The sequence below is a fragment of the Thalassophryne amazonica genome, chromosome 13 (genome assembly GCF_902500255.1).
Source record: "Thalassophryne amazonica chromosome 13, fThaAma1.1, whole genome shotgun sequence".
NCBI lineage: Eukaryota > Metazoa > Chordata > Actinopteri > Batrachoidiformes > Batrachoididae > Thalassophryne > Thalassophryne amazonica.
In genome coordinates, this window is record NC_047115.1 from 21,107,429 (window position 1) to 21,179,517 (window position 72,089).

Sequence of the window (72,089 nt, forward strand, 5' to 3'; positions counted from 1 at the left end):
AGAGTCCCGTTGTACTTCACTTGTCCCATCTGGCCTTCATGTAGCTGGCGGATGATGGTGAGGAGCTTTGCAGAGCAGCCAAGGCGTGCAAGAATCTTCCACAAACCCTCACGACTGACCGTGTCAAAAGCCTTGGTTAGGTCTATGAAGGCTGCATAAAGGGCCAGGTTCTTTTCTCTGCACTTCTCCTGGATCTGTCTCAGGATGAAGATCATGTCGGTGGTTCCCCTGTTGGCCAGAAATCCGCACTGACTCTCGGGAGTATTTTCATGCGCTATGGTAGGGGTAAGCCTGTTGAGCAGCACTCGAGCCAAAATCTTACCTGCTATTGAGAGGATAGTGATGCCCCGGTAATTAGAACAGTCGGACTTGTCGCTCTTGTTCTTGTACATGGAGACAATGACCGCATCCCGAAGGTCATGTGGAACCATTTCCTTTTCCCAGCAACTGGAGAAGAGAATCTGAAGCTTGTCGAGGACTGCCTCACCTCCATTTTGGTACACCTCTGCTGGGATGCCATCTATGCCAGGAGACTTCCCTGAATTCAGCTGCGTGGTGGCCTTTCGGATCTCTTCAAGTGTTGGGGGGTCATCAAGTTCCCATTTCACCTCCACCTGGGGAATCTTCTCGATTGATGACTCTTGCACAGTACGCTTGTCACTGAAGAGGTTTTCAAAGTGTTCTGACCAACACTGCATAATGGTTTCCTTGTCCGTCAGAAGGGTGGAGCTGTCTGAGGAGCGCAAGGGTGCTTGCACTTGATGTGCTGGCCCATGGATGGTCTTAAGGGCTTCATAAAAGGAGCGCATGTCTCCGGCATCAGCATGTTGTTGTGTCTTCTCCGCAAAAGCTAGCCACCAGTCGTTGTGCAGTATGCGGAGCTTGCTTTGCAGTGTTGAGCAGGCATTTCTGTAAGCTGTCGTGGCAGAGTGGTCATCAGGTTTAGCTAAAAGAGTCTTGTGGCATGCACGTTTCTTTTCTAGTAGTTCCTGGATCTGTGCATCAGACTCATCAAACCAGTCTTTATTTTTCCTGGCTGAGAAGCCCGCTACTTCTGCTGCCGTCTCCTGAAGGATGGTCTTTAATCTCATCCACTGTTGTTCAGGGTCGTCAGGCAGGCCTTCTTCTCCACCCAGTCTCTCCTCTAGTTTGGCCTGGAACTCCATTTTTGTGTCTATGTCTTGCAGCTTGTGGACTTGTAGCTTCTTAAACTGTGGGCCTTTCTTCTTAGGAGGGGGCTTGAAAGTGAAAGCAATCTTGGAACGGACCAAGCGATGATCCGTATAGCAATCCGCGCTAGGCATCACCCTGGTATGTAGTACGTCTCTTCTATCACGCTGTTGTGTCAGAACGTAATCCAGAAGGTGCCAGTGTTTGGAGCGTGGGTGTCTCCAGGTTGCTTTGAATCTCTCTCTCTGTTGGAACAGGCTGTTGGTGATCGTCAAGTCATGTGCAGAGCAGAACTCCAGCAGCAGGTGGCCATTGTTGTTACAGTTGCCTATGCCTTGTTTCCCTAGCACGTCTTTCCATACATCGGAGTCGCGGCCCACTCTGGCGTTGAAATCTCCCATGATGAGGAGCTTGTCCTGGGTGTCGACGCGCTGTAGAAGGTTGTGCAGATCGCTATAGAAAGCCTCCTTAACTCCGATGTTGGCCTGCATGGTTGGGGCATACACACTAACAATAGTGGCAAAATCCTTGTTGTTGATGGGGAGCCGGAGTGACATGAGTCGGTCAGAATGTCCAACTGGCAAACTGTGTAACCTATGTGCTATGGCGCTCTTAATCATGAACCCGACCCCTGAGAGTCAACGATCTTCTTTAGCCTTCCCTGACTAGAACAGTGTGTAGCCTGTGCCTTCCTCGGTGAGTGATCCTTGGTCTGCAAAGCGCACCTCGCTGAGTGCAGCAATGTCTATGTCAAGCCTTGCTAACTCTTTGGCGACTAAGGCTGAGCGTCTTCGAGGACAATCGCTATTGTCTGAGTCCATCATTGTGCATACATTCCAGCACGCAATTTTCAGGTTCTTTGTTTTTCTTTTCGCACTGCGTGTAGTGATGCCCGTTGGCAGCGGTGAGCCAATCGGGTCTAGTGAGACAAGCCATGTTTAGACCACCTTTTCTAGGTCTGTCTCCATGTGGAGCAAGCAGGGCTATCCCTAAACAGGGCTGCTTGGTCACCCAGGGCCCTGCCAGATGATGCTGTTGTCTCGGGTCAGCAATCAAACGACCATAGCTCCTGAGCCGCCTGCATGCGGGATCGAGACTGCAGCTCCCAGTGCCATCGTGCACCTGCTGTTTTCACCTCTTCCCATCGCTGCAGGGCTTTCCTTCCCGCCTGCGCTCGTTGCTTAAAGTGGGGCTCAGCTCGCGCACACCAATTCCACTCTTTAGGCAAGGTGGCACTCCACAGTGGCACCCACTTACTGACTGATAAAAGCTTCACATCTTTTCTCAAACCGTATTGTGTGCAGAGATGATTAAAGTTTCAAGCAGATAGGTTAAAGTTCAAGGTCCGCACAGTGCGGAGAACACGTCACCTGCACACGGAGACATGTGCTTCCCTCACTAGTCTCATTGTATGGTCATTGAGAACTCCTTACTTCATACAAATTTGCCTAATTAATGTAAATTAAGTTCAAGACATATTCAGCAACTCCAAAAAATGTTCATATATCCATCCCCTGACTCATCTCAAGAAAACAGACTGTAATAGCACAGACTTGTTTTAAAAATAATCTTTATAATTAGTTTGTCCAATTACTTACAGCCTCTGAAAATGGAGGTAAAGTGTAGAAAAATAGTAATTTGGAAAAGGTTAATGAGATATGGTTGTTAAAGCTGAAAGTCAACACGGCATGCACATCCTGCGTTGTTTGAATTTAGCTCCACTGTGGTGGCGTACAGACAGAGGCACCTTTACAAAAAACTGTCCACTTCTTATGGACCTGACTGCTGCATAGTGCTCGGATCGAGGCCAACTCTGCAGTCAATGAATTGCTAATCCACTAAAGTATGTCTCTTTAGTGTTAATCTTTGCCCTGAAGGGAAAAAAAACTGCATGGAACAGAAAGTCTCTGAGGAAGTTTAACTCTGCATGAACTGTGAATTTGCACCCTGATCCAAAACCCAGAGGTAGTACAGAGTTTATCAACTGCTGATTGTATTGCAAGATGCACGGTAACGCCTTGCTTCAGCGAAGACGCGTCTGCCATTAATGTCTCATTCAGATCATCCCATCCTGAATGCTGGTGTGTTTACATGACAAAACACCAGTATTCAGAACACTGAGCGCAAAAGGTGTCATTGGACAGAAAGTGGGAGATGTGACCTTTCTGGGATTTTGCTTTTATTTTGGAGTAATACAAGAAAATGTCTGGGCCGGGAATCAAACCTGTGGCTGTGGCACACTGCAGTATGCAAACACGTACAGTCAGGTGCACAAACAGTAAGGTCCTGTATGGCAAATCTGTGTGGAGTAGGCAGTTCTCAAAAACCAAATACAGTACTCTCTCTTTCTCTCTCTCTCTCTCTCTCATGTTATCCATCAATAACTAGGTATTGTGGCTTAGTTAGTCCATAGTCTGTTTCTTGTTTTGAATTCTGCCAGTGAAAAGCTTTGATTCAAAGCTTCGAAGCTCACTTTAAGATAAACAATGCTTCATAATACAATCTTTCTTTTGAATTCTGTCATGTCATGTGATAATCACACGTGCACACAAAGTAAGACAAAAGTAGCGAGAAGTTGGACTTGGAACACAAAGGTCATGATGTTCATCGGTGTGGCAGTCTGACTTTTTGCTGAATCCAATATCTGAAGTTCCGTGCAATCGGGATTTAGGAAGAAACACAGTAAAACAACAGCAGCTTTGAAAGTCCTAAACGATGTTCTGGAATCATTGGATGAAAAACAAGATTGTGCTACCCTCTTTATTGATCTTTTTAAAGCCTTTGACACTGTGGATCACGCAGTGCTAAAACAGAAATTGCACTGTATTGGTCTGTCAAACCACACTGTTGGGTGGTTGGATAAACACAAAGGACACAATGTGTAAAGGTCCAGGACCAAAAATCTACATTTCAGGCCGTCTCTTCTGGTGTACCACAGGGTTCGATTCTTGGCCCTCTGCTTTTTATTATTTATATAAATGATTTGGATAAAGTGGTCTCAAATGCGGGCAGCACGGTGGCTTAGTGGTTAGCACTGTTGCCTCACAGCGAGAAGGCTGTGGGTTCAATTCCCATGGCCTTTCTGTGTGGAGTTTGCATGTTCTCCCTGTGTTTGCGTGGGTTTCCTCCGGGTGCTCCGGGTTTCCTCCCACATCCAAAGACATGCGGGTTAGGTGGATTGGAATCTTTAAAATTGTCCGTAGGTGTGTCCGTAGGTGTGTGTGTGTTTGTTTGTCTATTTGTGGCCCTGCGACAGACTAGCGTCCTGTCCTGGGTGTACCCCGCCTCGCGCTCTATGACTGCTGGGATAGGCTCCAGCCCCCCGTGACCCTTAATTGGACTAAGCGGTAGAAGATGGATGGATGGTCTCAAATGCAAATCTGCACATGTATGCAGATGACAGTGTGTTATATGTGTCAGCGCCCACGGCAAAACTGGCTGAACACCAACTTCATAGTTCTTTTAATTGCCTACAAAATGCTTTTTTTCCATTTAAATTGGTTTTAAATTCGGAAAAGACAAAATACATGATTTTCTTCAAAAGTAAAGCAACTCTCTTCATTTGTCTCCCATTATGTCGCCTGATGGGCATCAAATTGAATTGGTAACAATATAAATATCTTGGCATTTTAATGGATGATGGTTTATCTTTTAAGCTCCATATACAAAAGTTGACTCAGACTGAAATTAAAACTTGGTTTTTACTTTCGTATAAAATCATGTTTTACTTTTGAATCCTGCAAGAAACTTGTCACTGCAACTTTTATGTCTGTTCTTGATTATGGTGATGTTATTTACATGAATGCCTCCACTGACTCTTTGCATGCCTTGGACACTATTTTTCATGGGGCACTGCGTTTTATTACAAACATGAGGTCACTGTGTCCTGTACGCCCAGTTGGCGGCAGTTGGCAGCGCCGCACTCTTGGAATGAACTCCAAAATGAGTTTAGGGTGAAAGAGCTAGTGCCACTAAATACTTTTAAATCACTTTTGATGGATCTTGAAACAAAGTCTCTGACCTGTAGATGTTTTACCTGATTGTATTATCTCGTTCAAGTGTTTGTTTTCAATGTAAAAATGTAACTGTGTATGTAACTCTGCTCTGCCTCTTGGCCAGGACACTCTTGAAAAAGATTCTTAATCTCTGTGAGTTTATCCTGGTTAAATAAAGGTTAAATAAAATAAAACCAACCTGTAACAGTCATGCTTATGTGGAGAGAGAGACTGGTTTTGGTGGAAATGGTGCAGAACACCAAGAACGCTGCTGTTACTACATTTTTGATGTAGTGTAGCAGATAATGAAAACAATTCTCCAAATGGTGATTATCATAAAGATTCCAAAACTACAGAAAACTATTCCTTTTTAAAACCTAATTAACTCAACCAGTAATTTGCATCACTTTTTACCAAAATTGAAGCAACTTTTGACCTCTGTACAAACTGAAATTGACCTATATCACCATTCTTGCTGTTTTACCCCATAACATTCAGTCACAGATAGTCCAAACTATGCCTTTTTGGAATTTTTATGTTCATACAAATAATGTGATATAGTTTTCAATATAATTGGAGTACATTTTAATTTTGACCCCTGTGTAATTCTTCAATTGACACCTACCTGGTCACCTATTGAAAATTCAAATGGCCAATGCATTTTTTCAAAAGAGTAATGTCTAAGGAGTATTTGTGTCAAATGCGGTGCTTGCATCACCATTTGAAGGACTCCCCTGTAAATATTCGGTTATCTGCTGCACTAATGGGAAAGAATTACTTTGTGCACACACACGGTGGACCGTGTGGATGTTTCCACCTTTTAACAAAAACGTGAACTGACTGTGAAGCGTGGGCTGACCACCATACGGAAGCTACTGCGTGCGTCTGGGCTGAACGAGCTGTTCACAGGGACACCGGACAAAAGCCGCTGCGCAGAGTGGGTTTGGCCAAGTAAGTGAGCTAGTCGCAGAAATTCACTAGACTGAGCAAGCGGTAAATCAGCCACACGCACACACCCCTCTCCACCAACAGGTAGGTGAGACCCACATCATATAGGTGAAGAATAGGTCACTTCTACACCCATCGCCACTAGTAGGGAGATGTTGGGTTGTGGGCAGCTAGGTCTGGGGACTAGCTTAGGAGGGTTACCCCATACTTATTTCTCATATTGAAGTATACTTACTGCCCTGCGACAGACTGGCATCCTGTCCTGGATGTACCCCGCCTCACGTTCTATGACTGGTGGGATAGGCTCCAGCCCCCCGCGACCCTTAATTGGAGTAAGCAGTTGAAAATGGGTGAGTGAATATATTTTCTTTTCTCCATATTTTGATGGGGTGACACCCTAGCACCCCCTAGTGACCAGCCGTCCTGCTCATGACCCTCTCAGAGGGTCATTCAGAGGGCGCTGACCTGGTACTACTTTTTCTGGGTGAAATCTGGGAGAATTCAAATGCTAGCAAGGGTCCAAATACCTCAGCTGGAACTACTGGTCCTTCAGGACAGATCGCAAAGACCCAGCAACTGCAGTATTCTATACCCCCCCACCATTAATTCACAGCATAACTAAAGTGTTGATCCTTGCTAAAATTCTAGTTTGTATCTTTACCTACAAATCAAATCAATTTCATTTGTATAGCGCCAAATCACAACAAACAGTTGCCCCAAGGCGCTTTATATTGTAAGGCAAAGCCATACAATAATTACGGAAAAACCCCCAACGGTCAAAACGACCCCCTGTGAGCAAGCACTTGGCGACAGTGGGAAGGAAAAACTCCCTTTTAACAGGAAGAAACCCAATATCAGACACTCTTTTGAAGTGACAGACCAGCGCAGGAAATTGGAAAAATATATTGGCATTTTAATTTTTTAGTTAAATTGTCCCTGAATTTTAACTACAGCTTGAATAACTTGAGATCTGTTCCTTCAACAACTTTTAGCTGTGACATGAGCTGACTGTGCATTCCATGTCTTTTTCTGAAGGTCGGTGGCCGTGATCTTTATTTAATAAATGCTGAATGAAATGTTCTAAATCTAAAGTTGTTTTTATTATCATTATTATTATTATTATCTTGGTGCACTGCAAATATTTGCAGTGCACCAAGATAAAAAAAAAAGACAAAATTTTCAAAGATACTGCAGTCTAATATCAAATCAAATCAATTTTATTTATATAGCGCCAAATCACAACAAACAGTTGCCTCAAGGCACTTTATATTGTAAGGCAAAGCCATACATTAATTAAAGAAAAACCCCAACGGTCAAAACGACCCCCTGTGAGCAAGCACTTGCCGACAGTGGGAAGGAAAAACTCCCTTTTAACAGGAAGAAACCTCCAGCAGAACCAGGCTCAGGGAGGGGCAGTCTTCTGCTGGGACTGGTTGGGGCTGAGGGAGAGAACCAGGAAAAAGACATGCTGTGGAGGGGAGCAGAGATCAATCACTAATGATTAAATGCAGAGTGGTGCATACAGAGCAAAAAGAGAAAGAAACACTCAGTGCATCATGGGAACCCCCCAGCAGTGTAAGTCTATAGCAGCATAACTAAGGGATGGTTCAGGGTCACCTGATCCAGCCCTAACTATAAGCTTTAGCAAAAAGGAAAGTTTTAAGCCTAATCTTAAAAGTAGAGAGGGTGTCTGTCTCCCTGATCTGAATTGGGAGCTGGATCCAGAGGAGAGGAGCCTGAAAGCTGAAGGCTCTGCCTCCCATTCTACTCTTACAAACCCTAGGAACTACAAGTAAGCCTGCAGTCTGAGAGCGAAGCGCTGTATTGGGGTGATATGGTACTATGAGGTCCCTAAGGTCCTTACAACACTGAAGTATTGGTTTCTTCAGATGTTCAATTGTTCTGCTGTGTGGAACTGCAGATAAATGCACGAGGGCCGAGCAGCTCAAGTTGAGGCTGCAGACCCTCGTGTTTCGCAGTCCTTTAAAACACCTGCAGTCCAAATCAGCGCCTCCGCTCACTGTGCGTGTGGAGCCGGTTTGTGCACTTTAGCTGAGCCAGTTGGTGACATGTTAGGACGTACTGAGCGGCGACACTCACAGGCGGGTTATTTGGATGCACCTGGGGCTCGTCCCTCAGGTGATCGGCCTCCAGCAACCGCTTCACTGCACCCATACGAAAGCCGTCCACTCCCTTGTCCAGCCAGAAATGAATAATATCCTGGAGGGAGCAAAAGTACAACGTGTCAACTCTCCAAGAAGAAAATGTAAACAAATAGAATCTTCACAGCCATCAGTGTTACACCACAAGATCTTTACCAACAACATCTGAGCTTTGCTGTTTGTGCCGAGTCTAAAATGACACACAAGGTACATTTTCCAATGTGCACAACACAGGGATGTGCACGTGTCACTGAAATTGCTCTGCTGTGTGGAACTGCAGATAAATGCACACGAGGGCCGAGCAGCTCAAGTTGAATTTAATGAATTTGGAATGAATGAATGAATTTATTATTAAGAAGAAGAGAGGACCTTGTGTGTTTATTCTTACAATCATCTCTTTGCGGACGTTTGGGTTTCTGAAGTTCAGGTCAGGTTGCTCCTTGAGAAACTGGTGCAGGTAACACTGACCTCTGATGTCATCATACGTCCATGACGAGTTCCCAAAAACACTGACCTGAGAGTAGAGGGAACAGAAGAGTCCAAGTGAAGACCCACTGCGCATCCGTCTGAGGGGCAGGTGTTTAAGTTAATAGCAGGTGCGTGCGCTGCTTCATCTACCAACCCAGTTATTAGGCCTCGGGGCAGAAGCATTGCAGTCGGTCCAGATGTAGTAATCCTTGTATTGTTCATCTCTGCTCCGGCTGAGGTTGAACCAGCGGTGCTGATCACTGGTGTGGTTGGGAATAAAGTCCATGATCAGCTTCATTCCTGGTGGAAAGAGAGAATAATTAAAGTCAATGACTATTCTGCCCCAAAATGAGAAACCTGAACACCCCACCCATCCCATCATCACCAATCCAGGAACCTTCCTGTACCTTTGTTGTGCATGTCAGCCAGCAGGTCTTCAAAGTCTTGCATGGTCCCAAAGACAGGGTCAATTTCACGGAAGTCTTCCACATCATAGCCAAAGTCCTTCATTGGGGAGCGGTAGAATGGACTGATCCAAACAGACTTTATGTTCAGGTACTGAAAGTGATCCAGCTTCTGTTGAATACCTGTCAGTCGATAAACACAAAGATACGCAAGTGCCCCTGCAGAAAACAAGGCTTGTATTTAAACCGATGACAGCCAACAGCAGTGAACGTGGAGATGTTTGCAAATAGCACCTGCTAACCAGAAACTAATGCTGGAAGACTACCTAGTACATATTAGAGATCCGGCTTTGAATTGGACTCACTGTGCACGCACAACCGATATATGGTATGCAAGGCTTTCAGTTACGAACCACTAGCAACAGCTGAAACTCCATTCGCATTCAGTTTTTGCTCAGGGTGCCTGCAGCAGATCCTGTATGGATCTGAGCATTGATGTGGCACAACTTTTATACTGAATGCCCCTCGTGAATTAACTCCAGATCCACATGGACCCTAGACTCAGGAATGGGAGGCTCTGATCCGGGGATCTTGTGCCACTGTGCTCCAAACTGTATCTACATTTTCTACAAGCTCTTAATGATGTGTGAGACGTCACCTCCACTGCATAAGATAAAGCTAGTGTGCAGGATTTAGTGTCATCTACTGGTGAGGTTGCAGATTGCATGATCACAATTGTGTTTCCCTTCACATTTTTTGAAATCTGAAATCCTTTGACACCCACCCAAACTTTCAATCACAATTTCAATCAACACAACATTAAAATGAAATATTTCCATATACACTCAACAAAAATATAATATATATATAAAATATAAACGCAACACAAACTGTCAGAAACCGTCTCAGGGAAGCTCATCTGCATGCTCGTCGTCCTCATCGGGGTCTCGACCTGACTCCAGTTCGTCGTTGGAACTGACTTGAGTGGGCAAATGCTCACATTCGCTGGCGTTTGGCACGTTGGAGAGGTGTTCTCTTCACGGATGAATCACGGTTCACACTGTCCAGGGCAGATGGCAGACAGCGTGTGTGGCGTCGTATGGGTGAGCAGTTTTCTGATGTCAATGTTGTGGATCGAGTGGCCCATGGTGGCGGTGGGGTTATGGTATGGGCAGGCGTGTTATGGACGAAGAACACAGGTGCATTTTATTGATGGCATTTTAAATGCACAGAGATACCGTGACGAGATCTTGAGGCCCATTGTTGTGCCATACATCCAAGAACATCACCATGTTGCAGCAGGATAATGCACGGCCCCATGTTGCAAGGATCTGTACACAATTCTTGGAAGCTGAAAATGTCCCAGTTCTTGCATGGCCGGCATACTCACCGGACATGTCACCCACTGAGCATGTTTGGGATGCTCTGGACCGGCGTATACGACAGCGTGTACCAGTTCCTGCCAATATCCAGCAACTTCACACAGCCATTGAAGAGGAGTGGACCAACATTCCACAGGCCACAATTGACAACCTGATCAACTCTATGCGAAGGAGATGTGTTGCACTGCATGAGGCAAATGGTGGTCACACCACATACTGACTGCTATCCCCCCCCAATAAAACAAAACTGCACCTTTCAGAGTGGCCTTTTATTGTGGGCAGTCTAAGGCACACCTGTGCACTAATCATGGTGTCTAATCAGCATCTTGATATGGCACACCTGTGAGGTGGGATGGATTATCTCAGCAAAGGAGAAGTGCTCACTATCACAGATTTAGACTGGTTTGTGAACAATATTTGAGGGAAATGGTGATATTGTGTACGTGGAAAAAGTTTTAGATCTTTGAGTTCATCTCATACAAAATGGGAGCAAAACCAAGTGTTGCGTTTATATTTTTGTTGCGTGTACATAGAAACTAAGAGAACTGAAGAACATTATTTAAATCCCACCGAAGTCATTATGTTTTAAATAAGTAAATGTAGCAAAGTGGTGATTTGTACGTACATACGAGGTCTGTCCATAAAGTATCGTACCTTTTTATTTTATTTTTTTTAAACTATATGGATTTGATTCATGTTTTCACGTCAGACAAGCTTGAACCCTTGTGCGCATGTGTGAGTTTTTCCACGCCTGTCGGTGACGTCATTCGCCTGTGAGCACGCCTTGTGGAAGGAGTGGTCCCGCCCCGTCGTCGGATTTTCATTGTCTGGAAATGGCGGACTGATTTGGGGTTTTTTTCCATCAGAATTTTTTCAGAAGCTGTTATAGACTGGCACCTGGAAACTATTCGAAAAATTTATCTGGCTTTCGGTGAAAATTTTACAGGTTATACAGAGAATAAGGTCTGGTAGTACAGCTTTATGGACCCCTTTAAGGACGCTCAGCGTGCCGCGCTCCGTGCTGCGACGACACGGCACAAGTCACCGGACCATTTCTGAGCTGATGGCTCTGTGGATACGAGACCGTCGTGTGCTCTTTCTCTGGTTATTACAAGAGCTGGACATCAGCCATTTTCTGGCAGATTTCACTTTTAACAAGAGATTTTGTCATGGAAAGCCGCGCGGAGGCTTCGCGCGTCACGACCGATTCACTTTGGAAGCGAGACAAAGGAACACCTCCGTTTCGGCATGTCAGAGCACAAGTTTGGACATGTCCAGCTCTCCACAATTTCACTGATACTTATTGGACTGGTAAGCACTGAAAGCCGATAGACATGTCCAAACTTGTCCTCTCATTTAAATTGAGAAACCATTTGAAAAGGTAATGGAAAACAGAAATTGTAGATATAAATAGCCAAAATAAAGGCCCACGCATCTAAAATGCCAGTCATTTCAGTAAGACTCATGGAGGCCGCCACACGTGCTCACAAGATGGATTATTTTAGTTGAGCCAGTTCAAAATTGTGACTTGAGCTGATTCAAGTTACATTTTAAAATAAGGATTTTTTTTATTTTTGAGTTGGTTTGACTTGCTGAATTAAGTAGATGTAGCAAACTTAAAAGTTTATACTAGAATGGCATGTTTATTTTATGCTGGAATTACTACCCCTTAGCATTATTTTTTATAGTGTATATTCGCAGCCCTCCAGGGGGCCGCAACCCGCACTTTGGTAATCACTGCTGTATTCCTTCTGTTAGTAATCGCATTTAATTACTACACATTGTTACTTTAAGAGATCTTCAGATCAGTGCTCTACTGCTGCAGGAAAATAAAATGCATTATAAAACACACTTTTGTACATTTTAAATGTTCATAATTTGTTATAGCCGCGATATTTAACAGCCAAAGGGGGAGAAAAAGTTTAACCTTTAACTTTTTATGTGTTTATTAACCTTTGAGATCTCCGACCCCGTCGCCGTCCGAGTCCTTGAAGGACCGGGGGTAGACCTGGTACACCGGGGAGGTCTGCCACCAGTTCAGGCACCGCGGCGACAGCGCGATCACCGTGACCGTGAGCGCCACCAGCGCCAGCGTGCACGCCACCGTCAGCCAGAACAAGATCTCCCGGGGCAGCCGGTACCGGGCTCGGCAAGAGTACAGCAGGAGAACCTCCTTCGGCATCCCGGCGTACGGCTGCGGCTGGATCTGCGCGTCTGCGTCCTGCGCCACCGAATCACCGTCTGTATCATCCCGAACCGGGTTGTCGATGCCGTCCAGCTCCACAGTCACGCAGAACTTTTTCCGAGTCATTTTCCCGAGTTCTAACAAACGGAACGTGCAGATCTCGGCGCTGGTCTCCTGCAGCACCCGACGCACACGGCGAGCACCTGCGGAATGTGGGAAACCAGAGAGTTGAATGGGAAGTGAAGTTGCCAGGTTGGCTGGACCAGGTGCGTTTATCTTTCCCAGGTCTCCCTGCAAGGACACAAACATGTCGGCGGTGAATGTGTAACGTTTTACGACTCTATATTCATACAAAAATATTGTTAGCAACCAAGCCTGGCAGTGTTGTACTCACCTTTGATGGCAGTTTTGGAGAAAAGGTTTGTGAAAAACTTTCAGGAAAAACCTGTTGGTGGATGTCAAAGGAACTGAGCACAACAGCAGCAAAGATATGCATGAAGGAAAGCAAACACTGGTCTGAATTTAGTTGATTGGTGGATACCAACAGTAAGTCCTTTGTTTCACCCTGGGTCGCTGCAGCAGCTCCAAAGTGGATCTGCATATTGATATGGCACAAGATTTACACGTCTCTAGTCTGCGCACAAGTTTAATGTGGGAACGTGACGTGACGTCACACACTGACAGAACACGTGGCACTTGACAGATCCTCATCTTGGTCCGATCCCAGATGATCTGGGTCTAAGGACCTGCTGTAGCTTTCATTCACCTTCACAGCCGTTGGGTTAAAACATATCACCTCATCCATCTGATCTGAGGACTTCCTGTTTCACCAGAGCTTGCTTGGTGTGTTGAGGATGGCCAGGATTAGGGATGGTCATGTCAGAGCAACAGCACAATTGGGACTGTCTGGACACAAAGTGAGAAGATACTGAGGTAGTTTGGGCATTGTGCAGGGAAGGGGGGGTGGGAGCTGTAGGTTCAACCTGGAGGATGAGGAGGATGGAGGCACTGGGCAGAAGAGGAAGGCCCACAGAGGAGGTTTAAGGATGTGGTGAGGGGGGAGATGAATTGTTGGTGTCAAGTCTGGGAGCACACACACTGGTGCACATCCACGGCAACACGGTCCTGGGCAGCAACCACCCAGGCAGACACCCGGTCCATGGTTACTTATTCAACTCCCTATTGTTGTAGTTTATTATACTAACAGAACAGTGAACTATACACATTAAGAAGACATTTTAAACATCCCCACGTCTATGTTTATCTTGATCCACCTCACACACACAAAAAAGACTTTTGGACAAAGCTTTGTAGATGTTAAGTTCTGCTTAAACCTTTGTTTGTAGCCTGAGCTAGCATATTACATTTCTGAAGACAACAGTGACTTCAATTCTGTATAATTCCAAAGCAAAACTCCTGGAGACTGAATGTTCAGCTTGATGCGTTTGTTCATAACAAACATCCATCTTCCACTGTTGAGAAACACAAAGACACCAAGGGCAGGAGAGAAAAAACAAAAACTGTGATGAATCTTAAATCCATTGTTTATTGATATTTAATTTCACTGTATAGTCTAAAACATTACATCATACTGGGGACATAAATGGTACAGGAATAAGGAGGGAGACAGGTGATGAAAACCCCAAATGTCTCCTCAGCATCCCCGTGACCCCCCAGTCAGTCCTCTCAAAGGTCAAAGTTAAAGGCAAGCGGGAAAAAAAAAAAAAAAAACCATACATACATTAATTACTCTGAAAACTCAAACAGGCTTATAAATGCAATCTGTGCTCCAAATATAGCCTTTTTCATGTTTTAATAACTGCTAAAAGCTTTAAAATAAATAAAACAAGTGAGGAATTTAATCACTGCCATTACAGTCAGTACATGGGACTAAAGGGGTGTGGCCAAGACAAGCAAGGTTCAAAAAACAAACAAAAAAACTATTTACTTCCCTTCTGGCACATTTATGATTACACTGACCCAGAGAGTGTAAAAGGTTCTGGAGCTATTCTGCTATATATTTTTATATGTGACATTAATAATTTAATGACAAACTGTTCTCCCATAAGCCTTTTATAATTCCACAGTCAAAACTACCATCAAGTTTTTCAGAACAAAAGGAAGCCATGAGAACATTTGTGTCACCAAACGGCCAGAAACACGTGTTGTTTTTAGTCCATTGCAACAGAATCATAGTGCGAGTTAACAGTGAATTACATTCAGGAAAACAAAAGTTAATGTTTCATCTCATAGCCCAGTGTCTGATATAGCTTAAACAGCAATCTAAAACAGGAGCTTTACTTCAGTGTGGTAAAACAAAAAAGGTGCACAAGGAGTATGATTTCAAAGCAGATCAGTGCAAAAATGTTAAAGGGGTCATACTAACCAAAATTTTAAAGTGTTATATAGGTAAAGTTGAGGGTTCACATTCAAATTCTATAGCTGTGCATTTCTCAGGTATAATCTAGATCTGAAATGACACATTTGAGACTTGTGTGACCTATTCTGTGATGTATTTTGTGTGGCATAGATCACGGACTGTCCTGCACCATTTCAAATCTTTTCTATGGTATAATCTAGATTTGAAATGATGCATTTAAGATACAGCTTGACTGTAGTCTTGTTGAAAACACACCCACGGAGTTGGCCTATACTTTTTATGACACTCCCACTGAACACTAGAGATGCCTCTCCAAAGACAGGAGGGGCGTGGCAAGAGGCAAGCTCCATTCTATTTGAAGTAACAAGCACAGAACTTTTTTTTTTTTTTTTTTAAATAAACCAGTGAGGGAATTTATCCTTTGTTTTTAAAGTATAGATAATACCATTTTAGGTTATTGTTGGCTGCAAATCTTGCATATGAGGTCTATTAGAAAAGTATCCGACATTTTTTTCAAAAACCATATGGATTTGAATCACGTGTGATTGCGTCAGACAAGCTTGAACCCTCATGCGCATGCGTGAGTTTTTCCACGCCCGTCGGTTGCGTCATTCGCCTGTGAGCAGGCTTTGAGTGAGGAGTGGTCCACCCCCTCGGCGGATTTTCATTGTCTGGAAATGGCGGAATGATTTGGGCTTTTTTTCCCATCAGAATTTTTTCAGAAACTGTTAGAGACTGGCAGCTGGAAACCATTCGAAAACATTTTCTGGCTTTTGGTGAAAATTTTACGAGCTTCACAGAGCATAAGGACTGTTAGGATGGCTTTAAGGATGCTCGGCGCGCCGCGCTCCGTACCGCCATCGAGAGCCACAAACCACCGGATCATTTCTAAACAGATGGCTCTGTGGAGCCGGGACCGTCGTGTGCACTTTCTCTGGTTATCACAAGAGCTGGACATCAACGATTTTCTGGCAGATTTCACTTTTAACAAGAGATTTTGTCATGGAAAGCCGAGCGGAGGCTTCGCGCGTCACGATGGAGTCGCTACTGGAGCGAGACAAAACCACCTCCGTTTTGGTCTCACAGGACGGCTTTGAGATGGCGCTCAGATAGCTGTCGGTGGTTTTTCCATCGAGTGATTATCCGAGAAATTGTGGATGTGCCTGGACATGCCAGAACATGTCCCGTGAGGCTTCATCACGGCGTTGCTGTGCGCCATGCGGCACTGCCGCGACGCGCGGAATTCCTCCGCCCGTCTGTCTCAATGTGCCGAAAAAGTGCTGATGTCCACGTCTTTTCACAATTCCTGAGCTAGTCAGACGACGTCCCGGATAAAACACAGTGTCCAGTTTGGAAATGAACGGCACATTCCACTGTTACAGGAGTTTTTGTCATGGAAAGAGGAGCGGAGGCTTCGTGCGTCGCGGCAGTGCCGCATGGCGCACAGCAACGCCGTGATGAAGCCTCACGGGACATGTTCTGGCTTGTCCAGGCACATCCACAATTTCTCGGATAATCACTCAATGGAAAAACCACCGACAGCTGTCTGAACGCCATCTCAAAGCCGTCCTGTGAAACCAAAACGGAGGTGGTTTTGTCTCTCTCCCATAGCGAATCCATCGTGATGCGTGAAGCCTCCGCTCGGCTTTCCTTGACAAAATCTCTTGTTAAAAGTGAAATCTGCTGGAAAATGGTTGATGTCCAGCTCTTGTGATAACCAGAGAAAGTGCACACGACGGTCCCGGCTCCACAGAGCCATCCGTTTAGAAATGATCCGGTGGTTTGTGGCTCTCGATGGCGGCATGGAGCGCAGCGCGCCGAGCGTCCTTAAAGCCGTCCTTAAAGCTGTAGTAACAGTCCTTATTCTCTGTGAAGCCCGTAAAATTTTCACCGAAAGCCAGATAAATTTTTCGAATGGTTTCCAGCTGCCAGTCTCTAACAGTTTCTGAAAAAAATTCTGATGGAAAAAAAGCCCAAATCATTCCGCCATTTCCTGACAATGAAAATCCGCCGATGGGGTGGACCACTCCTCACTCAAAGCCTGCTCACAGGCAAATGACGCAACCGACAGGCAGGGAAAAACTCACGCATGCGCACAAGGGTTCAAGCTTGTCTGACGCAATCACACGTGATTCAAATCCATATGTTTTTTGAAAAAAATAAGGTCGGATACTTTTCTAATAGACCTCGTAGTTTTTTTTTTTTTTTTTTTTTAAACATGACCTATATTAGCTTGTTGTAACTGTGTTTAATATGACCCCTTTAAATATTAGATATTTGGCTGGGGGGGGGGCAGCTGAGATTCAGTATAAAAAAAATCAGATTAAAATTCATCTCACATGTGCCATCTTTCTCACAAAAGCTTTTTTATCATCCATCACTTTTCATATTAATATTGTTTGACCACGCCAGACATGCCTACAAAAAAAATCCACAGTAGGCCACCGTGCATCTCCCCATCACACAGAAAATACACTCCCTCAATCACAAATACATGCACCACTTTACAGAGCCCAACCTCCCACACAAAAGGAAAAAAAAAAACTGCAGAAGAACTACACATTCAAGTACCTGTTTTTCATAACACAAGTGTACCACAAGACAAGGAGCCGGCTGGCACACGGTGTTACACAGACTTCTCTTTTAATACTGCCACCTCAAAAAAACCACAATCAATGACTGAAAATTCAACATTACCTTTTTGGATATATTCAACCTATTTTAAAAAAATACATATAGAGGAAATAAGACAGATACAGCATACACACACGATGACCACAAAGACGGTTTGTGAGTTTTCATCGTGTGGGATAGGAAACGCGAAGATGGCGTTCTCAGCAGCTTTTTAGTGCCTCTGACACAAACGTTGAAGGTAGCTGTGTAACATGAACGAACACACCGACAGCGTGAACACAGCGTTTAAGGCCTCCTCAGTCCAACACAACCCCCTCTTCACTACACACACACTCCAAAAATATACATCTGTGTTTGTCTTCAGCTGCTGGTCTTCATAGCCATGTAAAATTTAAATTATATATTAAAAAAAATCAAACTAAAAAATTATTTATATAAAGGTAAAACTTGCTTTAAAAAAACAAAAGGCATTAAAAAAATTAGCTGGCTAGAAAAGGCAAGTTGTAGCATTAACGGCATCACATGTTCACGTGTTCAGAGGAGAGAGGCGGCATCATACAACTTGGAATTTATTCTTTGGAACCACAATGAAAACCATGAATAGGAATAAAGATATAATAAATCAAATATTCAATTCTCTCTCTCTCTCTCTACACACACATATCATTCATATATATATATATATATATATATATATATATATATATAAAGTTAGTACATCATTTCTATTTTCCATCTATTAAACAACATCAGGATCAAAAGCTTATTATTCCATCATTAGCTGCCATTGTATGTGACAGCCAAGTCTCTTCTGTGGTGTAAAGATCCAGAAAAGGCCAAGAAAGAAAGAAAAAGAGGGCAGGCACGACAAAATCAGTAACTTCAAACATCCTGTAAGAGGAAGAAGAACAGAAGAGCCGCACCAACGTGCAACAGGACCCAGACTTTAGTTTAAACCTCCTCTGCAGCCCCACGCCTCAGCTTCGGTTTGACCCCGTTTGAATAACGCTCTCCTTTGAGATGCGGTGCCTCAGCTCTGGAGGAAGCGGTGAAGTTCTGCTAGGCTTCAGTGAGACATGAGTGAGTACCAGGTTAGTAGCCCCAAGATGGACTGGACAGTGCGGCTTAAAGACGTCATAGGCTCATGTGGTTGATTGGCTGTGAGTAAAGCTAGCACTTCAAAACAAATAATGCTATTCAAAAAAAAAAAAAAACACACCACAGCCAACAAACCACTTCAGTGTTGAAAATCTGTAAGTGGTGGATTCGGTGGTGGGTGGCAAAGATCATCAGTCAGCGTGTTGCGCTCCACAGCATCCAAACAATGGTGGATTCCATCTGTCCATCAGTCCACAGCAAAAATTCCCCCCCAAAAAAAGAAGGGTTCTCACAAACTGTGCTTGTTGGTTTCTTAATGATAATATACAGAGTTCTGGTTTATGTTACCATTTTTAATTTTCATTTTATGATTTACAAAAAGAACCAACAAAAATCACTTTGGAAGTCATCCATTGCATGTTTTAAAAACAACCAAAAACCAAAGCTGTCAGAGCGGGGACAAACACAAAACAGCCCAGATTACCCAAAAATAAGTGATTACAGATGTGACCTTGAGTGAAAAAGTGGTCCTTGTTGATCCATCATGTAGATCAGGCAGTTGTGCTGGACAGCTACCACGGGTCCTCCAGGTCACCTCCACTCTGCAAGAAAGGGAGAAAAGAGGGGCCGACAGAAAAGGACAAGAGGGAGAACCGCTATCAAATATAAAAATACAGTTTAAGAGCCACATTAAAATGTTATTCCCTAAATGCTGGACTTTTAGGGGCATGGCTTTCTAGTTTACCAGCAGTAAGAGCAGCAGTGTAAACCAGAACACACGCGAGACCTCAGTGGGCCGGCTCTGTCTGCAACATCACAAGTCCTGTGACTTTGACACGGAGACACAGACTGTTACGTAGCTGCGTGCAGTTATGAAAAGACTCGAGTGAGACAGGGATGCATGCGTGTAAGGCCAGTGCAGGCATGTCTGTGTGTGTGTGAGAGAGAGAGAGAGACAGACGTGAGACGCACAGGACCAGAAACAACGAGCACTCGTCCTCACCAAACCCGACAGTGTGCACACAAGGGGTCCAGACGCTTGACTTAATGTCTACACGGAGCGCCGCATGCTACAGAACAGACCAGAGTGGGGGGGGGGGGGGGAGACTGATGGAGGAGTGAGGAGGGAATGTGCGTAGTGGGCGGGTGGCCACTCACATGCCTGTACATGTGTGTAGATGGAGGTGGAGCAGGTTGGGGGGGGCAACATTTATATATGTTATCACTTACCAAATGAAACAGGAGGGCTGCGTTAATCAGAGGGTGAACACACAGTTAGACAAGTCTGTACATCCCTCATCAATGTGTGTGTGTGTGTGTGTGTGTGTGTGTGTGTGTGTGTGTGTGTGTGTGTGTGTGTGTGTGTGTGTGTGTGTGTGTGTGTGTGTGTGTGACTACATCAGCACCTGAACGCACACCGTTCTTTAGGTTAGTCTGGAAAATCCCAAGGAGGTTTTGGTTTTGCCGTTTGCCAGCCAAGAAGATACTAGAGGGGTAAACTCAAGAGTGCATCACCTGCTCCTGACTTTACAACTCAGTTCAGTTCTGTGTGATTCAGTGATACCGTGGAGATACATGGTTCTGTGCAGCCTTGATATTTCATCACCAGGTATGGCCACGTTTGATCTCCAAATTCAATGGTGATGTGACAAACTGGATGGAGTTTAGTAATAACACAGGTGTCTCACAGTTGTTCCTCTACATGATGTACAGGAACTACAAATGACATTATGAACTTCAACGAATGTGCAGCTCCACTTTGCATACTGCCATCTTCACCTATGCCAGTCTGTGGGACAGCAGACTGGCATACGGTACTTCTTAATCCTAAGAAAGCAGATAACATCTGTTCTGCACACTGAAAGGACATTGGTAACAACAAGTGCTCATCATGCTGCAGTCTGAGTTGCTCGTTGCTTGACTTGTTTGTATTCCAAACACTGTTAATGACTTTTCATCAAGTTATCTGATGAAAGCTCTGTAGCATACAGAGCAGGTCTGCTGAGACTGCGTAACAGCTTATTTCCCCAACCAGTCCAGTTCCTAAACACCTTCCTGCAGTCTGTTTTCAGAGTCCTGTTCAGATTCTCTGCCCCTGCCTCAAACGTTTACCACCTTACCTGCACACAGCATTTCATCCACTGCAGAAAAGATATTTTTATTATCTGTAGCTACTTTCATAGTTTATACTGTATATTATATAATGGCTGAGTGGATCCTTGTCATTTGATTGGTGCTTTGTATGTCACATGAAATGGATTAATTCATCCCATTTGTGTTGCATTGCATTTAGAGTGCAGCGTGGTTCCATTTAGAGTGCAAATTTGGTTCCATACTTTTGGTACCATTGCACTCTGCACACGCACGCGTGCACATGATCGCGCCTGCGCGCACACATGCTCGCACGCACGCACACGAAACAAATCCACTGTGCTGCCTGGAGGCTGTAAGCAGGAAGAGAAAAGGAAAGCTGGACTCATTTCTGACGTGATTTTTTTTTTTTTTCGCTGCACTGAGGACATACATGGCCTTTCTTTGGTAGCACACGCACGCACAAGCGCCGACCAGGCTGTGTGTGTGTGTGTGTGTGTGTGTGTGTGCGCGCGCGCGGGGGACAACGACTCTCCCGAGACATCATTTGATTGAGCTAACTGACACTGCTAATTCTTGTAACACACACGCGCGCGCACACACAACAAATCCACTGTGCTATCTAGAGACTGTGAACAGGAAGAAAGAAAGACAAGCTAGACTCATTTCTGACGTGATTTTTTTTTGGCTGCACTGAGGACATATACAGTCGACCAAGCCGGTTGCATGTGTGCACGCGCGGGGGACAGCGACACGATGATTTGATTGAGCTAAAGGACACTGCAACACACACACACTCCACTCCGCTGTAAGCCGTCTGGATGCATGAAGACCTGTTCACATGAAACACTGATGTGATTTTTGGCTGGACTGAGGAACTACACAAAGTCTTTTTTTTTTTTTAATGGAAGTCTGAAGTCAGTGCACAGCATCACTGGACTACACATTACAGTGGAACACCAAAATGTAAGTCCCTTTTCTGTTGTTTATAAATTAACAAAATATCAAATGACAAGGATCTATTTTAGCCATTATATAAAACAAATAATGAATGTTTTTACATTCTTTCAATGGAACAAATATTTATATTAATATTTATTTCATGAAATATTCGTACCATTGAATGCATAAACATTCATTATTTGTATAATGTTGGAGAGCTGATGACACAGGAGTTACGCCACCTTGACACTTGCACAAATTTGATCCCCGCCCTGGCACACAACCTTGCGTACCAATGAGTAAATTCTTCATAAACTGTGTGAGGCTGTGTGCCAGTGCGCAAAATTTTTTTTGAAATATTCAACATTTCTGGCATGCATAAATTTAGTGCCACTTGCATGAACTAGTGAACAATGCGCAACCTATTCGCAAACACTGTGTGTCAATACGTGTCATTGTGCACAGAGCATCTGAAACTGAAATTAGATTTTGAAGAGATGTTACAGCTATAATGAACATAACTTTACAAATGCATTTTCATTCCTTCTTATGAGTTACACAATGTAACTGTTTTACCAATCCATTACAATCTACATATTATAAAGTACCTTTGAGACAAGATTCCGAATGCATTCGAGACTGTGTAGCTGTAAATAATTTCAGTGATTCTGGGAGCGATGAGCAAATGGTTTTATCAGCTAAGTTCTGAGAGCAAATGCATCAGCAGCGACAAAATGGTTATGGCACAGGCTTACTATTATTTTATACAACCCCTGGCAATAATTATGGAATCACCGGCCTCGGAGGATGTTCATTCAGTTGTTTAATTTTGTAGAAAAAAAGTAGATCACAGACATGACACAAAACTAAAGTCATTTCAAGTGGCAACTTTCTGGCTTTAAGAAACACTAAGAAATCAGGGAAAAAAAATTTGTGCCAGTCAGTAACGGTTACTTTTTAGACCAAGCAGAGGGAAAAAAATATGGAATCACTCAATTCTGAGGAAAAAATTATGGAATCATGAAAAACAAAAGAACGCTCCAACACATCACTAGTATTTTGTTGCACCACCTCTGGCTTTTATAACAGCTTGCAGTCTCTGAGGCATGGACTTAATGAGTGACAAACAGTACTCTTCATCAATCTGGCTCCAACTTTCTCTGATTGCTGGTGCCAGATCAGCTTTGCAGGTTGGAGCCTTGTCATGGACCATTTTCTTCAACTTCCAAAGATTTTCAATTGGATTAAGATCCGGACTATTTGCAGGCCATGACATTGATCCTATGTGTGTTTTTGCAAGGAATGTTTTCACAGTTTTTGCTCTATGGCAAGATGCATTATCATCTTGAAAAATGATTTCATCATCCCCAAACATCCTTTCAATTGATGGGATAAGAAAAGTGTCCAAAGTATCAACATAAACTTGTGCATTTATTGATGATGTAATGACAGCCATCTCCCCAGTGCCTTTACCTGACATGCAGCCCCATATCATCAATGACTGTGGAAATTTACATGTTCTCTTCAGACAGTCATCTTTAAAATCTCATTGGAACGGCACCAAACAAAAGTTCCAGCATCATCACCTTGCCCAATACAGATTCAAGATTCATCACTGAATATGACTTTCATCCAGTCATCCACAGTCCACGATTGCTTTCCTTAGCCCATTGTAACCTTGTTTTTTTCTGTTTAGGTGTTAATGATGGCTTTCGTTTAGCTTTTCTGTATGTAAATCCCATTTCCTTTAGGCGGTTTCTTACAGTTCGGTCACAGACGTTGACTCCAGTTTCCTCCCATTCGTTCCTCATTTGTTTTGTTGTGCATTTTCAATTTTTGAGACATATTGCTTTAAGTTTTCGGTCTTGAAGCTTTGATGTCTTCCTTGGTCTACCTGTATGTTTGCCTTTAACAACCCTCCCATGTTGTTTGTATTTGGTCCAGAGTTTAGACACAGCTGACTGAACAACCAACATCTTTTGCAACATTGCGTGATGATTTACCCTCTTTTAAGAGTATGATAATCCTCTCCTTTGTTTCAATTGACATCTCTCGTGTTGGAGCCATGATTCATGTCAGTCCACTTGGTGCAACAGCTCTCCAAGGTGTAGTTTTGTGGATGAAAATTTACAGGGTGATTCCATAATTTATTCCTCAGAATTGAGTGAGTCCATATCTTTTTCCCTTGCTTGGTCTAAAAAGTAACCGTTACTGACTGCCACAATTTTTTTTTCTTGATTTCTTATAGTGTTTCTTAAAGCCAGAAGGTTGCCATTTGAAATGACTTTAGTTTTGTGTCATGTCTGTGATCTGCTTTTTTTCTACAAAATTAAACAACTGAATGAACATCCTCCGAGGCCAGTGATTCCATAATTTTTGCCAGGGGTGGTAGATCATGGCATCAAGTGGGACAAAGTGGGACCAAATAATGCAACGACTGCTTCATGCATGCACAAAGCAGTTGTGGCAATGCATGCCCTTGCAGGAACAATGCGGGTTGTGCGCACCATACAGTACACTGTATATAAACAATGCGCCAACAATACTCGAACAGCGTCAATCAGTTGTGCGATAGCGTGCCAGCGCGTGCCGATGTGCACCACTTTCGGTTACGCATTGGATGAAAAGTTGAAATTGGTTAGGAGCTCTAAATATCATCCTTTATGTGCAGAAACTATATGAAAGGCATCAGAGGCCTGAGGCATACCCTGTGTTCTCTGCACACTGTTGTTTTGGCTATGTTTATCTCGACCCTTTTGACAAGTTAAATCTTCTGGAGAGAATAACCCAAGAAATATTCTCACCAAGTTTGCTGAAAATCCATTTTTGTTTTTCGTCACACACAGAGTGATAACTGTTTTTCCAGACTGTCACAACACAGTTATTAGTTGCATCTCTTCAAAAATGCAGAATGAAAAGGAAAAAAATGTAAGTTACATTGAGTTAATAAACATGGTGCTACTGATTCATGCAAAAAGAAGCAAAATGAATTTAGTAGGCACATTATTTATTTTTAATGCAAACAATGCGTTAGTGAGCAGAAACTAATGGGCCAATTAATGTTATAATCCAAGGCACAAAGAAATCAAGCGGAAACTCCTTGTTTCCACTGAACAGACAAAAACGTTCAAATGAAGTCAAGCATGTGCACGTTTCCACCTCACTAAATGCAAATAAATTTGAATTTATTATATATCTTTAAAACAATATAGTTAGCCTTACCTTAGCGGAGTTGTCCCGCAATTTATCCTGAGACTGCCCCAAAAAGTGCACACATTTTGAGTGCCAAGCAGTATGATGGTTATTCCTTTTTTATTCAAGAGTAATCTTTTAGTTTGAGAACATGATTTATTAATTTCACTGATTCTCTAAGACCTAGCATATTTAGCTTGTGCAGATGTTTTTGGGCAGCTGGCATCCAGTTTAATGGTGCATGACTGCCTGTTCTGCTCCAGAGTGTACATCAGACAGAACTGTATTCAAATCAGTAAAAAGGAGCAACTTATCACATGCGTATACAGTAGCATCTTGTGGTCGTAGATGATAATGCAGTCTTTTTCTGACATAAGACGCATCACAAGACCAGGCAAACAAATAAAAATAAAAAAAAGTGCTACTTATAGTCTGGAAAATACAATACTCTGCTTGACCAGAGATGCACAGGGTAATAACTCAATTTTTAAACAGGTACTATGATGTGCTCAAAGCCTCTAAAATTCTTGTACATGCTTAATCTGAAACTAGTAAAATGATTTAAATCAAAATGATTTCCATGAAGTATAAAAATTAAAGAAAAAAGCCAATATGTCAGATTATATGTAGAATCAAGAATAAAGCTGTGTTTGAATGTGGTTATTTCAGCGTGCAGAAGGACAAAAATGTTTCATGAGGACCAGTGGTCTGAAAGCGGTTCCAGAGAGGAGGCTGGTCTTCATTTCTACCAACCAAATCAGCAGCTTATTTCACTGACAAACTCCTCCCTCTGGGCCAAACAGATATGAATCAGTAATGTCACCTGGTAGAAACTGGTTGCACTTATAACCTTTCTGGAGCCAATTTGAGACCACTAATCTAGGCCCTATTCAAACAAAGTGCTACTCACCCCATCTTCCTCTCTGTGTGGGTTCAAGCGGTTGTATACTGCTTCAATGACACCACGTCTGTGTTGCAACAGCAGATGCAAAAATATAATTATCAATCTCAAGCTATATAACCACAACTAGCAATCACGTTACTCGGACAACATAACATGAATTATTTAAAACCTGCTGAATAAGTCTGCCAGAGGTGCATTTAACATCTCCAAGGCTGCTAGTCCCACACATGCTACCTATTGTATAAAGCAATTGTAGAACACATTTTTCATGAATATCCAGCATCTCCACTAAACTTATTTATGGACACAAAGTTACTAAAACTGAGGTCTGAAGACCTGTCTGGTACAAGTGTATTAGTAACAATTCATTTAACCTTCGATTGCATCAACAGTTCAAACAATTAGAAGTTTGTAAACCTGCAGTTTTACTAAGAAGTAGAGGATCTGCATGTTCTACTGGATTTTTGCTAATCTTTTAAAACAGACTTTCAAAAAAAAAAAGCACATGCTTTTATACAACTTGGTTCAAGTAATTGTAGCATATGACTGTTAAAATCATATTGTATAAAGGTCATGAATTGATGCAGGAAATCATAGTCATGCAAAAAATATACTTGGTTGTACATAAACATCAGGTACTTGGCCATTACTGTTCCTGACAAGTTTTACATCGCCGGTAGGGTTAGGGTCAATGATTTACATTCACCTTGCACTTTGAGTTTTTTTTATAGATGTTTAAGAGTAGCACATAAATGGGTCACTAATGCATTGTGATAACATCAGTTACGACAGAATGGTCCTTACTTGCTGGCAAGGCCTCCACCTGGTGGCAGATTCAAAATGCTATCAGCAGACAGGTTCCTCATCACGGTCACAAGGTCTGGAACACCATCCTCCCCTGGCCGTGAGATCATCTCTTATTAACAAAAAACAAACAAACAAACAAAAAAGACATTATACTACAAGGCGGCATTAATTAGCCTAAAACAGCTGGTGAAACACAAGAAGGGAGAGGAGAGACCAAGACCAAAATGTGAGAGGAAGCAAAAAAAGTGAAGATGTAGCGCATACAAGCTAACATAAGTAAATGAGACCTAGAGGACAGTAACAAAAAGAGGCTGGCAGTCTGGCTGAGTGACATGAGGCCAATTCAGTGTTCAGCCAAAACAAAATCCTCTGGCTCTCTTACTTCTATCCCCCTTTCTTTCCATCTTTCAGACTTGGCTGCCAGACAGAGAGAGAAAGTGAGACAGACAGACAGAGATACACACGCCCACCATTGGCTACCTTTTGTGGTCCCTGCAGGGTGTAAACAACAGTGAACAACTCAAGAGTGAGTCACACATTTTACACTTCATGTTCAGGTGGTGTAGCACAACATCCCAGATATCACTTCCATTTACACATGAATACAAATTAACAAAAAGGGGTTTTTCTTTGTTTAAGGCTTTGTTGCTGTATTCCATTGTACTTGAAATTTGGGAAAGGAAATAAATAAGTAACTTGGGAGACAAACCAGAAAACAGACATGAGAGAAAAAAACAACTTCCTTGGTGGGATCATGTGAACTCCAAGAATTTGTGAAAGCATACAATGGATATTTAATGACTTTCCATACTGTATTACTTTCATTTACTTTGTAGTTTTTCACAAGTACCTCATTTGAACACACAAAGCAGAAAAAGTTTATCAATGCCAATATTTACTTAAGTCATCAATACAATGGATTACTACAATGTCATCAATTAGGGCTGCAGCTAAAGATCATTTTTCATACTCTATTAATCGAGCAAATAATCAACATATTAATCAATTAGATGAGAAGTCCATAAGATGTCAGAAATTGGTGAAAAATGTCAAGCATTGTTTGCCAGAGCTGGTGCCTTCAAATGTCTGGACTTCGCCAAAGCCCAAAGATGTTAGTTTACTGCTAGAAAGGAGTAAAAAAAGTAGTCAAACCAGAAAATATTCACATCCAGGAGGCTAAAAATCAGTGAATTCGGATTAAAAAAAAAACTGATTCAGTTATCAAAATAGTTGATTAATTTAATTACTTGATTAAAAATCAATTGACAGATGCAGCTCTACTATGAACTGTACCAGAGTCATGAATTAAATTTTGAAGACAGTTATTTTTGTGAAAATTGTTAGATAAATTAGAAGCGCTGCACTAGCTGATTAATATTTGTATGTAAACACTTCCTCTTGTTTATTCCTTCATTCATTCATTCATCCTTCCTCACCTTCCACTCGAGACTCCAGGTATTTGTTGAGTTCAGCGTCTTTCCTCAAGGCTTCCTCAGACACTTTGGGAGCGCCCGGTAAACACACTAACACAACACTCATGTTATCCCGACTCCCCTAAGGTGGATGGAAGAAGATGGGAATGCAATGAAGAGTGCATAAAAGAAGTGAAGATTATTTTCAAAGCAAATATACTGTCCACTATTTGTTTCACCACACAGGACAATAGATGGTTATTAATAACAAACAACATATTACAGGGCTGTGAAATGAAAATTGTAAAATCCAAGAAAAATTCGAAGGGGGTTTGGGGGCGCAGCTCCCCAGGAGCCAGGGTCTAGGGCCTTGTGGGGCCCCAGAAACCAAATTAAATTTTCATCTACTGATACATTTTCAACATCTCCTGGAAGAACAAATCTCAAAATTAGTGCATATTTAAATGATCCTAGATTCAACCTTTCATTTGAACCATCAATGATCATGATGAAATAACAGAATACGACATGGAAGTAGGACCTGGAATGATTTTCCATTTAATTGTAAACCAAATTATGCATTAACACATAACAATTAAACTACATAAAATTCATGAAGACTGAAAAGACTGTTAAACCATGTCAAAAACCACAGCTAAAGATTGTAGAATATTTTAAAAATCAGGAGGAGCTGGGGGAGGTGAGTGTGGATCGGGAAGTCTGGGCGGCTTTGCTTGAGCTGCTGCCCCCGCGACCCGACTCCAGATAAAGCGGAAGAAAATGGATGGATGGAGGGTAAAATATCAATAACATACCTTATAATAAAAAAGCCACACATTATTGTGTAAATTCCTGTAAATCCACTCAAAGCCAGTGTCTTTTTTCCCATGAAAAAAGTCTACTTTAATAAAAACTAATTTACATTGTTGTGTAAATTCATGTAGCCTAAATTCATTCAAAGCCACAATGTCTTTTTTTCAATCAAAGAAAGTCTAGATTAATGAAAGAAAAAAAAAGGCACATAATCTCTTACCAGTTCGCTTTTCCTGTTTATCTTTCAGGTGTGTTCATGAAGCCAGCAACAATTCCACGGATTCTTGTCCTTATCACACTTTTTCAAACCGTCTTTCCCGCCATCTTCGCTCTGTCTGATGTCGCTCCGTGACACAGACATGCTGCAAAATTCTTTTAAAAACTTGAAAGTTCTAAAAGTGTGCTATGTCCACATGCTACGTTTGGCTAAGCTTTACACAGGAGCCAGTGTCACCGCAGCAACCAACCAGTCCCGCTTTACGACAGCTGTCGTAACAGCCAGGCTTTGAGTGGCATTTTTCCTCTGCGAATCTCCGCGGATCCGAGGAAACTGATATGTATCTGTAACAAACAGATCAGTGTCCGCGGACTTATAAAACTTGTATGATGTCGTAAAAAAAAGGGACGCTTTGCGATAAGCATTTTAAAAACTCAGTAACGATCACGATTAAAGAGTACAACACTGACACCCCCCACCCCACCCCGCCCATGATGAAATCTGAGGAATCCCGCGGATCCGCGGAGTTTTCACAGCCCTGATATTAAAATATGGGCAAAAGTGAAGAAACTTCACACCAAGAGTAAATAAATAAATACAAATTAGCTGTGGGCCGCTGGTCTTTCATACTACTCAGGTTATAAACAAGTTGTATTTTTAAGTCTGCAGTAAGTTAAGTAGAGCTTTGTAATGTGCCCCAATGCATCGTGAGGTCCCTGCCAATACGCAATCCTACAACTCCACTAGGTTTAGTTACTGTAAATGTTGAATATGAAAAGTATGTGAATTATCAAATGTTTTTCCTCTGATGTTACAGTCTTGTTTGAGGGGGGGAAACCCCCAAATATCAGGATTCCTACTCAATACAAGATGACAGCAGCAAATACAAAAAAAGACTGTCTGGGCAATTTCATCAAAACCTGAACATGTGGGAGTCTTACAGACCGCCTCAACGCCTGACTTGGAGTTTAGTTTGAGACGCTTATATTTATCTGCACCTTGGGAATCTGTGACTGAATCAAAGTTTTCCCACAGTCAGGGAACTCAAAGCCCTTTCCACATCTAAAGATAGAAGTTTGTAGTTGCAACTCTGGCATTTCTTAATGATGTTAGGAGTCACTTATGTGACTAATGCTTCCTCAGGAACCAAGTCTAGATATTATGGTTGAAAATTATGTTAAACTATTAAACATGCAAATTTAGACATTAAATTGTAAAATTGTAGTTCAAAGCAATTCAGTGGAGTTCAGTGCTATGTACTGAATCAATATACTCTTAAGTCAGCAGGTCAAAGAGCCTTTTCGTATCCTGCACCCACCCTGTGGAACAGTCGTCCTGCGACCGCGAGGCAGTCTGAGTCTGTGGACAATTTTAAGTCAAGACTCAAAACCTATTTTTATTCTCTTTCTTATGGATAGTTTTTATTTTTATTTGTTTTATTCTTTTACTTCTGTTTTTATTTATGTATTTGAGTTTTTTTTATTCATTTTTAATTATTTATTCAATTTTATGTTGACTTGTTTTATGTAAGGCGCCTTGAGACGGCTTTTGCTGTGATTTGGCGCATTATAAGCTAATTAAATTAAATTAAGGCATTTAAAATAAAAACTGCTTTAAATGAAATTGCCCTTGGACAAGTGACCTTTTGAAACAACAGCACACTTACATCATCAAGATATGACTCAACTTACAGCCAGCTAAGTTGAATCATTTACAGGTCTTTACATGCACTAATGACTGACAACCAATAAAGGCAAAAATGTGCAGAACACAGCAGAAGTGAGCACCTCCCTTTGCAATATCATTAAAATGTCAAATGATTACCTCATCAACAAAGTTGAAGGAGGTTATGTTGCCCCCCCCCGTTTTTTTGTGAACAGCCTGGAGCCCACAATTGGTCATATATACTTAAGAAATTTTTACTGAAGACTCATATCCTGATAGGTAAGAACTGATTTAATTTTCAAGGACATAGGTGAAAGGGCAAAGTCAGGAAAAATCCTGGAAAATTAAAAAAAAAAAAAAAAAAAAACCCTATCTTTAACATTGAACAAATAGTCAAAAATTCATAACGCAAAAAAGATTAAATTTCTTTCATATTTGAGGGTGTTATGTAGGATGGTAATCTTTATCAACTGACACAGTTTGATCTGAATCTGATCCAGATTACAGATTTTGTGGCCATTTACTTTTAACATTGAAAACCCCATTTGATGTATATTTTACTTTATATCTTAAACAAACTTGCCCCAATCACACTCATATTTGAAAGTGAGATGCAGACTGCACTCACAATCACCTGACAAAGTTTGATCCAGATTGTGGATTTTGTGGACATTTGAATTTAGTATTGAAAAGCCCATATGATGTACATTTTGCATTATAACCCTATCCCTTAAAAGCCATTCTGAACAAGGAATTTGCACACACACACACCTTGTGCAGACAGGTGTCCACCACTTCATTGCAGACCCTCTCCAGATCATCAGACACTTCAAGTCTAGACCTCACAAACTCACACAATTCCTCATTGGACATGACATCCCAGATTCCATCACATGCCAGAATCACAAACTGATCCTGTTCAGGAGCCCGAACCATCTCACAGACTTCTGGTTCGGGGCTAACAAGCTGCTCAGTCGGGCCTTTTCCATCCACACACTTGTAGTCATAGTCCCCCAAGGCCCTTGATACAGCCAACGATCCATTCACCCTCTGGATCATCACTGACCCACCGGCATTCTGAATGCGCTCTTTCTCACGTGGGTTACAGGGTTTGTGGTCAAGTGTGGAGAAGCACACATGTGAGTTGCGATATAAGACGGCTCTCGAGTCCCCACAGTTAATGAAGAAAAAGTGATCGGGTGACAGGAGGATGCCCACTGCTGTTGAGCCACTGCGATCCATTCCATTCCGCAGGTCAGAGAAGCTGCGCATGTGCTCATCAATCCTAAGGAAGCCTGTCCGGATCCCAGCTTTCACAGCCTCCACTGTTGGTGGAGCCGAGACTGGATGGTCTCTGGTGAAACTGTCTGAGCCAGTCTGGGAGCCATGCATGCCTTGCGCATCTCTGGCCCCTAAGCTGGCACTTATTATATGATCCAGGAGATGTTTAGAGCAGTAGTTAGCAACCCTAGAGCCAGCATGGCCATCGTAGACTGCAAAAAAAGACCAGTCAGTCATACCCAGAGCAGAAAGTCCCACCACAGCTGTGTGAGCATCCTCCATCTCGACCCTCCAGCCTTGCATGGAGCTGAGGCCATAGCGTATACCACTGCCCTCACCATGCGAATTGTACTTCTCTGTCTTGGGCTTGTCCAGGAATGCACCCATGGCTCTGCCCTAGGGGGACAACCACTGCCACCTGTGGTAAAAGAAAGAGGAGGATGAAAATTTCACAAAATACACCAAAATGAATTAGCATCAAGGTTGCACACGCTCAGGTTCAACAATGATTAAAAATACAAATGAACTATTTAGGCCAAGGGACTCCAACCCAGCTCCTGGAGAGCACCTACCCAACATGCTCTCCATGTCTGCCTGCTAAAAACGTACACCTGATTAGTTAAGGTTTGTGTTTTATGGCTCTTGAATTGCTGAGCACCCCTAACAGATTTAATTAATTATCTGTGGATGGAGGAGGGCGAGTTGGAAAACATGCAGACAGGTGCTCACTGGGAACAGGGTTTGAGACTTCTGATTTAGGTAAACACAGGATTCAAGTTATTTATTAAAATCTCAGGAAAACAATAAATTCTACAACTGCAATAATTTTAGAAATACCCAGGGATCTCACTAGCCCTTGCCATATCGCACATGGCGAATGAACGCACTAAGTGGAGAGCCGAGTTTGCTTGTGAATCACCTTGGTGTCTGATGTGTCTGTTGTGTCTGATGCTGGGTTATATGGTCGAACATACAGCAGTAAAACAGATATGCTCAACCCTATAACAGCATGAACCTCCGCCCATCATCAGACACAACAGGGTTATTCCCATTCTAATCCAAGTCCATCATTTGTACAGTTTAATTTTCTGTAGGTAATTCGGTTGGTCGGCTTACCGTTAAGGAGCGATCATCTCTCCAACAGTGGTCAGGGGGCGGAGTAATCCATCAAATGTGAAAATACATCAAACGTGAAACGGTAATTCTGTATCAGAATCCACATCAATACTTTCGTACGGTAGCTTAAATTCACCCATTTTGGTGGTGGCATGCGACTTTCTCTCACTCTGAGCTAACAGCGCTAACAGCACAGCCGGTGTTCTGAAGAATTGTGCGTATCGAAAGTTCCACGTCCCGACAATACTGAGCAGTTGCACGCAGAGGACAGGAATGACATTTGACAGTAATCACATCTCGTCAGAACACCGGTCAGGGTGCGGAGTAATACATATATATATATATTATACGGCCTGCGCTCTCACACAATTAACCAATCAGATTCATGGAAAAAAAATGTAATTGGATTAGAATACAAGATAACCTTTTAAAACTCTGACAGTGCTACCAGCAAAGACTAGGATTTCTGTCCTTTATTGCTGAAAAGTAAAAGACTTTTTGTGGTTTGTACTGTGCTCTGAAACATTATTTTCAAAGGCATGTGCAACTGGACTGCAGACATCACGGCTGCCTCATTGAAGAGGGTGAGGGATATCATCTATTGAAACCATCCACCTTAATGAGATAACACTTTATTAAAATACTTAAATACTTGAAAATCAACAAATCGTCAAATGTCCCTTGGCTGTTGAAATATAAAATAATAAAGACTAAAACAGTTTATAATAAAGAACAAAATAATTATTTCAAATGACATTGCTTTATCAAAATGCTGAGTTGCCATAAAACAACATTGAAACATAAATGTTAGAAAACATATGGTGGAAAAAAAGAGGTATTTTTGTTGCTGCAAATGAGCAATTAGCATAACCAGTTAACCATAAAACCTAAATCAAAAACTGTAGCCTGACTCATATGTGCAACATTCTCTGTATAACTTGCAAACTATGTGGTCATTTCACAATGACACGTCTCTTTCTCTAAAATTGTATTGTAGCATTATTAGTTATTATTACTATTATTATTGTTGCTATTATTAATATATAAATAAAAATAAATTTAAAAATATAATTTGTAATACATTTGACTCTTTTACGACAAACACTGAGCCATTAATTATTATAGAGAAAATAAAAGCAAACATGCTGAAATTCCAGCAGCTTAATACACTGAAAACGTCATAGACATGCTAACGCATTAGCATCGGCATTAGCATAAAATACATTTATCAACTGTTTCAGAAGAGCGTAACAGGTCAGTTTAACATAAAAAAGGTAAATATTCCTCACAGACATATGCTCTTTAGGGTTTTAGTGGGGAAAAAAATAAGATAAAGCGAAATAAAACAAATGAAACCAACGAAGCAGCAGCTTGAAGCACTCCACTAGTCCAACATTCAAAGCAAAGCTGGGTTGATTATATGGAAGAAACGAAACATTTGCGGTAAAACAGTTATTTAGCAACTAATCGATGACTAAATTAGTTGACAGCTATTTTAATAATCAATTTTAATCAATTAACTCGATTAGTTGTTTCAGCTCTACTGAGCACAGAGCACTTTTAAGTGCGACATCTGATCATTATTGTCATTGATGTATTTCAAAGTCATTCTCACATGAATGCTGCAATAAATTTCATGAAAACTGGTGCAAAACTGTTTCTTTTATGTGAACCACATTATAGTAACTTTCTGTCAGTCCGATGCACAGAAGAGAAAACAGACGATGTTCAATTAATTACTTTTGCACATGCCACATGTTGCACTTTATCCACAACACAAACATGCACATCTCCAAGTCTGACGTGTGATTATTACAGCTAATGTGAGTCATGTATACTCAGTTCTGTGGCTGACGTTGTGCACAACAGAGCACACAGGGGCTGCAGATATGGACATGAACAATTTTCAGCCTCTGTTTATAAATGTAAAAGTATAAATAAACTAGTCCTATTAATTCTTAACAGTTCTCAGTAAAAATAGTTCTATTAATTCTTCACAGCTACATCACAGCTGTGAATATAGTATAGGAATGTTCGGAGCCAATCAATAACAGACCAGGGTGGCTTAATGCAAGGTTTGCCTTTGCTGAAGGCCACAAATGTGACGTTGCAATTGAACGTTGAGAAACATTGTTCTTAAACTGTTAGACTATTTTTTCCACACAGTTGTTCACAAAGTGGTGATCCTCACCCCATCTTTGCTTGTGAACGGCTGAGACCTTTGGGGATGCTCCTTTTATACTCAATCATGACACTTACAATTAGTGTCTTCAGTTCCCAAATGCTTATTAAGTTTGTTAGAAGGAAAGGTGATGTAACAATGGTAAACATATCAGTGTTACATCCCAGCTTTTTTTTTAATTTGTTGCAAGCACCCATTTCAAAATGAGCAAATATTTGCACAAAAACAATAAAGTTTATCAGTCTGAACATTAAATATCTTGTCTTTGTGGTCCATTCAAATGAATACAGGTTGAAGAGGATTTGCAAATCATTGTATTCTGTTATTTACATTTTACACAACGTCCCAACTTCATTGGAATTGGGGTTGCACCAAATCGCGTCAAATCAGGAACAAGGGTGAATCGTATCGTCATGTATCGCTATATGTATCGTATTGCTGGTAGTGTAATCGTGATGCATATTGAATCATTGTCAGTGATGAGATTCACATGCCTAGTATGCAACCTTGGAAAGATGCAGCCTCTGAATAAGCAGATGTGCTAACACTGAGCCTCACCCTCGCTTGGCTACCAAATCCAGGTAGCCTGATTATGTGTGTTATGGGAGCCATGTAGCTCTAACTGCGTTTAAACCTGAAGGCTTAAGTTAAGATGAAGTGTTAACATATGATGTACACATTGCACCATTGCTGACAGTGATGGTAATTACAAACTTGAAAGGTGGCGTAACAGCTGGTGTGATATTCATAATTGTGAGCACAAATCTCTGGAATGCACATGTGAACCATTGTTTTGTTTTACACAATTTTTCCACGGAGGAAAAAAACCCCAACTGGTGTAATAGTCAGATGGTCAATTTTGATTCTCACAGTCAGCTTAATAACGTGTACCCAACTTTGGTATGGTAAACAATGACAAGACTTACCTTCCTTGTCAAGCTGCTTTAAGAGTGCTCTCTCATCATTTTCCATATCTGCATACTTGTTTACACCAGTATTTTTGTCAATCTACCCATCAGTCAGTTTCAGAAGGACGTGTATAACAAGTCCTCATAATCTTGTCCTATTTGTTTCAACCTCTTCTTCAGAGGTTACAACACAGGGAAATTATTTACAGTTACCACGCTGTATGCTAACGCAGCAAATTCGTCTTTGTGTTTCCCATAAACATTGAGACCTTGGTGCTTACAAAAAAGTTTCAATTTGAGTTTCCACCTTTTAAAGTCATCTAAACTGCACCAATCGCTCATGTTTATCGACATGATTTTGTCCAGTAGTGGAAATATTACCAGCTGGAATTTGTTATCACGTGACTTCAGTCTGACTGTTAACGACGTCACAAGGTGCTGCTGGTTGTGCAGTTTTATTCTTTTAGGTTGTCTACTTTATAGATTTTTTTTTTCGTCAGGTGTAAAAAAAAAAAAAAAAATCAGTTATTACATGACCACTGAGAAATTTGTCACGGGACAGCAGCCAGAAAGAGATTGACGATTACTGTTCCAGCAATCAGAAAAAGTCATTGCCAAAAAAAAAAAAAAAATCTTGTGCAATACATCGTATAAATCTCGACTGACAACAGGCCACTTTATCATCCACGTTAACAACTCCACAGCTAGCTAAAGTCAGGTGTCAAAGTGTTGACAAAATATTATATCTACGAATTAAAGGCCAATGACAGTACCAAACATTACTTACTTTGCAGTTGTTAGTCCTTATCGTTCTGGCTTCAGCAGCTGTTATGTTCAGGTACCGACTGTTGTCATGGACTTGGATTGCTAGCGTTAGCATTAGCTAGCTCTGCTTGAGCTAGCCAACGTTTCACACGGTCCGTTCTCCTGTCAGCATGTCTCCGCATCAGAATAATGCTTTTGTGTACATGTTTGGCACCGTAAAACAGAGCGCATTAAATAAACAACAATTCCGTAGGCCGTCGGTTGAAAAACAAAACTCTCCTTTTCGATAAGAGCTATCTGAGATAAGAACAGTTTAGCTAACCATAAGCGTACGAGGCAGATGGCGTTCTTTTTCAACTTACAGTTCGTACAGCTTCTGTGATTGGACAAAATGCCGTGCAAAGATTAGATTTGATTTGTCAAATAACCTGCCAATCAATCTGAGCCCTAAAATAAGAAGGTTAAAGAAAGTTGGAAAAACAGTTCTCTGAGATTAATTGGGGGCGGTGAGATTCTGGGGAAACACCTGGACTTTATGCACTCAGCTGTGGAATTTAATGTAGAATTACGGCAAACGCCTAATCTGTGAGAAAGTTTAGAATGCAAACGTGAACACAGACAAGCAAGTTCATGCTGTAGGGTTGTGTGATGTCGTAATGCAGAGACATCAAAGGGAAAAAAAAGATGTAATTGAAAAACAGGGGTAGTCTAAGTATACCGGTTTTCTCCAGTGAACTCATTTAAATTACCAAGGAGCTGCTGGTCATTTTTCTCTCCTCCCATAAACTACTTGTGCAATCTAAGACAGGATTAACACTATTTCATTCCCCCCCCTGCATTTACTGCAGGTATTCTTAATGGATAATGTAACTAGACATGCACTCAGAGTGCATACGTTGGCCAACACAGCTGTAGTGGCTGGTACTATTATCCTGTGGTCACATTGACTACAAATGAGGGAGACAAACAACTGGCGTTTGTTCGTTGATTTGCGTTCCTGGGGCATGGCCATTTTACAGTTACTTGGCATTAATGTGCACAATGTTTAATGATAGATTATAAAGGACGGAAAAACCTGACAGCGTTAATATGAGGTTTTACTTCATGCTTGACTACTTAACAGAACCAAAGTTTGCTTGATTTGTTTCACTCCAACGCCTTTCACAGTGACATACTTGTATCACTAGTGAGCATGCTACCCTGCATCCGGAACGTATTAACAGCACTTCACTTTTTCCACATTTTTTTTTTTTTTTATGTTACAGAGGGGTCTAGAACATAAATGGCGCAGTTCAAAACTAGATGGCATGATGCTATTCTAGACTATAAGCATTCACTATTGGCTACAAAGCGGGTCTACTACTCTGAAAAACAAGCATAATTCAAAGTTGCTGTACGACACAGTGGCAAGACTTTATAGCCCAAGATTTCGTAGATTACTTTGAGAAGAAAATAGATGACATTGGGTTAAATATATAGCCTAGCATGTCTTAGTCCGGCCCCTACACCCTGTGATTGAGGTGGGTGCCATCACTAATGCATTACCTAGATCAGGGGTCACTAACCCTGTTCCTGGAGGGCACCTGCACTGCACATTTTCCATGTCTACCTACTCAAGTCACACCTGATTTTATAAAAGTGGGTGTTTTCCAGCTCTTGATTGCTTGAGCACACCTGATAGAGTTAATCGCCTGGAAGCGAAACAGGGACAGTTAGAAAACATGCAGGGCAGGTGCCCTCCAGGAATAGGTTTGGTGACCCCTGACCTAGATTGACCAAATTTGATATTATTTCAGTGGGCATACTGACGAAATTTGTAACTTCTGCTAAAAGCACAACCTGTCTGTTCGACCCTATACCAACAAAATTGTTTAAGGACCTGTGGCACCTTCTTGGGCCTATTGTGTTGGAAGTTATTAATCTGTAACAAACCTCAGGATCGGTTCCTAAATGTTTCAAATCTGCAGTGATTAACCCATTGCTTAAGAAATCTAATCTTGACCCAAGTGTACTGAAAAATTAGAGGCTAATATCAAACCTATCATTTTGTTCTAAAATTCTGGGGGAAAAAAGTGGTTTCACAGCAGGTCATGGACCACTTTACTGAAAATAATCTCTTTGAGCCACTGCAGTCTGCATTTAGAATGCATCATTCCAGAGAGATAGCTCTCAGTAAAGTGGTAATGATCTTCTGTTTGCAATAAATTCAGACACCACTACGGTTCTGGTGCTGTTAGATCTTAGCACTGCATTTGATACGGTAGATCACTGTATTCTACTTCATAGGCTAGAAAATCATTTTGGGATTACTGGGAATATCCATGCATGGTTGCCATCTTACCTAACCAGTCACTCTCATTGTGTCATGAATAACAACACTACCTCTAACCTTGGTGACATGAAATATGGGGTTCCACAGGGGTCCGTCGTAGGCCCCCTGCTTTTCTCCCTTTATATAGCACCCCTTGGTCACATACTGTGACTTCATGGGATTACATTTCATTACTATACTGATGACACCCAGTTGTCCATACCAATAACTGCTGGTAATCTCGTACACATAAAGTCCTTAGAGGATTGCTTTGCGTCAGTGAAAAGCTGGATGTCCAACAATTTCTTACTTTTAAACTCGGACAAGACTGAAATGATGGTTCTTGGTCCAGCGAGACATCTGCATCAGTTAGTCCAGCTAATGCTTAACCTAGGTTTGTGTATCATACAACTCCAGTTCCAATGAAGTTGGGACATTGTGTAAAATGTAAATTAAAAACAAAATACAATGATTTGAAAATCCTCTTCAACCTATATTCAATTGAATACACCACAAAGACAAGATATTCAATGTTCCAACTGATCAACTTTATTGTTTTTGTGCAAATATTTGCTCATTTTGAAATGGATGCCTGCAACACATTTCAAAAGAGTTGGTACAGTGGTATGTTTACCACTGTGTTACATCACCTTTCCTTCTAACAACACTCAATAACCGTTTGGGAACTGAGGACACTAACTGTTGAATCTTTGTAGGTGGAATCCCATTCTTGCTTGATGTATGACTTCAGTTGTTCAACAGTCCATGGTCTCTGTTGTTGTATTTTGCGCTTCATAATCAATCAATCAATTTTTTTTTTATATAGCGCCAAATCACAACAAACAGTTGCCCCAAGGCGCTTTATATTGTAAGGCAAGGCCATACAATAATGATGTAAAACCCCAACAGTCAAAACGACCCCCTGTGAGCAAGCACTTGGCTACAGTGGGAAGGAAAAACTCCCTTTTAACAGGAAGAAACCTCCAGCAGAACCAGGCTCAGGGAGGGGCAGTCTTCTGCTGGGACTGGTTGGGGCTGAGGGAGAGAACCAGGAAAAAAGACATGCTGTGGAGGGGAGCAGAGATCGATCACTAATGATTAAATGCAGAGTGGTGCATACAGAGGAAAAAGAGAAAGAAACAGTGCATCATGGGAACCCCCCAGCAGTCTAAGTCTATAGCAGCATAACTAAGGGATGGTTCAGGGTCACCTGATCCAGCCCTAACTATAAGATTTAGCAAAAAGGAAAGTTTTAAGCCTAATCTTAAAAGTAGAGAGGGTGTCTGTCTCCCTGATCTGAATTGGGAGCTGGTTCCACAGGAGAGGAGCCTGAAAGCTGAAGGCTCTGCCTCCCATTCTACTCTTACAAACCCTAGGAACTACAAGTAAGCCTGCAGTCTGAGAGCGAAGCGCTCTATTGGGGTGATATGGTACTACGAGGTCCCTAAGATAAGATGGGACCTGATTATTCAAAACCTTATAAGTAAGAAGAAGAATTTTTAATTCTATTCTAGAATTAACAGGAAGCCAATGAAGAGAGGCAAATATGGGTGAGATATGCTCTCTCCCTCTAGTCCCCGTTAGTACTCTAGCTGCAGCATTTTGAATTAACTGAAGGCTTTTCAGGGAACTTTTAGGACAACCTGATAATAATGAATTACAATAGTCCAGCCTAGAAGAAATAAATGCATGAATTAGTTTTTCAGCATCACTCTGAGACAAGACCTTTCTAATTTTAGAGATATTGCATAAATGCAAAAAAGCAGTCCTACATATTTGTTTAATATGCGCTTTGAATGACATATCCTGATCAAAAATGACTCCAAGATTTCTCACAGTATTACTAGAGGTCAGGGTAATGCCATCCAGAGTAAGGATCTGGTTAGACACCATGTTTCTAAGATTTGTGGGGCCAAGTACAATAACTTCAGTTTTATCTGAGTTTAAAAGCAGGAAATTAGAGGTCATCCATGTCTTTATGTCTGTAAGACAATCCTGCAGTTTAGCTAATTGGTGTGTGTCCTCTGGCTTCATGGATAGATAAAGCTGGGTATCATCTGCGTAACAATGAAAATTTAAGCAATACCGTCTAATAATACTGCCTAAGGGAAGCATGTATAAAGTGAATAAAATTGGTCCTAGCACAGAACCTTGTGGAACTCCATAATTGACCTTAGTCTGTGAAGAAGATTCCCCATTTACATGAACAAATTGTAATCTATTAGACAAATATGATTAAAACCACCGCAGCGCAGTGCCTTTAATACCTATGGCATGCTCTAATCTCTGTAATAAACTTTTATGGTCAACAGTATCAAAAGCAGCACTGAGGTCTAACAGAACAAGCACAGAGATGAGTCCACTGTCTGAGGCCATAAGAAGATCATTTGTAACCTTCAATAATGCTGTTTCTGTACTATGATGAATTCTAAAACCTGACTGAAACTCTTCAAATAGACCATTCCTCTGCAGATGATCAGTTAGCTGTTTTACAACTACCCTTTCAAGAATTTTTGAGAGAAAAGGAAGGTTGGAGATTGGCCTATAATTAGCTAAGATAGCTGGGTCAAGTGATGGCTTTTTAAGTAATGGTTTAATTACTGCCACCTTAAAAGCCTGTGGTACATAGCCAACTAACAAAGATAGATTGATCATATTTAAGATCGAAACATTAAATAATGGTAGGGCTTCCTTGAGCAGCCTGGTAGGAATGGGGTCTAATAGACATGTTGATGGTTTGGATGAAGTAACTAATGAAAATAACTCAGACAGAACAATCTGAGAGAAAGAGTCTAACCAAATACCGGCATCACTGAAAGCAGCCAAAGATAACGATACGTCTTTGGGATGGTTATGAGTAATTTTTTCTCTAATAGTTAAAATTTTGTTAGCAAAGAAAGTCATGAAGTCATTACTAGTTAAAGTTAATGGAATACTCAGCTCAATAGAGCTCTGACTCTTTGTCAGCCTGGCTACAGTGCTGAAAAGAAACCTGGGGTTGTTCTTATTTTCTTCAATTAGTGATGAGTAGAAAGATGTCCTAGCTTTACGGAGGGCTTTTTTATAGAGCAACAGACTCTTTTTCCAGGCTAAATGAAGATCTTCTAAATTAGTGAGATGCCATTTCCTCTCCAACTTACGGGTTATCTGCTTTAAGCTACGAGTTTGTGAGTTATACCACGGAGTCAGGCATTTCTGATTTAAAGCTCTCTTTTTCAGAGGAGCTACAGCATCCAAAGTTGTCTTCAATGAGGATGTAAAACTATTGAGGAGATACTCTATCTCACTTACAGAGTTTAGGTAGCTACTCTGCACTGTGTTGGTATATGGCATTAGAGAACATAAAGAAGGAATCATATCCTTAAGCCTAGTTACAGCGCTTTCTGAAAGACTTCTAGTGTAATGAAACTTATTCCCCACTGCTGGGTAGTCCATCAGAGTAAATGTAAATGTTATTAAGAAATGATCAGACAGAAGGGAGTTTTCAGGGAATACTGTTAAGTCTTCTATTTCCATACCATAAGTCAGAACAAGATCTAAGATATGATTAAAGTGGTGGGTGGACTCATTTACATTTTGAGCAAAGCCAGTAGAGTCTAATAATAGATTAAATGCAGTGTTGAGGCTGTCATTCTCAGCATCTGTGTGGATGTTAAAATCGCCCACTATAATTATCTTATCTGAGCTAAGCACTAAGTCAGACAAAAGGTCTGAAAATTCACAGAGAAACTCACAGTAACGACCAGGTGGACGATAGATAATAACAAATAAAACTGTTTTTTGGGACTTCCAATTTGGATGGACAAGACTAAGAGTCAAGCTTTCAAATGAATTAAAGCTCTGTCTGGGTTTTTGATTCATTAATAAGCTGGAATGGAAGATTGCTGCTAATCCTCCGCCTCGGCCCGTGCTACGAGCATTCTGACAGTTAGTGTGACTCGGGGGTGTTGACTCATTTAAACTAACATATTCATCCTGCTGTAACCAGGTTTCTGTAAGGCAGAATAAATCAATATGTTGATCAATTATTATATCATTTACCAACAGGGACTTAGAAGAGAGAGACCTAATGTTTAATAGACCACATTTAACTGTTTTAGTCTGTGGTGCAGTTGAAGGTGCTATATTATTTTTTCTTTTTGAATTTTTATGCTTAAATAGATTTTTACTGGTTATTGGTGATCTGGGAGCAGGCACCGTCTCTATGGGGATGGGGTAATGAGGGGATGGCAGGGGGAGAAAAGCTGCAGAGAGGTGTGTAAGACTACAACTCTGCTTCCTGGTCCCAACCCTGGATAGTCACGGTTTGGAGGATTTAAGAAAATTGGCCAGATTTCTAGAAATGAGAGCTGCTCCATTCAAAGTGGGATGGATGCCGTCTCTCCTAACAAGACCAGGTTTTCCCCAGAAGCTTTGCCAATTATCTATGAAGCCCACCTCATTTTTTGGACACCACTCAGACAGCCAGCAATTCAAGGAGAACATGCGGCTAAACATGTCATAATGCGCCACACATTTTCAATGGGCGACAGGTCTGGACTGCAGGCAGGCCAGTCTAGCATCCGCACTCTTTTATTACGAAGCTATGCTGTTGTAACACATGCAGAATGTGACTTAGCATTGTCTTGCTGAAATAAGCAGGGACGTCCCTGAAAAAGATGTTGCTTGGATGGCAGCATGTGTTGCTCCAAAACCTGGATGTACCTTTCAGCATTGATGGTGCCATCACAGATGTGTAAATTGCCCATGCCATGGGCACTAACACACCACCATACCATCACAGATGCTGGCTTTTCAACTTTGCGCTGGTAACAATCTGGATGGTCTTTTTCCTCTTTTGTCTGGAATCCATGATTTCCAAAAACAATTTGAAATGTGGACTCATCAGACCACAGCACACTTTTCCACTTTGCGTCTGTCCATTTCAAATGAGCTCAGGCCCAGAGAAGGCGGCAGCGTTTCTGGATGTTGTTGATGTATGGCTTTCGGTTTGCATGGTAAAGATAAAGATAAACTTTATTGATCTCACAGAGGAGAAATTCACATGTTACATCAGCTCTTAAAAAAACACACAAGGTGGGTGCAAGTAGAGGAAAAAGTTCATCAAACAGCGTGTGCAAGACAAGCAATGATAATAATACTTCTAACAGTACAAGACATAAGAAATGAGGTAGAAATACAATATGTATATGTATACACACACACACACACACACACACATACATATATATATATATATATATATATATATATATATATATATATATATACACACACACACACACATACGCGCATACACATATGCACACCCATACATACCTATATACATACACATATACATATGCATATATATAAACATGATTGGGATTGAATAGGAGATAGGACCATCTTCTTTACAATATGTGAAATGGAGTTTAAGTGTGGTAAGGTGACATTAGTGCAGGGATTTGTAAACGAGTTGTTATTGCACGTGATTTGTGGACATATTATTGCATGTGGTTATTTCACAGTGTTATTGTACAGCCTGACAGCAACAGGGAGGAACGACCTGCGGTATCGTTCCTTCTTGTACTGAGGGTGCCTCAGTCTGTCACTGAACGAGCTGGTCAGCTCCACTACAGTCCGGTGCAGAGGTTGAGAGGAGTTGTTCATGATGGATTTGAACTTGGTTAACACCCTCCTCTCAGCCACCTCCTCCAGAGACTCCAGAGGACAGCCCAGGACAGAGCTGGACTTCCTGACCAGCTTATTCAGTCTCTTTCTCTCCCGCTCTGTGCTGCCAGGGGCCCAACAGATGACAGCAGGGAGGAGAGCTGAGGCTACAACAGAGTCGTAGAAGGTCATAAGTAGAGGCCTGCTCACTCCAAAGGATCTCAGTCTCCTCAGGAGGTGGAGGCGACTCTGGCCTTTTTTGTACAGGGCGTCGGTGTTGTGAGTCCAGTCCAGTTTGCTGTTGAGGTGAACACCCAGGTATTGGAAACTGTCCACAGTCTTTATGTCCTCCCCCTGGATGTTCACCGGTGGGTGAGGTGGTGGTTTCCTCCTGAAGTCGATCACCATCTCCTTCATGTGGTACTGTGGGCGGTCAGTGAGGTAGTCGATGGTCCAGGCGGCAAGGTGTCTTTCATGAGCCTTTCATGAGCCTTTCATGCTCAGCCGTAGATGCTCCTTTTATACCCATTCATGACATGCGCCTGTTTCCATTTAGGTATTCTTTGAGCATTTCATCAACTTTCCCAATCTTTTGTTGCCCCGTCCCAACTTTTTTGAAAGGTGTTTCAGGCATCCATTTCAAAATGAGCAAATATTTACACAAAAACAACAAAGTTTATCATTTTAAACATTAAATATCTTGTCTTTGTGGTGTATTCAATTGAATATACATTGAAGAGGATTTGCAAATCATTGTATTCTGTTTTATTTACATTTTACACAATGTCTCAACTTCATTGGAATTTGGGTAGTACATCACACTGACAAAGTGAGGAACCTTGGGGTGATTTTAGATCCCACACTGTTCTTTGGCCTACGCGCTATTATGAGGACTGCTTTTTCTTCCACCTACGTAACAGCGAAGATTCATCCGATCCTGTCTATAGCTGAAGCAGAGACTCTGATCCATGCATTTTTCTTTTCTAGACTGGACTACTGCAATGCTCTATTTTCTGGTTTACTGCAATCCAGCATTAGGGGTCTCCAATTGGTTCAAAATGTTGCTGCAAGAGTTTTGACAGGAAGCAAAAATTTTGACCACATTACACCCATTCTGGCATCTCTTCACTGGCTAGGTCAGATTTTTAGGTTCTGTTACTAACTTATAAAATTATTCACAGACTAGCATCTCCCTACTTAGCTGACCTAATTAAACCTTACGTACCAGCCTGGGCCCTGCGTTCTCAGGGTGCAGGACTACTTTGTGTCCCTACGGTGAATAAAAAGTCTGCAGGTCACAGAGCCTTCTCTTATCATGCCTGTGTTTTTTTGGAATGATTTCCCTATGGTGATAAAACAGTCAGATACTGTAGTGACATTCAAGTCCAGACTTAAGACACATCTATTCTCTTTCTCATGCTAATATACTGACATAGTGTGGTACTATGCTTCTTATCCCTTTAATTTATCGTATTAGCAACGAAACAGGTCTTGGCCTCACTTCATCTAAATACTGGGTCTGTTAGTGAAGCTTAGGGTTAGCGGCCGGCCATCACCTTAGTATTCTCTCTGCTTCCCTGTCGATTTACTGCTGGTGAACTATACCCTAGGCGCAGTTTTTCCAGCCGACTGATTCTGCTCTTTTTTTCCTCTGTCCGAGGTTGACAGCTGCACACCACAGGGCGCTGGACTGACCACGAGATGCCATGGCTGAAGCTGATGCAGCACACTGCAGTCTGCATTTGGAATGAACTCTGCCATGGTGACAGGCCCACTGATAACATGATGGATGGATGCTAACCCTGCACCCTAGGGTACTGGATGAACCCCTGCCTGCGACACAAATGTTTGTGTGGTTATCACAATAATGCAGTTTGTTTTTGATGTTACTTTAGTTTTCTGTTTCCTGTTTCTTCAGCTTTGTAAAAATGTTGAAAAACCTTGTAACTTTTAGAAACTTTGGCAGCAATTACAGCCTCAGTTTAGATGGGCAGCCAGCTTTCGGAAGAGTTCTGGTGGATCCGGACATCTTCCATTTACAGATGATAGAGGCCACTGTGCTCATTGGGACCTTCATCGTGTATAAATGGAAGAAGTTCAGATCCACCATCTTCCTAGACCTGGCCTCCTGTCTAAACTGAGCAATCAGGAAGAAGGGCCTTAGTCAAGAAGGTGACCAAGAACCCAATGGTCACTCTGTCAGAGGTCCAGCATTTCTCTTTGGAGAGAGGAGAACCTTCCACATTGACAACTATCTCTGCAGCAATCCACCAATCAGACCTGTATGGTAGAGTGGCCAGATGGAAGCCACTCCTTAGTAAAAGGCACATGGCAGCCTGCCTGGAGTTTGCCAGAAGGAACCTCAAAAACTCTTAGACCATGAGAAACAAAATTCTCTGGTCTGATGAGACAAAGATTGAACTCTTTGGCATGAATGCCATGTGTCTTGTTTGGAGGAATCCAGGCACCATCCCAACAGTGAAAGCTTGGTGGTGGCAGCATCATGCTGTGGGAATATTTTTCAGTGGCAGGAACTGAGAGACTAGTTAAGATTGAGGGAAAGATGAATGCAGCAATGTACAGAGACATCCTGAATGAAAATCTGCTCCAGAGTGCTCTTGACCTCAGACTGGGGTGACGGTTCATCTTTCAGCAGGAGAATGACCCTAAGCACACAACCAAGATATCAAAGGAGTGGCTTCAGGACAACTCTGTGAATGTCCTTGAGTGGCCCAGCCAGAGCCCAGACCTGAATCTGACTGAACATCTCTGGAGAGATCTGAAAATGGCTGTGCTCCCCATCCAACCTGATGGCGCTTGAGAGGTGCTGCAAAGAGGAATGGGCAAAACTGTCCAAAGATAGGTGCACCAAGCTTGTGGCATCATATTCAAGAAGACTTCAGACTGTAATTGCTGCTAAACAAAGCATCAACAAAGTATTGAACAAAGGGTGTGAATAATTAGTACATGTCATTTTTTTTAACAAATTTGCAACATTTCCAAAATAACTTTTTTCATGTTGTTATTATGGGGTGTTGTGAGTAGAATTTTGAGGGGGGAAAAATGAATTTACTCAATTTCAGCATAAAGCTGTAACATCACAAAATGTGGAAAAAGTGAAGCGCTGTCAATACTTTCCAGGTGCGCTGTACATGCAATTTTATCTCTCACAACCCATCACATCAGTGCCAGATCATCTAGCTTCCATGTTGTCTCTCTCGCATTGTTCTTCTGAGTCTGACCACCAGTTACCAACCCTAGCCATCTCCTTGTGTTTGTTGATTTTTGCCTGTTGCCTTTGAACACTGTTGATTGGTATGTTTGACTGTGTTTTGACTTCTTACACGGACATCTTTGCTAAACGGACTGCTCTCAGTGTGTACCCTGATATTGTGCCTGTTTTCCTGTATTCCTTGTTTGCCAGTGCCTTCAAGAATGTGTTTTTGTGGACTGGTATTCTGTTGCCAACAGGCAATCTCCTACAACCAGCAATAAAGAATGTTGTTTTTACCCACCAGTATTGTTCTCTACTCTGGGGTCACCAATTGTGCTAAATTCATTACAATCAGCACATTTAATAAAAACCACTAAGTACTCATAGTCCCACCAACAAAACGTCTCTGGAGCTGCCACTGAAATAAAGCCACTGGATTTAATATTAAATCTCATTTATCAATCCAACATGATCTTTAATTTTCTCTACAGATCAGAATGAGTATGATCACTGAGCTGAGTGCACTTCTGTATGTATTGTACATGAAGGTGAAACAAACAGTTACAGTAGTTCTGGTCTTCAGTGGTTTTTGCCTGTTTGTAGGAAATCACCCGTATGTCTGAACCTCTCTGCAGAGTGCAGCAGCAATCTGCCCTGCGCTCTTCAAACACAAGAGCCCTTGACAAGCTGATTTCCTGCTCCTTAGAGGGAGCAGGTTGCTTTTGTCAACCGAGGAGCCAGGTGAAAACAATAATTGTGAAGCAAGTCGTGCCTGCAAATAAACAGCCCTCATTTGATTTACATGCCATCTTCATAAGTCTACCCTCCAAGCCGCCACCACCACCTCACAACATGACATCAGGCATCGATCACAAGGCGAGAAGTCAGTTTCCTCTGCTGGATATAATGTACACAGAGCATGAGCTTGCTGCTTGTGTGTGTGTGAAAACTGACATCACACTTACAAATATATTATTAATTCATGTTACGCATATTTATGTGTGTGTGTGGGGGGCTCCTCCTGCTTAATGGGACTAGATTAACTCTTTTCTCTCTCTCTCTCTCTCTCCCCCTCTATCAAAGGGGTTACAAGTGCCTTGAGGCTGGATGTGGATAAGCACAGCTGCCCGCTGCATATTATTATGACACTGACACACACACACACACACACACACACACACACACACACACACACACACACACACACACACACACACACAAGCGTCATTACAATGTATAAAATCACGCACATGCAAATGCAGGAGAAAACAGTGCATATGAGACTTTGTAGGTTATGTGAGACCAAATGTTATTCACTTGGCCAAAACATTCTGATACAGATATTTTCTAAATATACATCATACAGTCAAGGCCATAAGTGTTTGGAGAGTGATACAGTTATTCTCGTGTCCTCTGCACACCAGCACAATGGAGTTAAAATGAAACAATCAAGATGTACAGTTGTTAGCTTTAATTTAAAGTTATAGAGCATCCGGGGTGGAATACAGCATCTGCAATAATTAATCAGTATGTTTTCATAAGCTTAGAATGAGGCCTCCATATCTACACGGGAGTGAGCCCCCTTGTGGAGGCCACCGTGTTGCACAGGGGTCAATGAAGAATTACACAGGGGTCAAAATTTTAAAATGTTCCAATCATATTGAAAGATATACCATGTTTTTTTTGTCTGTTCATAAAGATTCCAAAAAGGTATAGTTTGGACTATTTACGTACAAGTGAATCTACATAACGAACCTCGGCTACTCCATGTTGATGGAGTAGCTGAAAAGGGACATATTTTCTCCATTGCTCCCCTGAATAATGTCTACTGGCTGCTAATGCAAGCTAAAAGTTTGAAAACCCTCATTTTTGTGAAATGCAGTGTTGTAGTCAAGTCCACATCCCCGGAGGCCAAGACCAAGTCTGAGTGCAGGGCCTCCGAGGCCAAGGCCAAGACAGAGTCATAGCAACTCAAGGCTGAGGCTGAGGATTATACAAAGGCATATAAAACTATTTTCACACCCCCACACCCCCACCCCCCAACTAAAGGAGCACCATTGATCAAATGTATGTTCACAATGACTGCATAAGTGTTAAAAAATAAAATAATGCATTGCTTTTCATTTATCAATCATCCAAAAAAAAAAAAAAAAAAAAAAAATCAAATATCAAAAAGTTTACTGAATTATTTTCCTCACAAGTAAACTTCAAAATTATAATTGGACAGGAAAAAAAGAAAAAACTGTACACAAAACCAGACACCCAGGCTGACTGGCACAGATATCAGTGGTAAAACCTCTGTTCCTGTCACCTAGAAAGCAAAAAACAAATTCTAAGTAAATGCTCATTGCATTTCAGAAACATTAAAGTCTCCAACTAGAGTATCCTTTAGATTTTCCTTTGCATTTTCGAGACTGCCATTAGGATCCCATCAGCATCCATCCAGAGCAGCATGTCGCTGCCCGGACGCATGTCACTGTCCATCATGGCCACATCCACAGTTGATGAACATACCTGTGAATCTTTTTCAAAGACGTCTGCAGTGCCGTAACAAGTGCTCTACAAAACATTGTCTCATTCTTCCACTTTGGTAGATGACTGTTAAAATCAAGGATGACCAGCACAACTTGGGTGATCATGGCACTTTGATCTCCTGTAAACCAAAATTAATATGGATGAATAATTACAACCTCATTTGAAAATCACATTGCATGACTATTCTGGGACTCATAACCTTAACATGTAATTGCAGAAAACTGTCAGGCAGTATGAATTGGGAGACACTTTAAGAAAATAATCACTAATTTAGACTGAAAACTGCCATTAATCCATTATCATGTCAAAAGTAGCCTCTCAGTAGCCCTTGAACAATCTCAATTCCGAATGCTTTTTTCAATTTTCCATGACTTTAGAGGGAAATCTCTTTTCAGTTTTTTGGACTGTTGGAACCATGTATTGTGTATGTTTTGGTCAATTTGATTGTTCGGTGGATGTTTGTGCCTGTAAAATCCTCACCATGTTCTGCAAATTGTTCCAAGATCTTGCAAAGCTCATTTTTTTAACCTTTATTTAACCAGGTTAGTCCCATGGTAACTGTGCTAACCATTAAGCCACCATGCTGCCCAAAATACTGAAATGGGAAATTCTAATTTGAAGTGATTTATTTCAAATTGGTAAAACTTAAAAAAAAATCTTGGGTATCACACACCTCAGCCAGTGACTTTTGGTCCATCCCCTCTATTCTCAGAAATGACCAAAGCTGACGGTAAGTAGAATTCCACTAGGTAGCTGCTGCTGCGGGCATAGCGCGGCCTCTGTAGATTCGTCATGTAGATTCAGTTGTAGATAGCCCAAACTATACCTTTTTGGAATCTTTATGAACAGACAAATAAGATGGTATACCTTTCAATATGACTGGAACATTTTAAAATTTTGACCCCTGTGTAGTTCTTCATTGACCCCTGTAGGTCATTAGAGGTCAGCTCCAGGATACCTCCACATCTGAAAATGAACATTACTTAATTTAGAATATGTGTGCCAAATATGTGTGCAAAATAAACAGTTATTATGGAAATCGTAGCTAAGTTGCACCACTAACAATGGACACTGGCAGGCTGCATCCTACCCAAAATAACAGGTCTGAAAGGAAGGAAAGTGGTTGGTTGGTACAGGTAATTATTGTGCAGCAACCCATCTATGAAGGATAAAGTGCTTAGGCTCAAGAGATCATCCTACAGATTCCCACAAAAAGAAACACAAAGATTACAGCAATTCTCCGACCAAACCAGAAACTGTTCCTCACGGATCTCGAACAAAAACGCGCATTCGAGATGTCACGACATTTCAAAATGTGAAGTCACTGGATGTTGAGCAGCCACATGGCACATATGGATTATATACTTTTCTCCATTAGCAAAAGCATCATACAGGCAACCACCACGTTCCATGCATGTATATGTCACTGTGCAGTCAGCATCATTTCATCCTCAAGAATGGCACATGTAGCTATATGAATAGATATGGGCATTTATATTTAGGCCTTCATGGCTTTACTGAGTTAAAGTCCATGATTTGAGACTGTCTGGATGTGAGCCAGACCTTTGACTGGGGTGTTATGTGGTCAACTGCCAATGAGGTGTCTCATAACCCTGATCATCAGAAAATTCATTTTAATTTCTTAAACAGGATGTACCTTACTCCTGTCAAACTTTGTCATATGAAAATCATCAGTAGTCCTCTGTGTAATCTGTGTTCATTGGGGGTGCTGGCCGGGTACGTTCCTTCATATTTTTTGGGACTGCTCCCCACCGTCAAGTAGTTTTGGAGGGGTGTTATGTTGCATCCAGGCTCTCCACCTTGGTTCATCAAACAGTGCCTGTCACAATATGTTCTTTGATTATAAGTAAGGATGAAGTGAGGGCAGCTAAGAAGAGGATGAAGCTTGGAAATGCTGTTGGTCCAGATGACATTCAAGTGGAGGCATGGAATTGTCTAGGAGAGATGGCAGTGACGTTTCTGACCATACTGTTTAATAAAATCTTGGAAAGTGAGAGGATGCCTGAGGAATAGAGACTAAGTGTGCTGGTTCCTATTTTCAAGAACAAGCATGATGTGCAGAGCTGCAGTTAGTACAGAGGCATAAAGTTGATCAGCCACAGCATGCAGTTATCGGAAAGAGTAGAAGAAGCTAGGCTTAGAAAACAGGTGACGATCTGTGAGCAGCAATATGATTTTATGCTGAGAAAGAGCACTACAGATGCAATGTTTGCTGTGAGAATACTGATGGAGAAGTATAGAGAAGGCCAGAAGGAGGTACATTGTGTGTTTGTGGATTTAGAGAAAGCTCAAGACAGGGTGCAAAGAGAAGAGTTGTGGCATTGTATGAGGAAGTCTGGAGTGCCAGAAAAGTATGTGAGGGTAGTGCAGAACATGTACAAGGATAGTGTGACAGTGGTGAGATGCGCAGTAGGAATGACAGACTCATTCATGGCCGAGGTGGGATTACACCATGAATCACCTCTTACTCACTTTATGTTCGCAATGGTGATGGACAGGTTGACGGATGAAATCAGGCTGGAGTCTCCATGGACTATGATGTTTGCAGACGGCATTGTGATCGGTAGTGAAAGCAGAGACCATGTTGAGTCTAGCCTAAAGAGGTGGAGATATGCTCTGGAGAGCAGGGGAATGAAAGTCAGTAGGAGCAAGATTGAGTACATGTGTGTGAATGAGAGGGAGCCCAGTGGAATACTGCAGTTACAAGGAGTAGAAGTGGTGAAAGTAGATGAGTTTAAATACTTGGGGACAACTGTCCAAAGTAATGGAGAGTGTGGTACAGACGTGAAGAAGAGAGTGCAGGCAGGGTAGAGTGGGTGGAGAAAGGTGGCAGGAGTGATTTGTGACTGACGAATATCGGCAGGAGTAAAGGGAAAAGTTTACAAGACAGTAGTGAGACCAGCTTTGTCATATGGCTTAGAGAGAATGGCACTAACAAAAAAGAGAAGAAGCAGAGCTGGAGGTGGCAGAGCTGAAGATGATGTGATTCTCTTTGGGAGTGACAAGAACGGACAGGATTAGGAATTAACATATCAGAGGGGAATCAAATCAAAATCAAATCAATTTCATTTATATAGCGCCAAATCACAACAAACAGTTGCCCCAAGGCGCCTCATATTGCAAGGCAAAGCCATACAATAATTACAGAAAAACCCCAACTGTCAAAACGACCCCCTGTGAGCAAGCACTTGGCGACAGTGGGAAGGAAAAACTCCCTTTTAACAGGAAGAAACCTCCAGCAGAACCAGGCTCAGGGAGGGGCAGTCTCCTGCTGGGACTGGTTGGGGCTGAGGGAGAGAACCAGGAAAAAGACATGCTGTGGAGGGGAGCAGAGATCAATCACTAATGATTAAATGCAGAGTGGTGCATACAGAGCAAAAAGAGAAAGAAACACTCAGTGCATCATGGGAACCGCCCAGCAGTCTAAGTCTATAGCTGTTGTGAAAGTGTAGGAACACGGACCCACAACAGGGGGCGCAAATGAACGGACAATGGAGAAGGTAAATAACAAGGTTTTACTGTTGTGGAACGTGCACAACCAATACAACAATTGACAATTTGGGGTTAAACCGAATTCCACTGGTGTCGTGTGGGCAGGCTCGAAGGTAGGAGACGTCCGTCCAAGTCGAACCGGAACCACCCAGATTTCCTCTGCCACCGAACCCTGGAAATACTGGAACCGCCAAGTCCCGAATTCCCAGGTGGCCACTGCCTCCGCTCGTCGGATCCGGTACTGCTGGCAAGAGAACAAACACACAGGAGTGGATGCGGCTGCACCCAGTAACACAGAGAGGGGAGAAGCTGTCTCCACCTCACGTCACAAAACTGCAGGAAGGTGAGTACTTATCTTTGAGTAGACAGCTGTCCTGCAATGCTCAGAAAAGGCAATATGATATAGCAGAGAATTGTTACCTCTATCTTAAGGCGATATCTCGGCACTGAGGTGGAGACGCCGTCCTGCTGATATACCTCCGTGCTGAGTGGAAACAGCTGTGTCCATTGATGGGTGACAGCTGTCACCCTGGCTGCTCCCGTAAGGCGGCAGCGCCCTCTGGTGCCTGGAGCCCGCACTCCAGGCAGGGCGCCCTCTTGTGGTGGTGGGCCAGCAGTACCTCCTCTTCTGGCGGCCCACACAACAATAGCAGCATAACTAAGGGATGGTTCAGGGTCACCTGATCCAGCCCTAACTATAAGATTTAGCAAAAAGGAAAGTTTTAAGCCTAATCTTAAAAGTAGAGAGGGTGTCTGTCTCCCTGATCTGAATTGGGAGCTGGTTCCACAGGAGAGGAGCCTGAAAGCTGAAGGCTCTGCCTCCCATTCTACTCTTACAAACCCTAGGAACTACAAGTAAGCCTGCAGTCTCTCAGCACATTTTCCTCAGAGAACAGCCCCAAATCACCTGGGAAGGAAAATAAACACAAAACAACCCAACCTTGTCCAGCCAAACCACCCCCCAACACACAACACTGAGAGCGAAGCGCTCTATTGGGGTGATATGGTACTATGAGGTCCCTAAGATAAGATGGGACCTGATTATTCAAAACCTTATAAGTAAGAAGAAGAATTTTAAATTCTATTCTAGAATTAACAGGAAGCTAATGAAGAGAGGCCAATATGGGTGAGATATGCTCTCTCCTTCTAGTCCCTGTCAGTACTCTAGCTGCAGCATTTTGAATTAACTGAAGGCTTTTCAGGGAACTTTTAGGACAACATGATAATAATGAATTACAATAGTCCAGCCTAGAGGAAATAAATGCATGAATTAGTTTTTCAGCATCACTCTGAGACAAGACCTTTCTAATTTTAGAGATATTGCGCAAATGCAAAAAAGCAGTCCTACATATTTGTTTAATATGCACATTGAATGACATATCCTGATCAAAAATGACTCCAAGATTTCTCACAGTATTACTAGAGGTCAGGGTAATGCCATCCAGAGTAAGGATCTGGTTAGACACCATGTTTCTAAGATTTGTGGGGCCAAGTACAATAACTTCAGTTTTATCTGAGTTTAAAAGCAGGAAATTAGAGGTCATCCATGTCTTTATGTCTGTAAGACAATCCTGCAGTTTAGCTAATTGGTGTGTGTCCTCTGGCTTCATGGATAGATAAAGCTGAGTATCATCTGCGTAACAATGAAAATTTAAGCAATACCGTCTAATAATACTGCCTAAGGGAAGCATGTATAAAGTGAATAAAATTGGTCCTAGCACAGAACCTTGTGGAACTCCATAATTAACCTTAGTCTGTGAAGAAGATTCCCCATTTACATGAACAAATTGTAATCTATTAGATAAATATGATTCAAACCACCACAGCGCAGTGCCTTTAATACCTATGGCATGCTCTAATCTCTGTAATAAAATTTTATGTTCAACAGTATCAAAAGCAGCACTGAAGTCTAACAGAACAAGCACAGAGATGAGTCCACTGTCTGAGGCCATAAGAAGATCATTTGTAACCTTCATTAATGCTGTTTCTGTACTATGATGAATTCTAAACCCTGACTGAAACTCTTCAAATAGACCATTCCTCTACAGATGATCAGTTAGCTGTTTTACAACTACCCTTTCAAGAATTTTTGAGAGAAAAGGAAGGTTGGAGATTGGCCTATAATTAGCTAAGATAGCTGGGTCAAGTGATGGCTTTTTAAGTAATGGTTTAATTACTGCCACCTTAAAAGCCTGTGGTACATAGCCAACTAATAAAGACAGATTGATCATATTTAAGATCGAAGCATTAATTAATGGTAGGGCTTCCTTGAGCAGCCTGGTAGGAATGGGGTCTAATAGACATGTTGATGGTTTGGAGGAAGTAACTAATGAAAATAACTCAGACGGAACAATCGGAGAGAAAGAGTCTAACCAAATACCAGCATCACTGAAAGCAGCCAAAGAGAACGATATGTCTTTGTGATGGTTATGAGTAATTTTTTCTCTAATAGTTAAAATTTTATTAGTAAAGAAAGTCATGAAGTCATTACTAGTTAAAGTTAAAGGAATACTCGGCTCAATAGAGCTCTGACTCTTTGTCAGCCTGGCTACAGTGCTGAAAAGAAACCTGGGGTTGTTCTTATTTTCTTCAATTAGTGATGAGTAGTAAGATGTCCTAGCTTTACGGAGGGCTTTTTTATAGAGCAACAGACTCTTTTTCCAGGCTAAGTGAAGATCTTCTAAATTAGTGAGACGCCATTTCCTCTCCAATGTACGGTTTATCTGCTTTAAGCTGCGAGTTTGTGAGTTATACCACGGAGTCAGGCACTTCTGATTTAAGGCTCTCTTTTTCAGAGGAGCTACAGCATCCAAAGTTGTCCTCAATGAGGATATAAAACTATTGACGAGATAATCTATCTCACTCACAGAGTTTAGGTAGCTACTCTGCCCTGTGTTGGTATATGGCATTGGAGAACATAAAGAAGGAATCATATCCTTAAACCTAGTTACAGCGCTTTCTGAAAGACTTCTACTGTAATGCCCGCACTCCAGGCAGGGCGCCCTCTAGTGGTGGTGGGCCAGCAGTACCTCCTCTTCAGCGGCCCACACAACAGCTCAAGCATGTTATGGAGATTGGAGACACAATAAGACGTACTGGACATTTTGGTGGGGCTACAGACCGTCCAGCCACCCTATAGAGCCACCTATGAGATAGCATGTGTGTCTATTTTTATGGCTTCTCTGGCTCAAGTTTCCGATAGATCCCTACACCGTAAATTTTGCAGAGTAAATTTTACTCTGCCGGGATATTTGGTCCCAGTCCAAATATAGTTAAATATACTCTGTCACAGTGTAAAATCAACTGTTATTGGAGTAGAAACACTTGATTTGACAAGACAGTAGAGGTGATTTCACTCTGTTGTAGCGGGATGAAGGTCCCGGGTGCTGATTGAAAAGACGTTCCCGCTAGCTTGGCTAACGGGGAATTCTCCTTTGGCTGACCTGGTAGAGGAATGGTCTTTAGTGTGAGCTGTCCGGGTTCGATCCCACCGCCGTCCTGGCCACAAAGGTCCTGTGGTCACAATCTGGCATCACGAACAGGATGTGGGTAGTCACAGAAGATGCTTAAATGCACCTGTGACTTCGGGACGAAGTCAAAAATGGTGGGGAGATATGTAGCAGAGATATGTAGATATGTAGATATGAGCCGTCTGGGTTCGATCCCATCGCTGTCCCGGCCACAAAGGTCCTGTGGTCACACTGTAATACAGGGGTGGCCAAGTTTGGTCCTCGAGAGCCACCTTCCTGACACATTCCTTAGTTGTCTCCCTGCTCCAACACACCTGAATACAATGAAAGGCTCATTAAAAGTCTGCTAACGAGTCTTTCATTGGATTCAGGTGTGTTGGAGCAGGGAGACACACCGGAATATGGCTCTCGAGGACCGAACTTGGCCACCCCTGCTATAATAGAATGTATTTTACTCTGTTTAGACTGGGACAAAATGTTATCCCTGCAGAGTATATTTTACTCAGCAACATGTGCTCACGAGATTGCTCGAGCAATGGGACCGCAGACATTAGCTGTCTTACCCGTCTTCCAGGCATTCACTGGATGTGACATGGTGTCAGCATTCAGTGGAAGAGGGAAGAATTGAGAACATCCCTCCCACCAAGGCAGCCCTACAGGAACACATCAAGAGTGTTAGTCTGCAAGGTCAAAAATGGATCCAGGCCACCAATCTGACCCAGGATCTGCCAAATCCAGCAGAGTGTGGCTGCACCAAGGACAAAGCTGGTTGGAAGCCACGCTGGACCAAACTTCCCCAGACTTCTCAGACATGTTACGAACTTATCCACTGCAACTGCAAGAGAGTCTGCATTGGACAATGCAAATGTGCCAAAGCAGAATTGAGATGTACCGCTGTCTGTGCATGCTCAGGGGTCTGCTGTGATCAGTAACAAAGCATTTTGCTCCAGCACGTTGCAGGAAAGCTATGACACAAACATTCCACATAGTTCAATGAAATATAGACGAGAGCATTTCTAAACATTTGTACTAATTTTGAATTCTGATTACAGATGCTTTGCTGCAGCAACTTTGCTATGTTCTGATAATAAATGATCACATAAGCATTTCAGAATTCTGATGATAATGTACTTTAATTATGATATCATGATCAAAAGGAGTTTCGATCATCAGAAAAATGTTGATTAAAATAAACAATTAAGTTAACCAGCTTTGTAGTCAGCTATAGCGTTCTGAACTTGATTCTACTGGATTCCTTGCCCCTGAAAATGTAGGTTTAGACACCTAGATCATTACACAATTAAAAGCTGAGAAACTGAGAAAAATATGTTGTGCAGCAGCCATTTTTAAAATCCAAGATGACCACCATAAGAAAAGACCCTCAAAGTGGTTCCACATCTTAAAATGTTCCTTTGGGCCCCAAGATATAAAGTGGAAAATTACATGCTTTTATGAATTTGTGCACAGTTCTTATGATATTTGTGCAACTCTACTATCAGTACTGCAATAACTTTTTATTATTTTGCAGTGTTTTCCTTACATTCTACTTTGCACATTATTGACCATTATAATATGACTGCAATAACATTTTAACTAGGTGTTTCTGTACTATTTGAATTTCCTTGATATCTTAAAGGTATACACACACTTATCCATGTTGTATCTCACAGCTTGCCTTATGTTTGCTGGCTTGGATGGTATAAAACCACGCATGTTAAAATCATTCAGATTATCCTGTCACGGGTCATATTCCATTCATGCCTCCATTAGCTTCACTAACCGAACAAAAATAACACAAAGGTTACTCAGTGACATGAAGTGAACGGTTACTGTCGGTTATCAGTAGTATCACATCCCCATCTTGTGGTGGGGAGTGGTACTGCGGAAATGTTAAGTAGAACACAGAAAAAAAATACAATAACAGTCAAAAAAGGACACCAGAATAAAATAAAAATTGAAAAGCCCGCCATATATAATTAAGTCAAAGTGTTTACACCAAACAGTGAATACACAACAGCCTTTGTGTTGTTCGGAATGACACAAAACACAACATAGTTTCACCACCTCGTTTGCAGTGGTGGCCACCGTCCAGTTAATTAGCAAAGCTAACTTTTTCATGAGTAGATTAGCTATTCAGCTACCCTTGAAAACCATTAGCGGACCAACTGGCCTCCGCTAAATGTAGTTATACTACCTTTACGTGAGCTAACATTTTTTTTAATAGAGTTAAAAGATTGGCAGCACAGTGACTTAGCGGTTAGCACTGTTGCGTCACAGCAAGAAGGTTATGGGATCGATTTCGACCTGTGGCGTTTCTGTGTGGAGTTTGCATGTTCTCCCGGTGTTTATGTGGGTTCTCTCCGGGTGCTTCCTCCCACATCCAAAGACATGCAGTTTAGGTGGAATGGAAACTTTAAATTGTCCATAGGTGTGCGTGTGGGTGCGAATTTGTTTGTTTGTCTATTTGTGGCCCCCTGATAGACTGGCATCTTGTCCAGGGTGTACCCTGCCTCATGCCTTATGACCGCTGCAATAGGCTCTAGCCCCATGTGACCCTCAACTGGAGTAAGTGGTTGAAGATGAGTGGGTGCATTTAAAGGTCAAAAAATGTTTGCAAACCCTTACATCATGCATTTGTTCCTGTTGGAGCGTATACACAAATGCGATAAGTGAAGTCAACACATTGCGCTAAAAGTTGCAAGCATCACCTTGAGGAGGTGATCAAGCCAGAATAAATGTATTAATTAGATTCTTAAAATTAGGCAGTGTGGTGGCCAAGTAGTTGAGTCCAATAAAGTGGCTATAGTAGAGGACCTAGCTGAGACATGTATGCTCATCATTTAGGAGAGGACAACTCAAAAGTTCTAGACTAATATGACCACACTGAACAACTTAGGATATGTGCCAAAATCTCTATCTGGGATGAACAGCCCGACAATATAGATTTTCCAAGGTTTTCAAATTGTTCAGAATGACCAGTATATGTTTGGGAGGGTGAAAGAAACGTGTAACATTTGTATTTTGATATTTTAAGAGAAAATGGCTAAAATAAGTGGATTAATTTATTACTGTACACCGAAAGAAAATTAACATTTGCCAAATATAATTGCATTTTATTTTCAGTCATACTGTTATGAATGGAATATTGATTTAAAGTGAAAAATACAAAACAAAACTTGTTTCTTTAACATACAGCAGTATCTAGGGATCTTAAATGTTTTAAAGATTATTAGGAAAATTTCCCAACAGCCATAATGCAGCTTATAAAACCACATTACTGTTTCTTTTTCAAATACGTAAACACACTGATTCCAGAAATGAAGATTATGCTCATTCAGTGTTATGGTTTCTGCAGCAATCACCTCCCTTACATTTGCAGTACATGCGGGAATGGATCCCACCTACCCAAAAATACAGCTGTATTTGAAGTAACACTTGGGACGAAAAAGAGCTTGATCATTTTTTTAAAATGACATGGTCATTTTCAGGCTGTTCGTCCCGGACGGAGATTTTAGTACATATCCCATATCCCATGATGTCCATACATGTCTAAGATGTAGGTTCTAGACTACTATCCATACGTAGTATTAACTCCGAATTCTATTTGTACATATCACAGTCTTGTTATGGCTAGGGGTTATGGTCATGGTTAGGGATTATGTTTACGGTTCGGAGTTATGGTTAGGGATTGTGTTTATGGTTAGTGATTATGGTTAGGGGTTGTGGTTATGGTTAGTGATTATGGTTAGGGGTTGTGGTTAATGTAGTTTAGGAATCTACATATCAATAGCAAATACATGTACAAGTCCATAATCTCATAATCATGTAACCTATATTGACCGATGAGAGAAAGACTACATTCAAATAGAATTTCATTATACAAATACAGCTATGTATGGATAGGCACTACCATAAATAAATGGAAGATTCCCATTTCAAGACTTCCCGTGCCTAGTCTCCATGCAGTGTGGAGCTAGGTCACGAAGGGCATCAATATGTGGATCCATATTGGATCTGCTGTCGCAAGTGTCGGCCCCTAACAAAAAGGGAGAAGCCAAAAGAGTTTACTTTTTAGATTATTAAAATTATTTTCCATGTTTATTTTTATTTCTTAATATTTCTTATTATTTCAATACTTTCTCTACTTTGAATGTAAACTACTGTTTTATTTTATTTGTTCATTTATTCACTCGTGTGTTGCCTCTGGGGATCCATGGGCTGTAGACTGGGTAGTGTTTATAAAATACGTAGTGGACATTTTTGTGGTAAGGGTGGTAATAAATTAAGCAAAGCTTGTATAATGAGTCTGAATGGTTTGAGAGTCCAGAATGTTTTTACAACCAGACCTCAACAATTTTAGAAGAAGAACTCAACCCTTTTATTTTCTGTTAATTATGTAATTTTTTATGTTAATTTACTGTCTTAATGTATTTATAAATTGTTTAGGTTCTTGTTATCATATACACTAATGTTATTTTACTTCTACTTCTATTTTTTCATTTAATTTTTAAATGGACCACAATGGAAATAAGTGTTTTCACTTTCTTGTGTCATCCATGTATTTTTAACATATTTGCAATTATATTATGTACTTACATTGAACTTAAAATCACTCATCACACTCACATTTTTAATAGAAATATGGCTTACCACCTCTTGCTGGAATGCGTGAGTCCAGAAATTAGTAGTATTAGTAGTAGTAGCACAGCTGCTGTAAGCAGGTGGTTTTAATTTGAAGACAGTGGCTGAAGACATTAAAACCACTAAACATTTCACTCATGGTACCAACCTGTAACTTAAGTCAATCATTGTAATAGCAACATGAGACTTATCTAAACTGACTAAACAAATTGAACTACAGAAACACAATACATCAATAACACTAACAACACTGTATACTAACATAACCCATAATAATATAATTTCCCCCGGTTCTTTCTGTAAGATACTGCCCCTGTTGTGAGGGCCGCCAGAAGAGGAGGTACTGCTGGCCCACCACCAGAGGGCGCCCTGTCTGGAGTGCGGGCTCCAGGAACCAGAGGGCGCAGCCGCCTCACAGGAGCAGCCAGGGTGACAGCTGTCACGCATCACCTGCAACAGCTGTTACCAATCACCTGATCAGCAGGGGTACATCAGCAGGACGACGTCTCCACCTCTTTGCAGAGATATCGCTCTACCTGGAAGGTAACGTTCTCAGCAGACTGTGTGATCTTTCGACAGTAACCTTTTGTGACTTTTGTGCATTGTATAGCAGACTCTTTTTCCAACGAGAGGTGGAGGTAGTTTTCCTGCCGTGTGGATTGCTGGGTGCAAACACGCCCACATTTAATTGTTTTTTTGTTCCTCGCCAGCAGTACCAGGTCCGACACGCGGAGGCAGTGGCCACCTGGGAGTTCGGAACTTGGCGGCTCCAGTATTCCCGGGGTCTGGTGGCGGAGGAAATCGTGTGGTTCCGGTTCTACTTTGGACAGACGTCTTCTATCTTCGAGCCTGCCCACACGACACCTTTTGTGATTTGGTTTTTATCTATTGTTGTAATCTGTTGTGTTTGTTGTGCCCATTCACAACAGTAAAGTGTTGTTATTTGACTTCCTCCATTGTCCGTTCATTTGCACCCCCCTGTTGTGGGTCCGTGTACCTACACTTTCCCAACAGGATATCTCGGCCTTCAAAGTTCTCGTTTGAATATTTGCTACTACCACCAAGATCTGCACCCGCGGCGGCTCCACCCGGGCCCGCGCCCTGGGCTTCCGTGTGTGCACCGCGGCGACCCTCCTACTCGTCGCGGCATAGCCCTCGCGGCCCCTGTGGCCCCCTTCCGAACGGCGTTCGCCCATCTCTTAGGACCGACTGACCCATGTTCAACTGCTGTTGGAGGGAACGTCCGTGCCATTCACGGTTTTCACTGACCACCGGAACCTGGAGTATATCAGGACCGCCAAGCGGCTGAACCCCAGGCAAGCCCGCTGGTCACTGTTCTTCGGCCGTTTTCACTTCCGGATCACCTACCGTCCCGGGACCAAAAACCAGAGATCGGATGCCTTGTCCCGGGTACATGAAGATGAAGTCAAAGCGGAGTTGTCGGATCCACCGGAACCCATCATCCCGGAGTCCACTATCATGGCCACCCTCACCTGGGACGTAGAGAGAACCGTCCGGGAGGCCCTGGCACGAAGCCCGGACCCCGGAACTGGGCCGAAGAACAAACTATACGTCCCACCAGAAGCTAGGGCTGCAGTCCTGGACTTCTGTCACGGCTCCAAGCTCTCCTGTCATCCAGGGGTGCGAAGAACCATGGCAGTTGTCCGGCAGCGCTTCTGGTGGGCGTCCCTAGAGGCCGACATCCGGGATTATATCCAGGCCTGCACCACCTGCGCCAGGGGCAAGGCTGACCATCACAGGGCATCAGGACTACTCCAGCCGCTGCCTGTGCCTCATCGCCCCTGGTCCCACATCGGCCTGGATTTTGTCACGGGCCTCCCGCCGTCCCAGGGTAACACCACCATCCTCACGATAGTGGACCGATTCTCCAAGGCGGCCCACTTTGTGGCCCTCCCGAAGCTCCCAACAGCCCAGGAGACAGCGGACCCTCCTGGTCCACCACGTCGTCCGGCTGCATGGGATCCCAACAGACATCGTCTCCGATCGCGGTCCCCAGTTCTCCTCGCAAGTCTGGAGGAGCTTCTGCCGGGAACTGGGGGCCACGGTGAGTCTCTCGTCCGGGTACCACCCTCAGACCAACGGGCAAGCAGAACGGGTAAACCAGGAGGTGGAACAGGCCTTGCGCTGCGTGACTGCCGCGCACCCGGCGGCCTGGAGTACCCATTTGGCCTGGATCGAGTATGCCCATAACAGCCAGGTGTCTTCAGCCACCGGCCTCTCCCCTTTTGAGGTGTGTCTGGGGTATCAGCCCCCGTTGTTTCCGGTGGTTGAGGGAGAGGTCGGTGTGCCCTCGGTCCAGGCCCACCTACGGAAGTGCCGTCGGGTGTGGCGTGCCGCCCGTTCTGCTTTGCTAAAGGCCCGGACGAGGGCAAAAGCCCATGCAGACCGTCGGCGGACCCCGGCCCCTGCGTATCGGCCAGGGCAGGAGGTGTGGTTATCCACAAAGGACATTCCCCTCCAAGTGGACTCCCCCAAGCTACAGGACCGTTACATCGGCCCCTTCAAGATCCTTAAGGTCATCAGTCCAGCTGCAGTGAGGCTTCGGCTTCCGGCCTCACTGCGGATCCATCCTGTGTTTCATGTATCCCGAGTTAAACCGCATCACACCTCACCCCTCTGTACTCCGGGTCCGGCGCCGCCTCCTGCCCGGATCATCGATGGCGAGCCGGCTTGGACTGTACGCCGGCTCTTGGATGTCCGTAGGATGGGCCGGGGCTTCCAGTCTTTGGTGGACTGGGAGGGGTACGGTCCCGAAGAACGCTCCTGGGTGAAGAGGAGCTTCATCCTGGACCCGGCCCTCCTGGCCGATTTCTACCGCCGCCACCCGGACAAGCCTGGTCGGGCGCCAGGAGGCGCCCGTTGAGGGGGGGGTCCTGTTGTGTGGGCCGCCAGAAGAAGAGGTACTGCTGGCCCACCACCAGAGGGCGCCCTGTCTGGACTGCGGGCTCCAGGCACCAGAGGGCGCAGTGGCCACCTGGGAGTTCGGAACTTGGCGGCTCCAGTATTCCCGGGGTCTGGTGGCGGAGGAAATCGTGTGGTTCCGGTTCTACTTTGGACAGACGTCTTCTATCTTCGAGCCTGCCCACACGACACCATTTGTGATTTGGCTTTTTGTCTATTGTTGTAATCTGTTGTGTTTGTTGTGCCCATTCACAACAGTAAAGTGTTGTTATTTGACTTCCTCCATTGTCCGTTCATTTGCGCCCCCCTGTTGTGGGTCCGTGTACCTACACTTTCCCAACAGCCCCCTTACCAAGAGCCACATTGATATATTCCTCATTTTGAATTTATTGAATGTCACGTTGAAAACCAGGCCTGGGTCTTCACAGACGGCGTCCATCTTGTGAAAAGATGACAGAGATGGCTCGCACAACTCTTTTAGACAATGACTGCCTCTACTGGTGGTTGGCTCTCACTGCGATATTGTATCACTTCCTGTTCCGGAGCACAGCGGTGTTTTGCTGTATCTGTTAGCTGTTTAATCTGCGCAGTTAGATTGATCTAGTTAACTAGATAATGATTTGTTTCACAGTGTAATCTTCACGTGCCTTAACTAAAGCATTCCCTCTGCTGAATCACCTCTAAATTATTTACACATTATTCACTTTGTGTGTTTTTAGGAATCCGCTAGGTTAGCGCAGCTACTAGCTCTTAGCCGGTTTAGCATGGTGGCTTCTCCTGTCTCTCCCGTACTTTTCTGCTCTGGGTGTAAAATGTTTAGTTATTCCTCGGCCTCCTTTAGCAGTAATGGTACTTGTAATAAGTGTAGCTTATTTGTAGCTTTGGAGGCCAGGCCAGGCGAATTGGAGACTCGGCTCCACACCTTGGAAAATCCTACAGATAGCTAGGCCCCTGTAGTCGGTGCGGACCAAGGTAGCTTAGCCGCCGTTAGTTCCCCTCCAGCAGATCCCGTGCAGCCGGGAAAGCAGGCCGACTGGGTGACTGTGAGGAGGAAGCGTAGTCCTAAACAGAAGCCCCGTGTACACCGCCAACACGTTCACATCTCTAACCGTTTTTCCCCACTCGGCGACACACCCGCCGAGGAACAAACTCTGGTTATTGGCGACTCTGTTTTGAGAAATGTGAAGTTAGCGACACCAGCAACCATAGTCAAATGTCTTCCAGGGGCCAGAGCAGGCGACATTGAAGGAAATCTGAAACTGCTGGCTAAGGCTAAGCGTAAATTTGGTAAGATTGTAATTCACGTCGGCAGTAATGACACCTGGTTACGCCAATCGGAGGTCACTAAAATTAATATTGAATCGGTGTGTAACTTTGCAAAAACAATGTCGGACTCTGTAGTTTTCTCTGGGCCCCTCCCAATCGGACCGGGAGTGACATGTTTAGCCGCATGTTCTCCCTGAATTGCTGGCTGTCTGAGTGGTGTCCAAAAAATGAGGTGGGCTTCATAGATAATTGGCAAAGCTTCTGGGGAAAACCTGGTCTTGTTAGGAGAGACGGCATCCATCCCACTTTGGATGGAGCAGCTCTCATTTCTAGAAATCTGGCCAATTTTCTTAAATCCTCCAAACCGTGACTATCCAGGGTTGGGACCAGGAAGCAGAGTTGTAGTCTTACACACCTCTCTGCAGCTTCTCTCCCCCTGCCATCCCCTCATTACCCCATCCCCGTAGAGACGGTGCCTGCTCCCAGACCACCAATAACCAGCAAAAATCTATTTAAGCATAAAAATTCAAAAAGAAAAAATAATACGAGGGCTATCAATAAAGTATAGGTCCTCTTTATTTTTTTTCAAAAACTATATGGATTTCATTCATATATTTTTACGTCAGACCTTCTTGAACCCTCGTGCACATGTGTGAGTTTTTCCATGCCTGTCGGTGACGTCATCCGCCTGTGAGCACTCCTTGTGGGAGGAGTCGTCCAGCTCCTCGTCAGAATTCCTTTGTCTGAGAAGTTGCTGAGAGACTGGTGCTTTGTTTGATCAAAATTTTTTCTAAACCTGTGAGACACATCGAAGTGGACACGGTTCAAAAAATTAAGCTGGTTTTCCGTGAAAATTTTAACGGCTGATGAGAGATTTTGAGGTGATACTGTCGCTTTAAGGACTTCCCACGGAGCAAGACGTCGTGCAGTGGTCCCAGGCGCCGTCGTCAGCCTGTTTCAAGCTGAAAACCTCCACATTTCAGGCTCTATTGATCCAGGACGTCGTGAGAGAACAGAGAAGTTTCAGAAGAAGTCGGTTTCAGCATTTTATCCGGATATTCCACTGTTAAAGGAGATTTTTTTAATGAAAAACGTGCGGACGGGTCCGCGCGTCGTTACGCAGCCGGCGCGGTGTGGCAGCACAGGAAAAACACCTCCGTGTTGATAACCATTTGTAAAATCCAGGCTTTTGATGGTTTTCAGTGGAGTGAGTATATGAGAAATTGTTTAACAGCTGGACATGTTCCAACTTGTCCTTAAGGCTTCCAACAGAGGTGTTTTTCCTGTGGCGGAGTGTCGCGGCGGCTGCGAGCCGACGCTGCAATCCGCCCGCACGTCTTTCATTAAAAAAATCTCCTTTAACAGTGGAATATCCGGATAAAATGCTGAAACCGACTTCTTCTGAAACTTCTCTGTTCTCTCACGACGTCCTGGATCAATAGAGCCTGAAATGTGGAGGCTTTCAGCTTGAAACAGGCTGACGACGGCGCCTGGGAGTGCTGCACGACGTCTCGCTCCGTGGGAAGTCCTTAAAGTGACAGTATCACCTCAAAATCTCTCATCAGCCGTTAAAATTTTCACGGAAAACCAGCTGAATTTTTCGAACCATGTCCACTTCGATGTGTCTCACAGGTTTAGAAAAAATTTTGATCAAACAAAGCGCCAGTCTCTCAGCAACTTCTTAGACAAAGGAATTCCGACGAGGGGCTGGATGACTCCTCCCGCAAGGAGTGCTCACAGGCGAATGATGTCACCGACAGGCGTGGAAAAACTCACGCATGCGCACGAGGGTTCAAGCATGTCTGACGTAAAAACATATGAATGAAATCCATATAGTTTTTGAAAAAAAAATAAAAAAGACCTATACTTTATTGACAGACCTCATATAGCACCTTCAACTGCACCACAGACTAAAACAGTTAAATGTGGTCTATTAAATATTAGTCTCTCTCTTCTAAGTCCCTGTTAGTAAATGATATAATAATTGATCAACATATTGATTTATTCTGCCTTACAGAAACCTGGTTACAGCAGGATGAATATGTTAGTTTAAATGAGTCAACACCCCCGAGTTACACTAACTGCCAGAATGCTCGTAGTACGGGCCTAGGCGGAGGATTAGCAGCAATCTTCCACTCCAGCTTATTAATTAATCAAAAACCCAGACAGAGCTTTAATTCATTTGAAAGCTTGTCTCTTAGTCTTGTCCATCCAAACTGGAAGTCCCAAAAACCAGTTTTATTTGTTGTTATCTATCATCCACCTGGTCGTTACTGTGAGTTTCTCTGTGAATTTTCGGACCTTTTGTCTGACTTAGTGCTTAGCTCAGATAAGATAATTATAGTGGGTGATTTTAACATCCACACAGATGCTGAGAATGACAGCCTCAATGCTGCATTTAATCTATTGTTAGACTCGATTGGCTTTGCTCAAAATGTAAATGAGTCCACCCACCACTTTAATCATACCTTAGATCTTGTTCTGACTTATGATATGGAAATTGAAGACTTAACAGTATTCCCTGAAAACTCCCTTCTGTCTGATCATTTCTTAATAACATTTACATTTACTCTGATGGACTACCCAGCAGTGGGGAATAAGTTTCATTACAGTAGAAGTCTTTCAGAAAGTGCTGTAACTAGGTTTAAGGATATGATTCCTTCTTATGTTCTCCAATGCCATATACCAACACAGGGCAGAGTAGCTACCTAAACTCTGTGAGTGAGATAGATTATCTCGTCAATAGTTTTATATCCTCATTGAGGACAACTTTGGATGCTGTAGCTCCTCTGAAAAAGAGAGTCTTAAATCAGAAGTGCCTGACTCCGTGGTATAACTCACAAACTCGCAGCTTAAAGCAGATAACCCGTAAGTTGGAGAGGAAATGGCGTCTCACTAATTTAGAAGATCTTCACTTAGCCTGGAAAAAGAGTCTGTTGCTCTATAAAAAAAAAGCCCTCCGTAAAGCTAGGACATCTTACTACTCATCACTAATTGAAGAAAATAAGAACAACCCCAGGTTTCTTTTCAGCACTGTAGCCAGGCTGACAAAGAGTCATAGCTCTACTGAGCCGAATATTCCTTTAACTTTAACTAGTAATGACTTCATGACTTTCTTTGCTAATAAAATTTTAACTATTAGAGAAAAAATTACTCATAACCATCCCAAAGACATATCATTCTCTTTGGCTGCTTTCAGTGATGCCGGTATTTGGTTAGACTCTTTCTCTCCGATTGTTCTGTCTGAGTTATTTTCATTAGTTACTTCCTGCAAACCATCAACATGTCTATTAGATCTTCACTTAGCCTGGAAAAAGAGTCTGTTGCTCTATAAAAAAGCCCTCCGTAAAGCTAGGACATCTTACTACTGACGTGTTCTTCTTCTACTAAAGTGCATTGGAACTTTTTGTGGTACACAGCACCAGCTACTGGACAGGAGGAACCTAGCAGTCTATGTGACTCAATACTGATTTCAAAATGCATCTCTTTTCAACCAGACGTGCGGTGCCGTGACATGATGTCAATCATCTGTGTCCAATCAGATTTCAGGGGAGTCCAGTGCAAACCTGGTCTCCATGCTAGCTCCACCCATGCCAGGAAGTGTTTGACATTTGACATTTATTGTTTCACTGTGGCATAAGAATTTGGCACTTCCTGTTTGAGTGTGAGCTTGCCACTGAGTTCCTGCGAGATACCATGGGATCTCGTCTGTCAGTCCAGGAAGTGTTGATCCAGGAAGTGTTTGACATTTGACATTTCCTGTTTCACTGTGGTTTAAGAATTTGGCACTTCCTGCTTGAGCCACAGTGTACCATGAGCGAGCTTTGCGCCGCTTGCGCGGCACTTCGCTCATAAAATGTACCTCTTGATAAACATCTGATCTTGGAATGCTAAACCTGTTTAAGACGCTCCATGTTACATTGCAAAATAATACAATTTCAGCACTTTAGATCTATTTTCAGGCTTTCAGAGCCTCAAAAAGTCAACCCAAAGCTAAATTCATCAATTAAATTTAGCAGTTCAAGTTTAGCTGGAGCATCAGCAATTTATCCTTTTAGCATTATCATAGTTAATGTTTAACTTACCGGGTTAGCGGTTATCAAAGCTAAGTTTTAGGTTCGCTTTGGCCACCACTGCTCCTTTGTGAACGTTGTCTGTATTTTTCCAGCTGCAAAAGTACTTATCACACAAAGTAAAACCTCCACTGATTTACACAACTGCTCCCGCTGGAGAGGCATCTGAAATCTGGGTAACTGCCTGCAACTCATTCAGATTTTTTAAAAATGGCACCAAAACAACATGAATGTCTATTGAAGTGGCAACAAACAGGTTGATTTACGGCATGAGCAGATAGAAAGCAGTTTTATGGAGCTGAAGGAGCAATGTACTGCAAGGTTGAACAGTTTGAGAGTTCAGCCTGTTGCTGAGATGCTCTGACATCCAACACAGTTGGGAATGAACCTGTCAACCCATTACACTCTTAAAAAAAATACAACTTTAGAAAGTAAAAATCTTTTTAAGTAATTGCAACCTAGCCATTAGTGAGTAAATGCCGTGAGATATCTATAGTAAGTCTTGAAAAACATTTAGTTAAGTATTTTAGTGTTGGTGATTTGCTTTGTCATCTACAAAGTTAATTAAATTGAACCAACTTAATTAAAAGGTTTTGGCATATACTTTTTCTATTCAACCATCTGTTCATAAAATGTATTACCTTTTTCAGATTAGTAACTTATATCACTTACGTAAGAATAAATTACATGTATCAATCCCAGTTTTATGATCAAAATATTTATTTTAAAACTATTGTTAGTCTATGTCCAAATGTTTTTTAAACCATGAACAAATTTATACCAACATATTGTAATAAATTATCAGCTTACTAAAATGTGTAAATGTTAAAAAAGAATTTGTGCTGGAAAGGCACTTTCAGCCATTATTCACTAACCTCATGATTCATTTTGAGAGTGCAGTTAGTGAACACCTTCTGGTTCTTGGGAGGAACAAATCAAGCAATCAACCAAAAGTCATGAGTTGGTGAAGACCAAAGAAAGTCATTATAGTCCATTATTAGCCATCTTTCCACATGTGTACTTGTTCTTGACTATGTCTTTGCAGAAACAGCCGACATAGGTTGGCTTTTCGTCCTTTCATTAAAAAAATCTCCTTTAACAGTGGAATATCCAGATAAAATGCTGAAACCGACTTCTTCTGAAACTTCTCTGTTCTCTCACGACATCCTGGATCAATAGAGCCTAAAATGTGGAGGTTTTCAGCTTGAAACAGGCTGACGACGGCGCCTGGGAGCGCTGCACGAGGTCTCGCTCCGTGGGAAGTCTTTAAAGCGACAGTATCACCTCAAAATCTCTCATCAGCCGTTAAAATTTTCACGGAAAACCAGCTGAATTTTTCGAACCGTGTCCACTTCGATGTGTCTCACAGGT

The 72,089-nt window shown here is 42.4% G+C and overlaps 2 protein-coding genes across 4 annotated transcripts in view; both read right to left on the minus strand.

Annotated features, from left to right (window-relative positions):
- Positions 1 to 12,892, minus strand: part of slc3a1 (solute carrier family 3 member 1) — a 24,833-nt gene extending 11,941 nt beyond the window's left edge. The window contains exons 1-5 of the mRNA XM_034184710.1: positions 12,483 to 12,892; positions 9,151 to 9,330; positions 8,898 to 9,043; positions 8,664 to 8,789; positions 8,214 to 8,333 (exon numbers count right to left, since the gene is read on the minus strand). Coding sequence (XP_034040601.1) covers positions 8,214 to 8,333; positions 8,664 to 8,789; positions 8,898 to 9,043; positions 9,151 to 9,330; positions 12,483 to 12,840 — 930 coding nt within the window. The 5' untranslated portion in view covers positions 12,841 to 12,892. The remainder of the gene's footprint in view (positions 1 to 8,213; positions 8,334 to 8,663; positions 8,790 to 8,897; positions 9,044 to 9,150; positions 9,331 to 12,482) is intronic.
- Positions 12,893 to 18,456: 5,564 nt separating this feature from the next.
- On the minus strand, positions 18,457 to 37,563 carry ppm1ba (protein phosphatase, Mg2+/Mn2+ dependent, 1Ba). Of its 3 annotated transcripts, XM_034184820.1 has the most exons (7): positions 37,144 to 37,552; positions 31,641 to 32,568; positions 28,199 to 28,316; positions 26,760 to 26,871; positions 25,962 to 26,019; positions 20,057 to 20,073; positions 18,457 to 19,428 (listed from the first exon to the last, which is right to left on the minus strand). In XM_034184820.1, coding segments are annotated over exons 2-7 (1,203 nt in total). In that variant the 5' UTR covers positions 32,538 to 32,568; positions 37,144 to 37,552; the 3' UTR covers positions 18,457 to 19,427. The 3 variants fall into 3 exon arrangements, with proteins under 3 accessions (XP_034040711.1, XP_034040710.1, XP_034040712.1); XM_034184819.1 differs by lacking the exon at positions 20,057 to 20,073 and having other exon boundaries at positions 37,144 to 37,550; XM_034184821.1 differs by lacking the exons at positions 18,457 to 19,428; positions 20,057 to 20,073; positions 25,962 to 26,019; positions 26,760 to 26,871 and adding an exon at positions 27,474 to 27,882 and having other exon boundaries at positions 37,144 to 37,563.
- Between the last annotated feature and the right edge of the window lie 34,526 nt (positions 37,564 to 72,089).

What these genes read in the sequence shown, in the direction of transcription:
- ppm1ba (XM_034184819.1), bottom strand. Translation starts at nt 32,537, where the DNA reads ATGGGTGCATTCCTGGACAAGCCCAAGACAGAGAAGTACAATTCGCAT. An exon ending in TGGACACCTGTCTGCACAAG is followed by an intron (nt 28,317 to 31,640) that starts GTGTGTGTGTGT and finishes CATCCACCTTAG; the next exon opens with GGGAGTCGGGATAACATGAG. An exon ending in GGTGGAGGCCTTGCCAGCAA is followed by an intron (nt 26,020 to 26,759) that starts GTAAGGACCATT and finishes GTTGCAACACAG; the next exon opens with ACGTGGTGTCATTGAAGCAG.